At 35.8% G+C, this 72089-nt stretch overlaps 1 protein-coding gene across 1 annotated transcript; it reads left to right on the top strand.

Annotated features, from left to right (window-relative positions):
* The first annotated feature begins 5337 nt into the window (after positions 1-5337).
* AHR (aryl hydrocarbon receptor) lies at positions 5338-50625 on the top strand. The gene is made up of 11 exons (XM_047752434.1): positions 5338-6036; positions 17366-17553; positions 32567-32670; positions 36466-36555; positions 36766-36889; positions 37559-37686; positions 39333-39535; positions 40520-40629; positions 41243-41384; positions 44517-45795; positions 48102-50625. The coding sequence occupies exons 1-11, from the start codon at positions 5972-5974 to the stop codon at positions 48234-48236; spliced, it is 2568 nt and encodes an 855-aa protein (XP_047608390.1). The 5' UTR covers positions 5338-5971; the 3' UTR covers positions 48237-50625.
* Positions 50626-72089: the final 21464 nt, after the last annotated feature.

Genomic DNA, 72089 nt, shown 5'->3' on the forward strand with positions numbered 1-72089 from the left:
GGAAGATGACCTCCACTTGACTTCTGCCTTCTAATTCTCAACCAGTGCATCAAATTGGCTGAACCTAATTTGCATCTGCAACTTTAATTATACAGGAATCTGGGAAATGCAGTTTTTAGCCTTTGAGCTTCTACTGTACAGAAATGCACTCTCCAAAGTGGAGAATGGTTGCCATCTGGCCACATCCACCTTATGCGATTCAAAGACTTTAGAAATTTCTTATCCAAGGTCACAGAACTAGCGAATGCTAGAGCAACAAACTTGAATTCAAAGATTTTTGGCCACCTGCCCAGTGCTCTTTCCACTACATCAGTCTACAGCACTGATTACTCTCTGAAGACATTTGCCAAAGGAGACATATTTTCAAATCTTGTGCTAATTATATTTTTCAATGAAGCATTAATTCAGGCATCTGTGAATATTGTTACCTTTTAGTCTTATGTCAAATCTAGTTCTTCTTCCAAACTCAGACTTAATCTTATTTTACAGTACTTACAGTTAAACCAACACTGCAAGGGTTTAATACCTTTGAGTATTTTTCTCAGCAGGCTTGCTGCTTAATCCATTTAATGTCAGAACAACACAAACCTTCTTATTAAAATGGGGGAAAGGACATTATTAGAGTACATTAGTGGCTTGCTTTCTGCTGGGTAAGACAGCCAATATGTCAATATTTGTACCTTATCTTTATTTTAATTCATGTTTTCTGCAAGAAAGGGTACAAGAAAAACATTTTAAAACATTTAAAATGTGAGATTTGGGAAGCTAAATCCCTTTGAATTTTAATCATGCATAAATGAAAAATAGAAAAATGAAACGTCTCTTTGAGGAATCTTCCTAAGTATGTACCACAATACTGAAATTAAAAATACGGAATATGCAAATATAATAACTGGACAAATCAAAAAATTTTAATGCATCTGTAATATCTCACTAATGTAAATTAAATCACTGTGTTCATTCCAAGTACTTTTAAAGCAGCTTTGGGGCTTTTTTTTTTTTAGGGGGGTCTTTTTATGGCCGCACCTGCAGCATATGTAAGTGCCCAGGTTAGGGGTCGAATTGGAGCTGTAGCTGAAGGCCTATGCCACAGCCACAGCCATGTCAGATCCAAGCTACATCTGCGACCTACACCACAGCTCATGACAACGCTGGATCCTTAATCCACTGAGCCAGGCCAGGGATTGAAACCTCATCCTCATGTATATTAGACAGGTTCGTTACCACTGAGCCATGACAGGAACTCCTGGAAATACATTTTTATATTACATTTAAAGATCTAAGTGCAGAAATCTCTTATCTACACATTGAAAGAAAATATAAATTACTAGATAACATGTAAATTTAGGTTTTACAACAATACTATGTTAAAATTAAAAGAAGGTAAATTCATGTTACGCCACAAATGCATTTCTTGCCAAGGTTAACATTTAACTCTGTGCTATTCAAGAATAAAAAGAGTCAAAGTTTGAATTTTATATCTTTCACAGACTTTCCATCTGCTGTTCAAACACTCTAGCAGGATTCAGATTGGTATTTTTACTAATACAGGTGTACATTGTGGTGCTGGTGGTGGTGGTAATTTGTTCCAAAGAATTATGCACAAAGTTTGCATAAATCTGAACATTACAAAAGTTTAGTTTAAATAAGTAAATATGGAAAAATACAGTATCTAATAAATTAAAATTTGAAAATTCTGTTCTGTGAAGTTTAAAGATTGTTTACATTATAAACAATCAAGTTGGTATTCCATTACATACCAGCATACTCCAAAATACTTACTGACTTCCATGCTTTTTTCCAGAAACACATTTGCTCTATGTGATCCTTTATTTATAGACTCAGATAACCAGAATGAATTCAACACAAAGCAGGGAATAAAGGAATGTAATAGATTTGTCCAAAAGCTGGAAATAAATTGAATCCTTCTAGCCCAACCCACCAGGGCTCCTTACCACTGTAAAGACAGATGGGAAGTCAATCTATGTTCAATCAGGAAAGCAACTCAAAGTTTAAAGTTTTACAAGGAAAATTCTTCCACCCTGCCTTAGGAGGGAAGGGTGGAGAATCCCTGTTACACAGGACACTCCACCCTCAGCTACATCCCCTTGATTAATTATGTAACCAGATCTTCTTTATCATTATCAACTTACCAATCAGGTAGTGGCAGATTTTTCTGATGCTTGGTATAGAGTTTGATTTAGGAGGGTCCTACAGACCTTACTTATTCTACTTGTTTTACATAGCATTTCTGTGAGAAGATTTAACTTGGAGTCCAGGTTAACATTTTTTCCCAACAGAAAAACAAGCTATTAGTATAGCATGCAAGTCTTACAGATATAGATCTTGGCTACTGATGCATTATAACATCTTAGGTAAGTTAGAGAGTATAAGCAGAAAGTGGATAAAGAAGACATTTCAAATTTATAGTTGAAAACAAGTGAAAAATATTGTAAAGAATCAGAAACTATTAGCATTTTAGTACATATAACTGACTGGTGGATACAGCCAAATGAATATTGTGTTTAGCTTAAACCAGCTAAATTCTTGAAATGCGCAATTAACTATACATATATTCCTCAGTCCAAAGATCCTTTAAAATGGGAGTTTTACAGACATTTCATTTGAGTCTTCTTTCACTTATTTTTCATCTGTTACCTGGAATATCAAGGGTTAGAGCAAGTTCTAAGCTTTATCTCGTTTAAGAGCTAGATAATTAATATATCTGTCCCGGTCTCCCTTAAACACTGAAACAATTATCAGGCTTCAAATAATTATCCTGTCTCTGAATTCTAAACTTGAGGATAGATGACTATTTGTCTTGCTCTTTTTTTTTTTTTTCATTATAAAAAGTTTTAACATATGGAAAAGTTGAAAGGATAAAAAACAGATACCTGTATTCCCTTCACAATTGTGTGCATGTATAAATACACATATATGTGTATTTATACATTTTTTTTCTTAAATAAGTTGCAGACATCAGGACATTTCATACTTAGTTGCAGCAGGCACTTCCTGAGAATACAGATCTCCTTCTACATAGTCACAATATAACTATTACCGCTGAAAATCTTGAAGTCCAGGCCACAGCCTACATCAACTAAATCAAAATCACTGGAAGGGGCATCGATATTTTTTAAAGCTCCCTTGTGATGAAAATTGAGAATCACTCTCTACAGAACGATTAAATTCAAGTTAAACATTTCCACAAAGACTATAAGGCTTTGGGGTTTTTATTAAATACACGTAAGAATGTGCTAATCTTTTAACGTTTAGCAGATCTAAATTATAGATCTTTAGGATTTTTTTTTTTTTTTGGCTTTTTAGGGCCACACTCGTGGCATATGGAAGTTCCCAGGCTAGGTGTTGAATTAGAGACACCACAGCCACAGCAACGCTGGATCCTTAACCAACTGAGCAACTCCAGGGATAGAACGCACATTCTCACGGATCCTAGTTGGGTTCACTAAGCCAGGAAGGGAACTCCCTACTTATCTATTTTATATATAGCAGTGTATTTATATTAATCCCAACCTAATTTATCCATCCCCCTCCGCCCCGCACGTTTCCCCTTTCCTAGCCATTAATCTGGTTTTGAAAATTCAAGTCTGTCTCTGTTTTGTAAATAAATTATTTTGTATCTTTTTTTATTAGATTCCACATATTAGTGATCTCATATACTTGTCTATCTGACTTACTTTACTTAGTATGATAATATTTAAACCGATAACATTCTTTTCATGAGTTAAAAATCTTGACATTTCTTATAATAAAGCATTACCCCTAAGTAAACAGAAATACTTTTCACCAATAACAAATTGTTCCTACATTTTATAGTAGTTCCCTTATCAGTTCATATTAGCATTACCCTAAAAAGTCTTACCTTTTTTTGGCTTCAGACGATGACATTGTGTAGACTACCCAAGCAAGAATAGAGGCACTAAGCATTTAGAAATAGACCTTAGATATTTGTGCCTCTTCTTTTGTGTTAGAGTCAAGGTAACAATTTGTAAATGGTTTATTTTTAAGAAATAAATCAAACCAGTTCAAAGTGAAATACATCACATATTTTTGACTGGAATAGAAGTTAGGAGACCTGAAATTAGGTTCTGATGAGCAGACGATTTTATCTCCCTGGGCCTGAGGTTTCTCATCTGTAATGGAGGTTTTAGCTATGCTAAAGATTTCCACATTATCCCAGTTCGTGGTACTCATAGTGTCTCAGAAATGTTTTCATGGTGTTGAGGCTAAAAGAAACACCTAACAATTCCATTTATTAAGTGGTTAGGTCCAAACTTATTATATAGGTCTGTCCTTCTGAAACAATGGAATTAGATTGGAAACTGCTATCCTCATTTCCTGTTCCACAATCATTTTCCCATGGTCCTTGTTCTTACAAAAGCAAGTGACAAAAACCCTACCTTGCAAAGATATGATGTCCTCAAAAGGAGTGAGTACAATTTAATATTGAAGTTCTGAACTACTTAAAGCTAGTGATTTGCATGGTGTCCAACTGAAGTCACTATGTTGGCCTTGAAATTGTTAAACATCCCATGAGAATGCCCCTTGGAGTCTATTGTGGTAACCTCGGGCTGCTTCAGGACACGGTGTGTGGAAGGTGGTCTATGCTCTCTAAAATATTTGGTATAGCTATATTGGTATAACTACAGAATAAAACCTGGACTCTTGACCAAGACTTTATGATTTGATCCTAGAATTCTTGAATCTCATTTCCAGTTTTCTCTCCAACCATACCAGACTACTTATCCTTAAATGTCTCCTGCAGCTCTTCTTCCGTCCTTTCCCCCTTATTGAAATCTCAGTATAGAGTAACAAAGTTATTCTGGCTGGGCAAAAGATATTATACTGTTTATTGTGGAGACAAAAAACAAACCAAAACAAGAAGACAAGAAAACGCCTTGCCTTCAGGTTGAACTCAGATGTGGCCTCCTGAAGCTTTCTGTAGGAATATTTATAGTTCCACTGGTTATCTGCCAGCTCACAATAATTCTTAGCCAAAAATTGAGTTACTGTCTCTTTTATAGGTAAGGTTAAGTTCACTATTTAGCACATCTGTCCTTGAGATTGTCTAGTTACAAACAGTTTGGCTACAAGTAATTTGTTGTCAAGTATCTTTCTGAGTATCTTTCTGAGTTGGAAGTGTGTCCACATAGCCCTTACCTTGACCTCAATAAGATGGCTACTGGGGGGAGTCATTACGTCTTACGTCATCACGTGTCGGGAAGGTGGTTACTAAGAGAATGTAATGAGGGCGGGGCCAAGTAGGATGGGGCGGGGCTATGAGGAGCTGGGCGGGGCTGGAGAGGGGTCGGGGGCTCTTCTGCTATTCAGCCGGTGCGAGCAGCGGCGGGAGGCAGCGCAAGGCGAGGCCACTCGACGCTAGGTGCCGAGAGGGTGTCCGCGACCACCGGCTCGGACAAGAGACAGCCGCGTAGCCAAGCGGAAGCTGGTGGTACCGGGAGCGGAGGCCGGAGCCCAAGCTCCCAGGCGGGAAGCACCCAGGATCGGGGAAGCCCCGGGAGCAGCGCGGCGGCGCCTCCCTGACCCAAGGGGCCGCAGCGACGGTCACGGGGCGCGGCGCCACAGCGCGCGACCCAGGCCGGGATTCCAAAGAGGCAGCTGAGGCTCCTCCTCCATTCAGGCCGCCTCACCTGCGGGCAGCGCCGCTCCCCCTCCGCTGGTATAGACGGCACCTGCGCCGCCTGGGTCACCGGTCTCCGCCCCTCGCCCCCCGGCGCCAGGCCCCGGCGGCGCACCTGGACGCGCGGGGCTGCGAGACCCAAGGCTCGGGGCGGGTGCGGCGTCTTTGCCACCGCCCAGGGAGCGCGCAGGTGGAGCGGGCGCGGCTGCGTGCAACCGGGCCCCGGCCGCTGCCGCCCTCCGGGTCGCCGCCGGGTCTCGAAGACCGGGCTGTCCGCGCTCGGGGAGGAGCCGCCGCCAGCCAGGCACCATGAACAGCAGCAGCGCCAACATCACCTACGCCAGTCGCAAGCGGCGGAAGCCCGTGCAGAAAACGTGAGTGTCCGGAGCGCAATCTCGAGGCGGGGTGGGAGCTCTGGTGCGCGGGTGTGGGAGGCGGCCCCACCCCGCCCCCAAATCCCCGCGGTCAGGGGATTAGGTCCCTTCCAGGCGCAGTCGGTGGAATCGAGATTTGGAGGCGGGCCGAGAGACCTGGGCTTTGGATTTTTCCGTGTTTAATTATTGCATTCAAAAAATTGCACCGCTCTCCAGCTCACACCCACCCTCTCACACCCCACTCGTTTGCTGCACTGTTCACTGTGCTGTGGTTCTATTATGTTGACAGCTCTGGTCTGCCTTGTGGGGTTGGTTGATTAGTTAACCTAAGCCTGTCTTGAAATCCCCTTTCACATTTAATATCCTCCTCGCTTAGGTTAGAGGACGGTCACCATTCTCACTCCTGGTAGGGCGAGATGCTTTAAAGAGCTAAACACGTGCTTTCTGCAAGAAGGGGGCCGAGTGCCTCTGAAGGTATTTTTTGGTCCAGTGCAGCGGGCTTTCTATTGCACTCTTATTTACTTATTTGGCAGTAAATTTGTATTGCTCAGCGTGAACATATCGGTAAAATGTGTAGAGATGGTAGCAGGTTTGAGAGAGTAGTAGACAGGATACAGGAGCGGATTTGTATTTTCAGTCACCTTTTGGGGGAGCTTTCTTATAACTTTGGAGGTGGTTCTAGGGTCTGTAAAGTAAAAGATTTGAAGCTGGAATCCTTGAAACAGACGTTTTCATTCTTAGCATCTTTCTGTAATTCCCTTTCCCCTCCACTTCCAAGTTTTGTCAATTCTGATAGATTACAAACTTGGACTTTTTGTTTGTTTTGGTGGTATATTTGTGTGAGATGGCAAATTCTTTAAAGTAATTGCTGTCAGGAAAAAAAAAAATCTGTGCTCGAGACAGATTTACTTTTGTGAGTTGGCAGTATTCATGTGTTTATTTCTCATTATTATCCCTGAGTTATTTTACTTAACATTTTTCAAAATTTCAGAGACAATTTTAAGAACACACTCATTAAACGTTTACTCAAAACAAATCAGAAGTGTGCATTTGGCTTAAAACTTAATTTAGGTCACTAGTCCAAACCAGAAAAATAATAGATTATGTTTAGTATTCAAGACCAATTTAAAAGTTTCATTATTCTGTAGTTTTAATTTCCTTTTAGAATCTCAGTGATTATAGTCCTTCAAATATAGACTTGGCATTAACAAAGGATATTTATCTATAAATAGACTGATTAAAATTTGGAAGTCTTATCCTACATGTGGCTGACATTAGGATTACTGCTGAGTCAGCAGTTTTCTATCTTGGCAGTTCTGTTGACATTGGTTTACAATACTTGCCCTTTATAGAGTGGTTTCTTATGTAAAAATTTGTCTAATTTGACAGTTAGACAAATTGTCCTTGATGGTTATTTAAAATTGAGAGGCACCACAAACACTTCATCTATGTATTTATTAATACAGTAGTACACTTGGCATAATGTATAATAGAAATGTCATGGGTTTTACATACATGAACAGAAAACCTGAATATCTCCCTGATGGATTTTTAAGTTATTGCATTTCAGCCAGTGTTACAAAAGGATCCAGATGACTTTTTAAAAAAAAAAAACAACCAAGTGTTTTAATTTTGTTTTCATTGTCAATTTTAACATTTTTTGACTTTTCATTAACATCGTATTGAAGAATTTTCCTTTAAGCATATTACTGTACATTTTCTTTCATATATGTAAGATGCACCTTTTATTATTTTATCTTAACATTTTAATATATTTTCTAAGACTTCAGTACATTTGCATTTAATAATCTTATGTAATATAGTACAAGCGAAGCATTTCCACATTCACCCTTGTTTTATTTTAGTGTAAATGTTTATCAGATCTTTATTGAGCATCATGCATTGCCTCTAATCATATAAATGCCTTAAAATTTCACTACATTGCTCCATAAGAAAAGCCTAGTGCTAGCATTTACAGAATCACATGAAATTGTTTATATAGTTTCTACTTTAGTGAAAAATGGTTAACTTAAAATGCACTTAATCAAAGTTCAATTTAAGAAGGGAGCCATAAATCCAATATCGAGGTTTTTTAGATAAATTACTAGTTTGTAGCTAATAGGCTCTATAGTATGTTGCCACATTGTCAGAAAATTTCATCTTGTTTGAGCTGAAAATGTTATTGAGATTTAACTTTGACCCCTTAAATGAGCCATTATGTTTTACTTAAAGAGAAAATATGTTGCAGCATTATTATACGAGTGTTAATAAAGTGGTCATTTAAATATACAATTCTATTAAATTTAGAATCAAGTAGGTGACAGTTTTAACCTGAAGCTCTTCCCCTCTCAATTGAATTTACTACCCTGGATAAACTCCCCCTAGTGGCAGAATCCAACATTAACATTATCTCGATGTGAAGTACATCTTAAATGTGTTAAATATAATCCCACTAAAGTATCTTGTACATAGTATATGCTCAATAAATGTTTTCTTTCTTTTTGGAGTAATGAAAGTTAGAAAATGAGAGGATCTGAAGCAACCTTGCATCCAATACATGTTCCTAAAGCAAATTTCAAAGATACCTTTAGGAATAAATTCTACGTAAACTTTCCTTAAAATAACACTGCTCAAAAAATATTAAATTTACTTACAAATATTTTTTCTTAAATCTTGTTCTCATTTTATTTTCTTTGGAGATGAAAGCCTTTTGGCTCATTTTTAAAATAAATTTGTCTCATGGAGATAGGTTAAAAACCCACTATTTAATAGAATCTGGGTTTTTTCACCCTGATGTAAAAACTTTGGATGTATTTTTTATTTTTCAACTTTTATCAATACGTAAAAAGTTTTACTGGTACTTCAATTTACCATACATCTATAAAATTAGTACCGAATGTTGGTAAATATTAGGTGCTGAGTAAATTAAACCTACACTTAATAATTATATCAGCAGTAATTGGTGATGCAGCCATCCATCATGAATGTCAGAATTAGAAGTAACTTCTTAGCCTCAGTTGATCCTTTTTACTTTGTTCACACAAAGTAGCCTTAATATAAAAGCATTGTCTTCCTTGCTGTTGGCTGTATTACTGTTCATTCTGCTTAAACCTAATGAACCTCAGGTATATAATATCTACTTGGTTGAATAAAATTTTGTAATATCTTACTGAAAATGTTTGATATATAAATGTATTTTGATACCATTTCCTGAATAGCTTCTAAAATAAAAGGACAGGTCTTTTCAGTTACATAATTTTCTCCACTGTTGTTTACCTTTCAGATAGCTTTGTTCAGATAGTTTGTTTTTAGTGACTATAGAGGCTCTTCCATATTGGAACTATGAAAGTGTTCAGTTATTGGTAACATTTATCAAAAATAAATGTTGAAAAGAGGAAACAGTGAGATATAAATTGAAAAAGTACTAGATCTAAACTAAACATCAGGTCTAGTTTCCTTGCTTCTATAGATCTGGGCCAGTGATTGACCAATAAGGCAGGACAGTGAAAACTACCATTCTCACAACTAAAATTTGCAGAAGAAAAGTGCTAATGATATAGGTGAAACAGAAACATAAATTCTATTCTTTAAATAATTTTAGTTTACATGATCATAGAGTAATCAGTTCTCCTGTGAGACAGTAAGAGGCAGTATATGATTATGTTCTCAATTATGGATAATGAAATGTGCTACTCCACTGGTGAATAAACTTACACAGTACATGCCTATTGATGCATATAATTTAGACAGTTACTTAAAAATTAGTACCATGCAAATCTTTAGCAACAGTACCTTTCTACTTCCACACTTGTTTTATGATTGGTTTTTCTTTTTGCGTTCTGGTTTAGTGTATCCAAAAGCTGCTGTTTGCTGGCACTTGCGACACAGCATGCACAGTGCTTTACAGACATTTTATTTCATCTTATAATAGTAGTATGAAAAAGTATCATTATTTTAGTTTTACAGCTAGGAACCGGAGATTCACATCTCTAAGGTAGTAACTGAAAAGGCTAAGTTTGAATATTGGATTTCAGGTCATTTGGCTCCAAAGCTTATGTTCTTAGCAACTTCATGATACTGTCCTGGTGAATAAGTTCAGTGATGCATAGGTTATATCCATATACTAAGAATTTCCTTAGCGCCCACTGTTTCTTCTCAAATAGTGTTCCGAAATAAACTTATTTTCCCATATATGATTTGTGGTTGCTTATCTCCATACTTGCAATCATGCCCTTTCTTACTAGTCTTTCCTCCTATTTTCATTCATTCACTACTACCTCCCCTCCTTTAAAACTTTGTTTTCAATGGCTGCATAGTACTACTCCCTTCCATTAATGTCCCGCTATTTTGAGGAGGAAATTCTTTTATTTCCAACCTTTAAATATTTTAGCTAGTACTTCAGAGAATACCCATGAGATATGTGCATTTCTATGCAAATTTTTAGTTCATTCCTTGGGAAAAATTCCTGTAAGTGGAAGTCTGAGGTGCAAAGGTATGGCTAATCTTAAGGTTGAGCCAAATAATGTGCCTTGAAACATACTCTCAGATGACTCTATTAATAGTCTATGGGAGGAATTCCCATTGTGGCGCAGCAGAAACGAATCTACCTAGGAACTGTAAAGTTGTAGGTTCCATCCCTGGCCTCGCTTAGTAGGTTAAGGATCTGACATTGCCATGAGCTGTGGTTTAGGTCGCAGATGCGGCTCGGATCTGGTGTTGCTGTGGCTCTGACATAGGCTGGCAGCAACAGCTCTGATTAGACCCCTAGCCTGGGAACCTCCATATGCTGAGGGTGCGGCTCTGAAAGGACAAAAGACAAAAACAAACAAACAAAATAGTCTATGGGAATGCCTATGCCCTTGCATTTTTGCTTTAAAAATATTGTCAGCTTCATATGCAAAAAAAAAAAAAAGGTGGTGTAGGTAATTGAACTTCTCTTTTGGAATTATGCATGTGGAATAATGGTTGAGTATGTTTGCAGATTTTTCTACTTGAGGTTTCTTTTACATACAGACTTCCTTGGTCTTAAATGTTCAGTTTGCTCCTTTACCTTATTTTCAGTGAAATGCTGTTTTGGAAGATATTCATATTAAATAACATATGTACATTAAAAAGTCAGGAGTATGTGTATAATGTTAAATGTAGTCTACCAGGTACTATATGTTGATGTTTTATGATAATAGGTATGGTTATTAGTGCTGTTTTTTCACTCCTTCATCTTCCTAGTTTTAGAATTTATAATTTTATCACAGTTTTGGATTAAATTCACTTACAGTGTTTCATAATTTTTTAATGAAACATTGTTTCCTGTAAATATTGTTTCCTGATGAGTTAAGTAACATACTGTGATTATATTTTCCTTCCTGATCACCATTGTTGGTGATTTGGATTTTTACCTGTTTTTCATCTTCATGTTATTTATATGTGTGCTTAGCTATCTTTTAGGTTTATCCAAGACAGATTTTGTGTTTCTATCTTTGTTTTCTTGTTGGGTATGATTTTATGAAAGAGAAGGGTATTTGCAGAAAGTCACTTACTCTGCCATCATGAAACTGGAAGCTATTCACCTGTCTTTAAGACCTGATTTAGATGCCACATCTCCATGATATCTTCTCCCATTACTCTACCTGCACATATGCCCCTACTTTCCTGAACTCTACAGTATCACCCTTATGGCACCTGCATTATTGAACAACACATTATGTTTGATTTTTTGCCTTGTTACAGAATGAATCTCCTCCTAGTAAGAAAGATAAGCTCTTTAGAGATGATTCTGTCTTTCATTTTGTCTTTGTAGCAACCAGAGCTTCCTATTACCAAGCACATAGTAGGTACTTGAGAATATTTACCAATTTAAGGATTGGCTGCCTTTTAAAATTTTTAATGTTTTAGTGATTTTGGTATGGTAGATGTATTCTACGTGGGTTCTGATGGAAATACACACACACAAAAATGTGTGAATTCAAAAAAAGAAGAGAGAAAAGGAAACATCTGTAATAATTTGTTTTGAAGATTGTTGAAGTAACAGTGATTTTTAGGGCATATTTCATGTTCCACATTTTCATTGTTAAAATCTTGCGCTAAGGATTATATGCTATTTATACCTCATCACTGCTCCTTAAGTACAGCAAAAGAGGGAAAGGTAAACAGTGGTTAGAGTGGCAGTAGAAGAGTTACTGGAGAATTCTGACTCATTACAAGGGACTTCTAGCCAGAATTCTCTCAGGTTTTTGTAGACATTTTTTTTTTGCCTCATGTAGGGAAGTAAAATATCTGGCTGTATTCAGCTGAACAATGAAATTCAACTTTATTCGTATCACAGATCACCACTCCAATATCACTTTAAGCTTGTAGTTTATGATTATAAACATTCAACCTTTATATTCAGAGATAAATAGGTATGTGCTGAAGCTGTGGAGAGGAAATGAAGAATGAATGGGTGTAAGAATTGGGGTTAATTGGATGTAGGTGGTATGTTAGATTTATTGAAGAATATTTTAATTTCCTGGCTGTTGGAGTAAGAATCATACCACCACAGTAGATGCAGAGAAGGGGTGCCCAAGTTCCGAAAAATATGAACGTGAGGACAGCCAGAAACAGGGGCTAGAAATAAACAAGCTATTGGTAAGTAGTCTGAAGCAGTGAGAATAGATTAAATCACCCAAAGTAGAAAGCTGATAGAGCAAACTTAGTACTGTGATAGGTAATTTCTATTAGACAATGTCACCTTAACCTCATAGGATTATTGGAACTATTCCTTTGCAAGTCGTTTTGAGGTTTTATGGTAAATGTTGTATAAAAAATGTAAACTTTACAGTTATAGTAATTGATGATTAAACTAGGTTATTATATTGTTCACTTTTCTTTCAAACGTTGGGCACAAGTGACGAGCCAAACAGAAATTTTAGCCTGGGATGTTTAAAAGGCTTTAAAGATATCACACAAACTGGCCTTGGTCTTGCCATTGGGCCTGTTACCACCAGTATTTAAGACATGCAGGGCTTCTAAAACGGAAGCGTGGCATGCAGTCAGCTAAAGTTTTGATTTCACAACAATTTTGATTTACAGGTTGGGACAAGATATTTGAGGTTAAGGTTTAAGAAATAGTAAATTGCTCCTTGGGCTGATCAACATCTATAGTCTCTCTCTTTCTGATGTCTGAACTTGACAAATCCCAAATCCTATCTTATGGGGGGACATTTCATTATATTTCAGATGTAATCTTTTATTTAAATAGATGGCAGATCTGCTTCCTTAGCACAGTAGGCACCACATCAGTCTCATAATAGATGGCAGTACGGCTTGGCATAGGTTTAAAGACAGCACAAAAGGAAAAGCACTAGCATAAGTCAGGGCAGGTTGTAAGTGATGTAGAATTACTTTCTATTTTTGAGTATTTGGTGCATCTTTAATATGTGCGGATAAGTAAGAAGTATTTTCACAGAATAGTTCTGAGTAGTTCTCACAAAATCGGTGAAAAGGTATGTCACATCTATTTCCTCAGCTTTAACGACAGTGAATTTGAAATGCCAAGTCCAGTGGATCCTTCTCAGCCCTGACCTTATTTAATTCCTTTGTTCATTTGACTTTGTTCTGTGATCTCCGAAATAGTCTCTGCTTATCCTTTTCATGTCTTGCCTGTCATTCCTCCTCCATCCTCTTTGCCCTCGCCCTTTCCTCAACCTTAAGTATAAATATAACCTTAAACCTTAAATATAAATGAGGTCTGTCGTCAAGTCTCTTTTCTCTCTGTTTGGCATACCTCCCATTAGGAAAAATCCTTGTTACCCTACGTTACAGATCCCAGTCATTTGCAACCTCTCCCTTACTTCCTCTGCCTAGGAAGTGAGCAAGTAGTTCAGTTCAGTGACATTTGAGTCTGACTATGTCCCACGCTGTGTGGCAGGCACAAAGTGCTGTGTTTAAAAATTTCAAGTCAGGGCTTACTTCTTATCCCTACTATCACTCCTTTTGGTCAGGCTCCGAACATTTCTTTCCTGGATACTTCTAGTCAGCAAACATTCCTGGAGAGTCTACTCAGTATCAAGTACCATGCTGAGCACTGGGGGTACAAGATGACTAACTTTACATAGTAATAAGAGCAACAAACAAGTATATGCAGCATAGGTTACATAACACTTGACTTAGGAAATTGGATCTCACACTAAATATTCCGTAATGTGCATAATTATACATTAGAGCTGTGGCCAGTTTTGTATTGTGTAAAGACGTAGTCTCATCTAGGATAGGGTTGAATGCTGCAAAGAGCCAGCACAAGATGGGCAGCATATCACATGGAGAAATACCTCTAAACCTCTTTCTTCTGCTGTTATTGTCATTTCTTTCTGTGTCATAGTTGCTTGTCTTGCGTCAGCATTTGTGTTATTCTCTTCTCCCCAGTGTTGTATAGTCATTGCTGGAAAGCTACCAAGAGTGCAATAGTGGATTTAATTTTCAATTATGGGAAATGCTATCTCCACAGAATATTCCTTAATGGAACGGTTGTTTAAGACTTTTGCATAAAAAGTATGAAGTAGTAGTATGGCAGGAGTCCATTGGGAGTAGGTCGGGGAAGACTTTGCAGATGTGATCTAATTGAGCAGTACCTCGAAGCTGGTGAGACAGAGCAAGGGGATTCTGTGGAGTCACGAAAGGAATAGGGAGGGGCCATAGAAAGATCAGATGAGTCTGGTTCTCTAGGTTCGGGAACATGGTCTGCATGGAGCTACTGAAAAACTTGAATCAGAGGAGTGACAGATTTATATTTCAGAAAGAAGTGCTGGCTTCAGTGCCATGTGCCCTGCGTTACATCCTCTCCATCACCAGAGTCAGCTTGTTGAAACACAAGACTGGTCATATAGGAGTTCCTGTCATGGCTCAGAGGTTAACGAACCTGACTAGTATCCATGAGGATGCAGGTTCAATCTCTGGCCTTGTTCAGTGGGTTAAGGATCCAGCGTTGCTGTGAGCTGTGGTGTAGGTCACAGACATGGCTTGGAGCTGGCATTGCTGTGGCTGTGCCGGTGGCTTCAGCTCTGATTCAACCCCTAGCCTGGGGACCTCCATATGCTGCAGGTATGGCCCTAAAAAGACCAAAAAAAAAAAAAAGACTAGTTATCTAAAACCTGGCTGAAAACGTTAAGATGACTCCCAGATACCAAAGGTCAGTTCGATACCATTTCTGAGGGGGCACTTGCGATTTCCTCTTTCATGGACTTTTTTTCATCAGATACCCACAAGGCTCATTCCTCCCCTGTTCATGTCTGTTGATGTTGAGATGTTCATGAAACATCACATCAGAGACCTTCCCTGGCTGTCTGTCAAAACCAGCACCCATCACTCCGTACTTCCTTATCTTGGTTTATTTTTCTTCTTAACACTTACCAGCTTGGAAAGTTATGTGCTTGTTCATTTATGTATTTATGTATCCTCCCATCGGGATGTAAGCCTCAGAAGAACAGGAGCTTCAGTACGTTTTGTTCACTACTCAGTGTCTCAGTGTTCTGTGCTTGGCACATGGTGTGTGTGGGGAGGTCACTATCTGTTGAAGGAATGTGGCCCTGGCCAACTCCCTCCTTGTCTCTCTTGCAGCTGGTGCTTCACAATTCAAAGGCCCTGTGCCAGGTCACCATTCCTCACCATTCTGCCTCCTGCAGTCCTGTTCATCTTACAGAACCCAGCTCCATCTCTTCTAGCAGTTGTTCATTGTACTTAGCTCCTATAACACATTTTGAATATGTAGAAGAATGATTTCCTAAACTGCTAGGACATGATAATTGCAAATAAATATTTAACAGATGATGAGTCAGAGGAAAATTATTCAATGAGGTAGACATGTATTAGAGATAAAAGTTGAAATTCAGTTGATTAATTGGAGAAATGCAGTAATTAGGTGCGACTTGAATTTGATTATACATGTAATATGATTAGGGAAAAGAGCTAGATAAATAGTTACCAATTTCTATTAAGTATGCAATTATTTAAATAGTCTGGAGAAAGTATCTAGTGGAAAGTATGCCACTTTACCAATTTATTACTCTTATTTTTTTGCAGGAATAACATGAGGTATAATAGAAAAAATAGAAACAGACAAGTTCTGAAGAAATTACTGGTTAGGGACAGTAAAAAAATGTGTTAAATTTTCACATTACTTTCTATAATTTCTTTGTATAAAGCATTACTTCTTCATGTTGGTTCATAACATTAAAAGCATAAATTATCTAGAAATGTTTTGATTGAATCAACTTAATAGCATTATACTCAAGCCAGTTTCTACTTTTTAAGATACTGTAATTTAATTTGAATTGTCACAGATGTGTTTGTCTTCTCAATAAAACTGGAGGAAAAAAGTCTTTGTCAAAAGAATTCTCTGAATAATTATTTTTCTGGCAAATGGGAGGGTGTAGCAACATGATCTAAAAATTATGTTGTTTGGTTTTTAATATCCTCTCTATTTATATTCACTTTAATGAATTTCTGTTATGAAATCCTGGCTAAAGCCTTTGTAATGAAGTTCAATTTCTTATTTCTGAACTCAAGTTCTACTCCTAACCATAAGTATCTTTTCACTCAGATGAAAATTGTGCTGAATGTTGGGATTATATTGAATTTTTTAATTGAGTCACAAACTATGATAACTAATAATTAAGTCAGATTACCCACCAGTTACAAAAGCAAAATTTATCATTAATCACAGTTAGCCTCTAAGATTTGTCACCCAACAAATATCAGTAACTAAAGTCAAATATTTTCTTGCCTTAATGTTGGATTTGCCCATTAGATAGCTGGAGGACCTGGCAGAGGGGCTGGACCAGGTTTGAGATGTTTTCACTGACAGGATGAAAGTATTAAATATTGGAAGCTAAGCATCATGAAGATAAGTTTTTATTTAGGGTTGCTCCTATTTATAGCAAAAGTGACTTTGCCAAGATGATTCTTGTGGAAGATAGCAAAGGAAGCTTAATTTTCACATAACTTCTTGCAGTTTTCTTTTTTCCCCTGTAACAATGGCTGTGAGAGGTGGAAAATCCTAGTAGATTTTTTCATGGAAATCATATACCATAAATATGTAAGGTGTATAAGATGTACTCAGCATTTTCCTGTGATGGGTTCATAAGTTTTTAATAAAACATTTTGAAGGAGTTTACCCATTCCTTTGTTTTTCTTAATTAAGGTATACAAGGGGCATTTTGAAAGGATTTATATGAACTTGAAGTAGATTTTAGATGTTTGTTTTGTTAAAAAAATATTCGAGGAGATTTTATAATTCAATAGAAATTTTTGCTTTATAGATTTTAATGCATTTTATGGTGCTTTGTTTGTTTTTCAGTGTCAAGCCAATCCCAGCTGAAGGAATCAAGTCAAATCCTTCAAAGCGGCATAGAGACCGACTTAATACAGAATTGGACCGCTTGGCCAGCCTGTTGCCTTTTCCACAAGATGTTATTAATAAGCTGGACAAACTCTCAGTTCTTAGGCTCAGTGTCAGTTATCTAAGAGCCAAGAGCTTCTTTGATGGTAAGACAGAAGGGTTTAATTTTTCTGTAATCACTTACAAAATATTTAGGTTGAATATGGCTGTTTCTGTTTCTCTGTTGAAAACTGCAAAAAAAAAAAAAATCATAATGTGAAAAGTTTTGCCTGTTGCTGTATGGTAAAACTTAAATAGCAAAGCCAAAACTTTAATGTTTCTAAAAATCAGTTTTCCAGATTGATTTATCAGATGCTGCCACTTAAGTGATATGTAGTGTCATCTTTTGACAGTCATAACACTCAATTAAGTGTGACACTTTTCCAGTACTTCTCTTTCCAACTCATTTTTTTGAAGTCTTTTAACTACTAAGCTATATTTTACTGGGTTTCATTCAGTATGTTTCATATATACATCATTTTTATTTATCCTTTCAAAATGATCTATACTTATACTGTGTTATATTAACTGTGTTTTGCTCCAGGAAAATGTAGTTTAAATTTTTTTTTCCCCACTGGAGAAATTAGAGTCAGTAGAATTGGATTTCAGTCTCCATTGTGCTGCTGACAAGCTATCTGTCTTGAGCCTCTTAGCATCCCTGTACCTCAGTTTACTCAGCTGTAAAGTTAGGGATTTGAATTAAGTGATATTTACCTTCTAATCACCTGGTATTTCAGAATCATAAAATATTATAAATGGAAGTTTTTGTTTGACAGTGATGTTTCATTGTGTCTTCTCATATAAAAACAATTCTGTTTCTCCTTTTGTCTGTTTATATGTCAGAAATATAATTTTTAGGAACTGTTGAGTATTTTCAATATATCATGTTATTTTACAAACAGATAGTAAAGCATTGACAATAAAATCTCAGTGGCTTATGCCACTGCTGCTTCAAGTCTAACATGCTCACAAATCACGTAGGGCTCCTGATGAGATGAAATCTTACTTAGTCGGTTTCAGCGTAGCATAGATTTTGCACTTCTCACTCGCTGTCAGATGATGCTGATACTGCTGCCCTTGACACATTTACAGATACTTGAGTTTGCAGTTTGTGTTTAAAATATTGCAAAACACTTATTTCCCTTTGGGTTTATGTTTGGATGGTTTGCTATGTTTAGTCTGGGCATCTTTTTATTTGTTGGTTTGTTTGCTTGCTGTATGTTCTTCATTTTGGATAAAAGCTATAATTTAACCATTGTGATCTGGGCAGTATACACTGATTTGAGGATAGTAATTTTAGGGAAAATTATTATTATTCGGAGATTCATAGTAGACACTTAAATTTTCTCTATTCTGTCTATAAAAATTCTTCAAATTTTCAATTTTCATGTATACCAGACTCCTCATCTTTGAGGTGGGTTGTGTGATGCTCAGTGGTGTGTGTGTGTGTGTGTGTGTGTCTGTGTGTGTCTGTGTCTGTGTGTTTCAGTTATATAGTCATTTTTGTGATAAAGCTGGAACTAGAACCTGGTTTCCAGATTTCCTATATGACTTTTGCTGACCATATCTCAATTATTTCTCTTTTCTAGGAACCATTTATATAGAAGAATCGTAAGGACTTTTTCCTAGATTTGTGATTCTCAAAGTGTAGTCCCCAGACAAGCAGCATTCATGTCACATAGGCATTTGTTAGAAATGTCAGATCTTAGGCCAGCCTAGACCAACAAAATCAAACTCTGGTGCTTTGTCAAGTTTGGGAGCCCCCACCATAGACCGTAACCTCAAGGTCACTCCCAGCTTCTTAGGATGCAGTCCTGATGTTCAGTATTTATTTACATGCTGTGCTGACTGTTTGACCTTGGGGTGGGGGGAGGTGCTTCCATAACATGTAAGATGTGGCCTCTGCCCTTAAAGGGTTTCTAGTCTAGAAGTCAGGGAGGCATGGTAAAGATGTATTGACATAAGTCATTTTGCCTTTTCATTTCCTGCTCCTTAATAATGGGAAACCAAATTATTATATATTAAAAAGAAAAAAAAATGTACATGTTGTTCCCTGCTTATTTTTATTTTTATGTATTTATTTTTTTAATTTTTATTTTTTTATTTATTTATTTTTTATCTTTTTGCTATTTCTTTGGGCCGCTTCCGTGGCATATGGAGGTTCCCAGGCTAGGGGTCGAATAGGATCTGTAGCCACCGGCCTACGCCAGAGCCACCGCAACGCAGGATCCGAGCCGCATCTGCAACCTACACCACAGCTCACGGCAACGCCGGATCGTTAACCCACTGAGCAAGGGCAGGGACCGAACCCGCAACCTCATGGTTCCTAGTCGGACTCGTCAACCACTGCGCCACGGCGGGAACTCCCTGTTCCCTGTTTAGAGGCAGTGGAGCAGAACTGAGGCTGCTTGGAGAGTGCTGTTTAAATACTAACATACTTTCTGCTCTTTAGGTGTCTGTGTGTGTGTGTGTGTGTGTGTGTGTGTGTGTATACCATTATATTTAATATAAAAAGCTATATATGTATATTTCTATGATTAGTTTTGTATCCTGTTCAATACCTTGAGTAAAAGTGATTCCAAAGTCTAATTGATAAAGAATGCCGTAGTTTAGCAGGGCTCATTATGGAGTTCTTACATGTTAAGTATTTTCTTAGCTCTTTATCAGGGAGTTTATTTTTTATTCTGGTTTAGTGTATTTGACAGTAGAATCTTATTACTCTATTTGTGTCATTCCTTCATTGATTATATTATCTTAAATTTTAGATCATTTGAATTACTGGTCTTTAGTGTACATCACTGTGCATCAGAAAAACCTGAAAAACTTATTTTAAAATACGCATAAAAGGCATACGCTTTTTATGCTGATTCTGTGTAGGTTTAAGCAGAACCCAGGAATCTGTATTTTTATAAGCATCCTAGATCAGTCTAAGGCAGTGAATTAGCCTAGTTTTGATTATGCTCTGAATTACTTAAAATTCTTTTTCTTTGCCTTTAGGAAGACATTTCCAAATGTAAAAAATTTTAGAAAGACTATAAATGTGTTTGCTAGGGTTTCAGTGGAGTGTGTACTCAAAACAGTTTCATAGGGGTTGTTCGGTACAGCAACAGATTTTGATGGAAGGTGAGGGAAATAATCAGTGAATAAGATCCCCAGTGTTCTAGGAAGGCAGTGCAGTATTTTGAAAGAACACAGAGAATAAAATTTTCAAGTAATCCTTATGACCTGAACAAATACTAAATGCAAACAAGAAAACTTGAATCAATCAGACAGTGATCAGGATTTTTGAGTGCTGTTAAAACCACTCTCCCACTATTAGAGAAAGAGTATAGCGCAGGGAAGGGAAGCTCTAAGTGAATAACAGGATGCAAACAGGGGGTGTGTGAATTCCTGCGGAAAGAACAATATAAACGAGTAATCATACAATCTTGTTAGAAAGGAAACTCAAGTTTTACTGTAACAATAGATATTTTTCCAAGAAAATACATCTATTTATTGCGAGTTTAAATAATCCACCTTGGATGGGATCTTCTTAAATTTTGGAGACATGGCTATGCTTCTATGACTGTCTGAAAAGCAACACAAGTTTTAAGTACAACATTAATCTTTATACATTTCTAATTAATCAAAACATTCTAAAGTATAACTTTGAAACACTTGAATCAGACTCAGTCCTTATGGTAAAGTTGGAAGCCATTTCTTTGATACTATTAAATTGAAATGATTTTAAAATTTTTTATTATAGTTGATTTACAGTGCTCTGTCAATTTCTGCTATACAGAAAGGCAATCCAGTAAAAATTTCATAATTCAAGACTACGCTTTATTCTAAATACTGTGCACTGTGCTGAATTCATGAAGAAGAGAAAGGGGAAAAAAGGCTTCTGCCCTCTAATAGCTCAAGGTCAGGTGTCTCAGAAACTATGAATTATACAGTATGTGAGATCCTTTAAAAATGTGCACATTAAATATTTATAATGCAGCATTTAGGGGGCATTTTCAAGGGAGGGAAAAGGACTGGAAGTTTTGCTATTTATTAGTTTTAGTTTCAAATGAAGGAGTAACTGAGGGAATCTTTGAATGTTTCATCCACGAAAACTCTTGAACTGTATGGATACCAGACAGTAAAGCTCAGAGAATTGTTTTGCAGTTTGTACTCTCTCCTTATTTTACAGATGATGAAGTAATCATTATAAAATTTTCGTTTTCATAATGTAATGCTTTATTGTTTGATGCGAATGTGTCATATGTTGCCTCTTTTGCTCCTTGAGAATATTGTGTTTACTGCTGCACCTTAAACAGTGAACAATGCTTGTCCCAGAATAAGCGTGCAGAAAATGTTTACTAACGCAGTTGTACCAACAAATATGGTAAACAATGTAAAATTCTTATTGAAGTAGTATTTTTCTATTTCCAGATAATCTTTCTGTTTTTAGCCAATTATTGTTTCTATTATTTTATTTTCTGTTTCTAAATATACAGATGCAAGGAATGTTTGTTTTTAGGAATTATAGCAGTAAGAAATTTTTTTAGAGTCTTTACTAGATTGATTGGCTGGCTCATACAGTGAAACATGTAGAAGTATTTAAGGATTCAATCTTTCTTGAAGATCTTTTTTGTATAACTGTCCATTTCTGCGTGCTTTCAGTGCTGTCCCTTTGTTTTTTCTCCATCCTCTTTGCTCCTTTGCCTCCACTTGGTGTCTTTCATCTTGATCCTGGGCCACTGGTCATTTTCTTCTTTGCTGGATATTCCTGTTGTATTTCCCAGCAGTCTGGCAATCTGGATGTATCTTTAATCTCTTTGTCAGTGTAAATGGGATGTACAGATAGTACTCTGGACTTAAAGGGGAAAAAAATCACTCCCTTTATTAATTTGAAAGATTAAAAATTTCAGATGATGATACTTTTTGATTTCTGTGCAATGGACATGTTTAGACATGTTGAAGGATTAATAACAACAATATCTTAATAGATGAAATGATAGAAGCTATTTAGGTTCTCTTCAGTTTCATCAGTAACATGGCTCTCCTATGTTACCTTCTGTTCTTCCCTGCTTCACTTTTTAAAGACTTTTCTAAATTATGTTTCTTTGAAGTATTTCTTTTTTTTTTGTCTTTTGTCTTTTTGTTGTTGCTGTTGTTGTTGTTGTTGCTATTTCTTGGGCCGCTCCCGCGGCATATGGAGGTTCCCAGGCTAGGGGTCTAATCGGAGCTGTAGCCACCGGCCTACGCCAGAGCCACAGCAACACGGGATCCGAGCCGCGTCTGCAACCTACACCACAGCTCACGGCAATGCCGGATCATCAACCCACTGAGCAAGGGCAGGGACCGAACCCGCAACCTCATGGTTCCTAGTCAGATTCGTTAACCACTGCGCCACGACGGGAACTCCCTGAAGTATTTCTATAGTCTTTTCTATTTTTAGAAAACAAAATTTAAAAATTCAAAATTGCTATTTTCTGATGTTGGTAATTAAATATAATAAAGTGCAATTTTTGCCTCTCTATAGATTAAATCAAAGTAGAGGGGAGCCTGAAGACAGTTAAGTGACCTAGGCGAGCTATGAAGTGGCAAGTTGGTGTGGACTTAGTCTTGCAGATAAAGACTGAAAGCCTAAAGTGTTTAACATCATGTTCACACTTTTCCACCAAATTTCAGCATGTTAAAATTAAACCATCCTTTTATAATTAAAAAAAAAAGTAGAACATGAAAGGACCCAAGTCCAAGACAAGTTGTAAACACAAATATCATGTTACCTCTGAGATGGAAAATATTGAATAAATAATGACTATGACCAGTAATAGTTTGTTAAGGGAGACTTAGACATGGGTGGTTATATCCCGCCTTTGAAATTGGTTGATATGACAGGATTTTTGCTCCTCTATTGTGTCTCTTAATCCAGGATCAAACAGTAGACATTAAGCTTGTTAACCAACCTGAATCAGTATAGTAATGTTTTATCCTTAGGAAGAGTAATTTCAACAGGTAAAAATTTGAGTTAGATTTCATTATCATTTTTTAAAAAACATTCATCATCATGTGTTTAAATTACTGTATTTTTTGACAGCAGTCCCCAAAATTGGTGAAAATGACTGACTAATCCACATTCTCTGTTGAGACACAAGTATCTGAGGAAAAAAGACAAAGAATCTTTTTCTGTGAGATAATAGTAAGGGTAAAGGATATTAGTATTTTGTTAATTCAGTAAAATATTCGGAGTAGTTATTATACCTTAAAATGTAGTCATTAACTGTGAATCTTTTACTCATTATATATCATGAATTATTCTTTATGATATCCTTATAATTGAGATGTACAAATTTAATTTGTGGAAAGGAAAACTTAAAACACCAAAAAGGCGATTTTGTCTGGGTTCCATTAATCCTGACAGAAGTGAGCTTGGGGATCTGAGTTTCTAATGCCAGAGTCCTGCATTTGCAACTGTAATAGGAAATAGTTTTTGGTTATTTAAGAAACTAGATAATGTAGGAGCAATAAGTCGTGAATCACTATACATGCTTAAAATAATCACCGTTTTAATTAAAGAGTGTAAATATTTTACATACTGAAATATTTAAATTCACAAGCTCTAAAGGTGCAGTGAGAGTAGAGGAGGACAACAGTTAACTTACTTTATGTGTTCATGTAATATTCACCCTCATTTGTTTACCGTGGACCTTTGTTGATTTTATTTTAAATTAAAAATCATATGTTCTCTTTTCTTGCTTTTATAGATACTTTCATTTCTAGTTCACTAGGATTTCAGAAGAGAGATATTGTGTTTATTCATCTTCAGCTTGTGTTTCTCTAGATTTTAGTCCTGTTTTGGTATCTGTATAAGCAGAATATTATCTTGAAAAACAAATATATATTTATGCATGTATATATGCGAGGAATGAGTTTGAACAAGCAGTAAGAATGAATTAAATAAGAAGCCCTTTCAAGAGTTGATGCTTTATAAAGTTTATATACGTGCTTTTACTTTCCCAGGATTTGTATACTAATTTTATCTACTTTTTTTCAGAAATTACTGTATGCCAAATAATTTACAAAAGCTTCAGTATCACAAAAAATGTGATTTCTTAATTGTAGAAATGTCCACAGTAGATTTGTTTGCCTAAAAGATCAGCACATTTGAAATCATCAAATAGTGTTGTTTCATTAACCCAAGGTGTTAATCCATTTTAGATTGTAATTTAGAATTTAGAATTCATGTTTGAAAACATGAAACTAGTTCATGATGCTTTCTATAACTAAAACTAAACTTTAGAGATTCTTTTAAATTTTAATTTATGGTCTTAATATAACCAAATCTATGCAAAGTGAAACATGAATGAATAAAAAGAATGGAAGAACATTCTTTATTGAGTCAAAGTGCAGTGGTATTCAAATCCAGGCTCTTACATTTGATAACATGACCTCTTTGAATTAGGAATCCCTCTTTTCCTCCAATGTTCTCATGTACATTATAAGAGTCATTAAATTCCATGAATGAATGAATGAACACATAAGTAAATAAATGAAAAAATAATTTTATATTTTATGTGATACTTTCATGAGCGATTTTTACTTTGACAGTATTTTTAAAAAATACAGTGAAGGAGTTCCCATCGTGGCGCAGTGGTTAACGAATCCAACTAAGAACCATGAGGTTGCGGGTTCAGTCCCTGCCCTTGCTCAGTGGGTTAACGATCCGGCATTGCCGTGAGCTGTGGCGTAGGTTGCAGATGCAGCTCGGATCCCGAGTTGCTGTGGCTCTGGTGTAGGCCTGTGGCTAAGGCTCCGATTCGACCCCTAGCCTGGGAACCTCCATATGCCGCGGGAGCGGCCCAAAGAAATAGCAAAAAGACAAAAAAAAAAAAAACAGTGAAAAATACGTATCAGAGATTCAAACTAAACCTATACTCACTATATCCTTTATTATATGTTTTCCTTCTTTCTTGTCTCTTTTAAATTTACTGCCTTAATGGGTTTTCTCTTTGATCAGTACCTAGTGTTATATGACTATAGGATTCTTGATCCTTAATTGCTTGGCCATGAACAATTCTAGTTGGTCACAGATTTATGGCTTTGCTTTTTTTTTTTCCCCCCAAGGAAGATTATCATTGGGGGAATATTAAAGCCAGCCAGCTTTCAGCAATTTTCTCCCCCCCCCAAATACAGATTTTAAATGTCTATAGTTAAATTGTTTGTTTTTTTTGCTGAGGTTTTGTTGATCTGGGAAATAGAGATATATAACATCTGCCATGTCATTCTGTTGTAGAAGCTATGTTCACATATTATATAAATAACTTGAGAGTCTGCAATGAAACATAGTTACATTACCACTAATCATTTTTATTTAGTGTTTATATTTATGTGTTATTTTTAATGGTTTAAATTTTTTAATCCTATTCTTATGTATTCGTGACCTTGATCAACCATTTTTAATCAGTAGCTCAAATTAATTTATTCATAGCGGGAGATTTAGATTTTGAAGTCATCGTAATGTCCTTGGAATAGTATTTTAAATCAGGAAAGTAAATAAAATATTCCTGGGGAAAGCATATAGAATAAGAGGGAAAATACCAAAGATGAAATGTTTTAAGGATGGGTAGAGATAGAGGAGAGCAAATCTCTGAGTGTGTGTGTGTGTGTAATATGAAAATGTATTGAGGCAATAATGAGTTTGCTTAAAGATGACTTCATTTGGTGTTTCAAGTTATTGAATTAGAGGGTGAATGAGAAAATTTCACATGAAAGTGTAAACGTAAATGAAGTTAAAGTCCGTACAGAAAAATAATAATACTTCAGGAGGTAATTCCTGGTTCTTGGTTGTCCACTGATGACACAAAGCCATTCAGGTGTCAGCAGTGTAAATTGAGAAGAGAGACCAGCATTCAAATTGGATCAACTTAATGACCCTAAAATTGTCTGTATTGAATTCTTCTGGTTTCTTCTAGTCTTAAATTTGCCCACATAATGTGGGAGTGCCTTTCTGGTCAGTTTTACAGAGTATTCTGTTGTCCACTGGATTTTTGATGGTGTCTGGTTTCCAGTGTCTATAATCTCTAAGTGATGGAGGCAGCTTCCCTCTCTGTCCTGGCCCAGTAGGGGGAGATTGTGTTAGTGACGAGAGCACCAGCAAGCAGGAGACTTGGAGGCTAGTTCAGTTAACTAACCCATGGCCTTAGGTAAGACCTTTATTCCACAGTCTTCTCAGCACACAGGATAAGAATCCTTGCATGCCTGATGCATTAAGTTTGTAGTGGATTTATCCTGAAAAACATAAGAGATTTGTGAGCCAGATTTTAAAATTAGGCTTGTATTCAGTTGAACCTTGAACACCATGAGGGTTAGTCGAACGTTGGTATATAACATAGTCTGCTCTCCTTATCCATCGTTCCTCCATATACAAAACTCCACATCTGTGGATTCAACCAGCTATGGATCATGTAGTACTGTAGTATTTATTGACAAAAACCTTCATATATAAGTGGACCTGCCCAGTTCAAACCTTGTGTTGCTCACAGGTCAGCAGTACATAATAGAATTTTTTGTTATTGCCCTGTCTGTTTTCATTTTTATAGAATTGAGTTAGAGTTACCTCCTGAAGATATTCGTATTAATAATGAACTCTTTAAGCAGAGGAATGATAATTTTAGAAAATATGAGGGAATGAATGAGTTCCAGAATATTTGTAAGTTATTTCCTTAATCCAGATTTTCTAAGTCACTAGTTCTCAAAATATGGTACCTGGGGACTTGATAGTAATGGAGACAGTGGTGCTCCATCCTAGACCTACAGAATCAGAAATTCTACAGGGTGGGGGTTCAGCAATGTGTTTCAGTAACCCCCTAGATGATTCTCATGTCTGAAGGTTTGAGAATCATTGTTCTGATTGATTAAATTCTGCTACTTAGAATGGAATTTTAATTCCATTCTTGTTTACGAGGAGGAAACAAAATGCAACTCATTCCCCACCGAAAACGTGAATTCATTGCTCTAGTTGGTTTCATTAATCCAGGTGACCTCACATTACAGTTACAGTAGAATTGCATATAACTAAACATAAAACTGGATAAAAATGTGAGTAACATCTTTGGAAGTTTGTTTCCATTCAGTTGAGAGTAAGAATAGATCTAACTTTGAAGAACTTTTTTTAACTTTAGAATGATTTTTTTTTCTTTTTTAGATATGCTAAAAAGAAGTAATCACCAGTTTTGCAGTCTTCATTCTAAAGATCTAAACTAACATTTGCATTTTAAAAATTGAATTCACTTTTTTTCTGCCTTGGTGATTAAAAACATCTAGACAGAAAAAAAATCTATGAATAATATCAGAAAGCAATGAACTGTGTGTGTCTAATCTTTGTCTCCTAGAAACTTAGAATATAATACAGTTTTTTAAAACTTCCATTTCTTCCTTCTTTTCTTCGAGGGGACAATGTTTCATGTAACCAGCAGACAGACAAACTTCATGTTACTAAGAGGAAATATCTGTCTTTTTCCTCAAATTGTCTAGAAGAAAATCTCTTTAGGTAAACTTATATATAAGATATACTTATATAAAACTTGGGAATTATTTGTAAGTATTCATCCATACTAGACTTGGAATAGCCTCCTTATATTCAAGAAATACTACATTATGTAACCCTTTCTAAATGATAAAAGTTTATGAAGTCTCTTGAATTTTATACTTAAGTGATAGCTTAGTTCTCTCTTATGCTTATGTCATTATAGGGATGGGTCCTGCCAGATGTAATAAAGGGATTGGTAAATATTATTATAGAGTAAATTTAATTTAAACCAACAATTAGAGGTTAAAAAGACTTATTTTTTTTCCTGGCAAGATACTTACCATTTCCTCTTTCTGTTTAAATGCACACTGTAGTGACAAGATACAGAATATAGCTTACCACATGCCAATATTTGTTCTCCATGAATTTCTCTCTTGAACAATTCAGGTCATGTTTTTTCAAGGGGAAATATGTGGCTCGTAGGGGAAAATGGGAATATGAGCTTAGATATATAAGGAAGGAAAGTGCCGTATTAGGAACTATGGCTATGGTTAAATGCATGTGGGAATAAGACTTGATAAAGTCTTAAATCAAGCTGTAATATATTTATACTCTGAATTCCACAATCACTTACATTCTTGTATAATTGCTTTCTTAATCTCTCAAAGAGGAAACAGTTAAAATATTTTGATGTTTTATTATCTTAATATTCCACTGAATGCTCAAAGTCAGATGCTTCCACCTTGAAAGGTGTTTTGTCCTTGCAGATGGGGGAAAATTTTAACAAATGTCTGTTCAGTACAACAAATGCTTCCCAAGTAGTAGAACTGGCTCATGACTTTGCTTCAGATATTATGTTTTGTTTTTATGAATTTCCATGTATTTCATTCCAGTGGTACAATGATTAAAGTGTCTTTTGCATCTGATTATGCATATACTTTGTGTAACAATTTACAAGTTTGAAGTACCTTCAGACCTATGATGTATGGTCATCACAGCAGTACTCTTAGCCACTCATTAATGCTCCCTGTTTAGAGATGAGAAAATACTCCATTATCACTAGAGTGTAACTTTTAACCAACTTTTCTTCACGGTTTGAGGGTATGTAAACTCGGCATATAGCCCATTATCTCTGGCCTCGACTGCGGCTATAGAATCAGGCATTATCCAGGTACTCTACGTGTTATGTCAGCCCTCACAAGGACATATCTCTGGAGGTATCATTATCTGGATTTAAAGATGAGGAAACTAAAAGTCACAGGTAGTTATCATGGGGGAGACATCTGGGAGGTGGTTAATAATAGCTCAGACACTTAGGATCAGGCGACCTGGGTTCTTATTGAGGTTCTGCCACTTAAAGCTAGAACCTTGGGGAAGTTTCTTAACCTCCCTAAGTCTCAGTTTCCTAATACAGTGAAAGGACGATAATGCCAATCTCATAGAAACATTATGCAGATTAAATAAGATGTAATAACATGCAAACTGCTTGGTATACAGTGTGGACTCTAAGTATCACTGATTATTACTAAGGAAATTATTTAAGGCCACTCAGCTGGTAGGATGTCATTTCCCTCATTTTATTACTCTTCTGTTGCTTTCTAATCAGGGCAAGAAATGTTACACATGAAAGTGAATAGTATTAAAGTATCTTCTAGTAATTTTAATAAGGGAGAGGTGGTAGGTTTGAGATTAAGAAGTAGAGTAAAAACTTCATGGAAGGGCAAAATTACATTATTTGGGTCAAGTGGCTATGATATAAATTTTCTAAACAGTATTTTTCACATAAGACGGGTACCCTTCTTGGACCCATAATTGCACAATATTTACTTAAATTCTTAACTGATTATTAACCTTAAACATGGAGAGCAACAGAAATACTCATTTATTTTTAGAAGAACCCTCTACTGATCCTTCCCCAAAATGCACTTACCACTTTTCTTACTTTAAGCAGTAGTTATACACATTAAATATTGTCCCTCCAACATTTAGAATTGTAAGCATTGTTTGAAAAAATTTATTTTTTCTCTTTAAAGAATTAAATTTCCTCTAATACTTTATTTAAGCCCCATCTGATACTTAATATTTTTGACAGTCTTTTCTAGTTTTTAATTTCCATAGTTTATATAAGCTCTATTTAAAGGCAGAGTCTATGTCTAATTACATTGGCTAATATCCCTAGTACAGGGTAGAAACAAATAGTAAATTACGTACATGAATGCCCTCTTTCATTTCTTCTTAAGCTTCTCAGGATTCCAGTAACTCTTGTAGGAACTGACATCAATGCCATTGCTTAAAAGTTAATTTTATGAGTTCCCTGGTGGCTCAGTGGATTCAGGATCTCGCATCGTCATTGCTGTGGCTCAGATTTGAGCCCTGACATGGGAACTTATGCATGCCTCAGACACAGCCAAGAAAAAAAGTTAATTTTAAAAAATCTGTAAGAAAATTCATATATATATATATATGTATTTTGTCCTTTTGCCATTTTCTTGGGCCACTCCCACTGCATATGGAGGTTCCCAGGCTAGGGGTCAAATCGGAGCTGTAGCCTCCAGCCTACACCACAGCCACAGCAACACGGGATCTGAGCTGCATCTGCCACCTACACCATAGCTCACGGCAATGCTGGATCCTTAACCCGCTGAACAAGGCCAGGGATCAAACCCGTAACCTCATGGTTCCTAGTCGGATTCATTAACTACTGAGCCATGACGGGAACTCCAAAAATTTGTATATTTTTAATTTAACACTTAATATCTATCCATTTTAAGGATGAATTGCTTCTTTCATAATGTCAGCATCTGGGTTTTCTTGTTTTCTTTTTAATAGTAAATCTTACTGATATTTGGAGTGAATCTTAAATTGTGCCCCATGTTGGCACTTTTGGAAAAGTAGTAGAATGTAGTTAACCCTGACATTATGAAGTTTTAATGCATTCAAGTAAATTAATACACCAGAGAGTAAGCAATAGCAGAACTTACAGGGTAGAAAAGACCTCTCTGTCTTTTACCTTTCAACAAGAAAAGATTAAGCCTTTCCTCTGGTATTGGTTAACTGTTAGATAAGTTCATTTACCTCAGACTATTTTTTGGCCTAAGGAAATCTGTTCTGTGGCCTTTTAGAATTGTTATATTCAGAGGCCAGGCCTTTGGCCTTTTCCTTCAAAGAGATATGTTTCAAGTTATGCAAAGGCAAAAACTTGGCATAAGATTGCAGAGTGACACATGAACTGATGATTTACCAGAAAATACATTTAAAACATGAAAATGTTTTATTTGTGAAGCTTTGCTCAAAATGAGAGAAAATCTGGTTATTAATAAATCTCCAGTTTATAACTGAGCCAAATTATCCTTTGCCCAAAAATCTAGTAAGAAATCTTGAATGTCAAAGTTGTTTTTTCTTAATGGTTTCTCTTATTTAAATATCATAGGTTGACAAAAAAGATCAGAAAAATAGGTATTGCAACAGTGTCTAAAAGTTTATACTTTATAACAGAGCAACCCATAAGCTCTGGGAAATACTGCTAATAATTAAAACTACCTCACATGTATTGTAATTATCCTGCACAACAGCCCTGCAGGGTGGTCTCTTGTTTTTTTTTTTTTCAATTGTCATTTCACATTTCAGGGGATGGACTCAAAAAGCTTACACATTTAGTAAATGGCAGAGCTGAGATTGGTACTCAAGTACCAATGTCCACGTGTTTTATCTGAGAAAATACTGGAAAGTGCTGCTGAAAATGCTAAATAGGTAAATGATAACTATTATTATATCTCTTTAGCTGTGCTGCCCCCCAGACTGTAAGTACACACACAGTGAGGGAGAGAGTTGGGAAACTGGGGAGGTCTAGCCTTACAGCATGATGCCTCCAACAGTAAGCTTCCCACTGGGCCACCAGACTCCCCTTTAAGTAGGTAAGCCATAGGCAGTTAGAGAATGTTAGTGAAAGAGAAGCCGCTTGACAAGATGTAAGACCTGGGAATACACATAAAAATACATGTGCACATCTTTTTTGTGGATGACTTTAAAATAGTCTAGTGGGACAAAAAAATATAGACTTGAACAAGAGGGATCCACATCACAAAGATGTTAATTCTTCATGAACTGATATATAAATTTTATACAAACTTAATAACAATACTAACAGTTTTTTACCCTAGGACTAGACCAGAGGAATCTTAAACTTAATGGACATGTATTTCTTAATTAGGAATTTGGTTGATTCATTCTCCTCGCTACCACTAGTTCCCAGATGTTAAGATAAATGTATAGAAAAAATATTTTCATAGGTTAGGTTCTGAGGAACCTTATTTTCCTAGATAGACAAGAATCTGAGAAGTGTTTATAACGGTGTCATGCAATTCTTTGAAACCTCCTACAGACTCTTAAAAAATAATTTTGGATGAATTCACTGTATGATTTTCGCATAAGACTCTGACAGGTAACATTGGAAACCACCCTTTGGCAAAGGATTATGTACTTAGTCATTGTAGTACCAGTAGACTAGTATTGCAAATTGTTTGATGTATAGAGGGTTTTTTTTTAATTATTATCATAGCTCTTTGAAATTACTTATTTTAAAAACTATCTACTATAGCATTGTTTGTCCCCTTTTTCCATAGTTTCATTAAAGTCCTCACCAGCTGACAGAAATGGAGTCCAGGACAACTGTAGAACAAAATTCAGAGAAGGCCTGAATTTGCAGGAAGGCGAGTTCTTGCTACAGGTAAAATATAGTAAATATAGTTCCTCATCATTACAACAATTCTAAATGGAAAATAAATTGTCAGCCTTTTATGTATTTCCAGTTTATTTAGGATTCGCCCAGAATTTTGTACCACTTTGATCTGAACTGCAATAGTGGTGTAATGCTAATATATGAAAAAATGAAATTTTATGATGTTGATTTTTTAGAGGCCTAGTTATTTCTTTAAATAGCAAGAACTCCAAGAACTTCTCATTGAAGACATTCAACTTATGTATACATATTCAAGATTATAGTTCCATTAAAATAATTAATTTCATTTGTGTAATAGTTTAAAAGGATGCCATTTGTAGATTACTCTCCAGGAAGAAATAGCACATACTATATGATTTTCTCAGAACCATACCTGTCTCTTAACTCTTACGAAGCAGACCAAAAACATTGTAGGCATGTGTAAGTGGCATATTTCATTACATGCATTTGCTGTAATGGCATGTGAATATATTTCCAGATGCAGTTATTAAGTAGTTACCACTTAGACATAGAGGATGTTTCCAGAGGCACAGTATACCTTTTGGCTTGAAACTTGGAAGAATTTTTTTCCTTTGGTTTTAACAAAGGAAGCACGTAAAGAAAATGTTATACAATATTTAACAAAAACTTAAAAAATATTTATTTTCTCAATTAGCTTACATTTATTACTACTTAATAAGGAATTAAAAATAAAACTATAACTGGTATCTTTTCAATGTCTATTACTTACTTTAGCTGGTAATTTTAATATATTTAAGCATGTTCTATCCGTTGCTACTTAATACTGTACTTATTAAAATCTGAAGTTTCTTTTTTCTTTTTTTTTTTCTTTTTGCCTTTTCTAGGGCCACTCTTGCGGCATATGGACGTTCCCAGGCTAGGGGTCCAATTGGAGCTGAAGCCTCCAGCCTACACTAGAACCACAGCAATGCCAGATCCGAGCCTAGTCTGTGACCTACATCACAGCTCACGGCAACGCTGGATTATTAATCCACTGAGCGAGGCCTGGGATCAAACCTGCAACCTCATGGTTCCTATTCAGATTCGTTAACCACTGCGCCACGATGGGAACTCCTGAAGTTTCATTTTTGAACTAACAGCAGTAGAAATTATAAATAACAGTATTAATCACAGTTTATTTCCTTACTAAGTGGTAAGTGAACCTCAACATGATTTTCTGGTAGATAGGGCAAGCCTTTTGACTAAAACTGAACAATAATAATCTCTTTTATTAATATGTAATTGTCAAATCAATTCCTTTTTTTAATTTACTAATATAGTAATTCATTGTAAGAAACTTAAGATCATATTAAATAATCTTAATTTATTAAGATGGTAATCCATTAAGATGGTTCCACATGGTATTTAAGATTATTTAATATATATATTAAATTGTATATATATTAATTGGTATGTATATATTATTTTATTTTGTTTTATTTCTGACAATTAGCATTTGTCTAAAAGTGTTTACTGTCATACCCTAAATTATCTTTGTGTCACCTGGCATGCACCAGTGAGCTTATTGCAAAGTACTGAATTTGTTTCACTGTTCAAAAAACATGATGTTCTACAAAATAATATACATATGATCAGTGGATACTCTTCTCAAGAAGGAAGGTATTTTCAAGATGAAGGAAATACAGTAATGTATATATACTGTTACTGCCAACTAAAATTAATGAATGCTCAGTTTTGGAGGTGCTCAGTCATGTAACATTTAAGTTCCTGGTGGGTGCCATCATCATTCTTCATCCTGAGGAAATTGCCAGATATCATAAGGCATAATATCTGAAGTCAAGGACCTTAGATCCCAGTTGTGATTACATGAGTTATAGCCATGTAATAACTGGTCAGTGACACATAAAAGCAGCACATCATGGTAGTTAAGTGGGCAGACTTTAGAGCCAGACTAAATTTACCCCTGGCTTGGCTTTTTCCTGGTTGTTTGGTTTGGGCATGTTACTGTGCAGCTCTTTACTTCAGTTTCCCTCAATTTTAAAAGTGGACCATGGCGCCTATCTCGATGGCTGAGGGAATTCAAGTGCTTGAATACATAAAAAACATTTAGAAAAGTGGCTGTTAAATTGTAGTGCTTGTGTAGGTCGCACATGCGGCTTGGATCTGGTGTTGCTATGGCTCTGCGTAGGCCGGCAGCAACAGCTCTGTTTAGACCCCTAGCCTGGGAGCCTCCATATGCCGTGGGTACGGCCCTAAAAACACAAAAGACCAAAAAAAAAAAGTGCTGCTCTTTATAATTTTTGTAATCAAGTTCTCAGAAGTATAGTGTAGACTTAGGGGTCTTGAAGTGGAAAGGGAATTAGACTGAAAAGGAAGACGGTCACTGTGTTTCTTTTACCTCATCTGAAAGGGAGGGTAGGCTGAGCATCATAAGCACAGGGGCAGTATCTTATTCATTTTTGAATCTCGGTGCTTAGCATGTGACTTGTTTGGTATGCAATAGTCTATTAAGTGGTGAATATACTACTTGCTATCATTGATATAGCTCTTTATAGTTCACAAAGCATGATCATGGAAATCTTTACCTGCTCATTTCAACAACCTTATAGTAACGGTGCCTTACACTGATTGAGTGCCACCTCTGTGCCAGGGACTGAGTTGGATGGACAGTCATCATGTCCATCTGATAAACTGCCTATTTTTCACACGGTGACTCTAAAATATGAAGGGGTAAACAACAATGCCACGCAGCTGGTAAGAGACAGAGAAAAGAATCCAGTCCAAATTTTGTCTGACTCCAAACTGTATGTGGTCCTTTAACCAAACCCCTACCACATCTCCTTTTACATGAAGAAGAGTATTTCAGAAAGGTTTAACCATGATCACAAAGCAAAGAGTAGAAGGAGTACTGAATTTAACTCAAGCAGAAAATAGTGAAGGCTTTAGAATTAAAGCAGATGATAACAATGAATGTTTAAGGGGACTCAACAATTTTTATTGCCTTAGAGTATAGAGATATTAATTAACATTGGACTTGAACAACCACTAATAGAATAGAAAAAAAGAGTATAACTTCTAAACTAAAAGAAAGAAATAATAACAACAACAACAATAATAATTGACCCAAAGCAGGCAAAACGGAAAGAAAAAGCAGCATAGTACAGGGGGAACAAATAGAAACAACACATAAAATTAAAGTGTTGAAACTAAATATACTAATTAAATTTAAACGTACTACATTTGCTGTATGCTTATCTTGCATGTATATATTTGCATTACATGTGTATTTTATGTATAGTCCATTTGTATACTTTTTCCTAATAAAATGTTTTTGAATATTTTTTAATATTTTGAGAGTATCCAAATTTCAGACTGCATCAGTGCTTAAACTATCTTTGCACAAAGATTTTCTCCATCAAATTTCTCTTTAGGTTCTAATCAACATCTTTATACACTGTCTTCCTTTGAAAAGCAGTGTGACAGATTACAATAAATTATGTTTCTATAATTTGCTTAAAAAACATGTACAGTAATTTAAAACAAAACCTAAAGCGTGAGTGAGAAGAAGAAATCAATACTAAAGTTTTTGGGATTGAGTATTAAATTAGCTCTAAGCTTTTCTTTGGCTAAATCAAATGGAATGAATAGATTCTTTTCACTATTGTGGTGTGTGGTGTTTTTCTGTGTTGGCAGGATGTAATAATTTTAACCATTTTAAAAGTTTTTCATCAATAAAATAAGAGCCTTAACTGAAATCCATATTGATGGGTAACAGTATTGTTATTTAGTCATTTACTAATTTTATAACTTTTTCCTTTGTAGGCTCTAAATGGCTTTGTGTTAGTTGTCACTACAGATGCTTTGGTCTTTTATGCTTCTTCTACTATACAAGATTACCTGGGGTTTCAGCAGGTAAATATATTTTTCTTGGTCATTAAAATTTTCTTTTTTAGAAAGTTAACTCCTACTTTTTATTTATCTTGGATGCCTGGAGTGCTTTACATTTGATTTGCATTCATCATCACTAATAAGCATCCACTAATCTAGCTAAGTTTTGAAATTAGCCATATTTTTTAAAAAATCAGTACTACTTGTTAATTTTATTGTATCTTTTTCCTTTAGTCTGATGTCATCCATCAGAGTGTGTATGAATTGATCCATACTGAAGACCGAGCTGAATTTCAACGTCAGCTGCACTGGGCGTTAAACCCTTCACAGTGTCCAGACTCTGGACAGAGAATTGATGGTAAGAATGTTTACCAAAAGATAGCATTGTGATATTTTGATATAGTTCTTTATCCAGAAGCAGGGAACATTTAGGGGCATAGAACTCCATGGTAAAGGTTGGTAAGAAGTGGAAAGACGAATCTGTAGCTGAGGGCCAGAACCAGGTCACAGAGAGCCTGATGAGAGATAATATCCATTGATGATGTCAAGTGAGAAAGTCTTGCCATATACTCAGTAATATATTTTATAAAATAACTCTTATGCTATTGTGGAGAAAGGGAAGGAATGTACACAGTTGATTCTGGCGTGTGTATAAACTGTTCTGTGTTTAAAGTGCACCAAATATAAAAAAAGCAAACTAGCATATACAAGGATAAAAAAGCCTTTTTTCAATGCAAGCAGTTTTTTTCACTCATCTGTGAAAGAGTTATAAAGGAAAATGGGTATTAGAAAATATATAAGTTATTGACAGTGGTAGCTCAAGAGAAATAAAACTGAGTAAGTAAAGTTCTATATAGTAAAAATATTATTCTATAAAATGTAATTTATTTTAACTTTCTTTTCTGAAAATGGTTTTTGTATTCAGAATATAGACTCTGGTTTAGAAATTAACACAAATTTCAGTTATTCAAATATTTAATTTTATAGCAAAATGGACAGTCTGTGTGTATTACTATTATTTCTACAGAAGCAAGTGGCCTCTCACAGCCAGCAGCCTATTATAACCCAGATCAGCTTCCTCCAGAAAATTCTTTTATGGAGAGGTGCTTTGTTTGCCGACTAAGATGTCTTCTGGATAATTCATCTGGCTTTCTGGTAAGTTACAAAATCTTATGATATTGGCATTTACTAAGTTTTAGAAAATAAAAAAACAAAAGTGAAACATTTAATTTGGTTATATTTGAGTTTGGGGTATAAAAATATACTTCATTAAATAATTTTATGAAGGAAAGCAACTTTTAGAAATCTTTTTAGATTTTTTGACATATCTTCCACAACTCAAAATCTATTCTTTAAAAGTATGCAGTAACAAAGACTGAGTGCAGTAACATGGAACCTGCATTTTGCCCTTTTTTTGAACTTTTTAGGTATAAAATAGAGAATGATGTAGCCCTTCTTTAGCAGCAGACTGCTTTCAAGCTTTGGATTGAATGGCTGCTAGAAAGAAAAATTACCATGGCCTTTTCCAGAAGACTGGAATAACTGGCATGTAGAAAAATGGTTGTCTGTTCATGACTGCAGCCTCCTCATCTGGTATGAGACACAGATGTAAACTCCTGAGTAGGATAACCAGAGAGTTGCTCAGTCAGGACGCTAAGGGAGAAGATGGTCTTGCCTTTTGGTTGTCTGTATCCTTAAGATGGTGTACTCCCCCAGGCACAAAAGAAAACACAAAGCATGTTGCATATTGCTTTTGTGAATTATCAGGAATTTGAAATAGATGATCACATCTTAAACATTGGCAAACAATGATTTTTGATGGTCTGTTTATATTTGAAGATAATATTCTGACCCACATTAGAATTGTACTTTCCTAGTACTGATGATGAGTTAGTATGTATTTCTGAGGTGGGATTTCTTTGTGTAGTTGAGGTTTTTCTTGTGCTGCTGTGATTTTGATGACAGGGTCATCTCTTGGCCTGGTCAGTACTGTTTTAAGCAGCCAAGTTGATCATGGTCATGTTTAAATTGTCTGTTTCCTCTATCTTCTAAACTTAGTCTTTATCTTTAATAGAGTTCTGCATTCTTTATATGGTTTCATGATTCATTTCAGTGGTTTTTTGTTTGTTAGCCTTTTAGGGTCGAGCCTATAGCACATGGAAGTTCCCAGGCTACAGGCTGAATAGGAGCCACAGCTGCCGGCCTATGCTACAGCTTATAGCAGTGCTGGATCCTTAACCCACTGAGCAAGGCCAGGGATCAAACCCACATCCTTATGGATACTAGTTGGGTTTGTTATGGCTGAGCCACAACAGGACTCCAGTTTTTTTGTTTGTTTGTTTGTTTGTTTTTAATTGTGTTTTATGTCTATGTAAAAGATTACCATGAGTTTTGAAATATACTCTGAGCTGTGAAATATAGCTCATGTGTATTTAAAAATTAATGTGTACCATATGACTATTCAGTTGTTTAGGTGGTTTTGAGTGCCCATTGGGCATGGACTTGTGCTAGGCATGGATGATAGGGCAACTGCAAGCTCAGAAAACTACATACATCTTGCTCTTGTGACCTGTTAAAGCAAGGAGTGGATCACTTACCAAACCCTTGAGGATGGTCCCCATTACCTTTTAGGATATTTTTAACAGGCTTCCTGTGGAGAAAGGAATTAAAGAAGCATTTGTCAGCTTCCTGAACTTTTATGGAATTTTCAAGAACACTGGAAATGGCTGTGATTGAGCCTTTTAAGAAGGAACCATTTTAAAGTGTTAATTTTAATGAATCATTGTTTTTCATTTTTTAAGGCAATGAATTTTCAAGGTAGGTTGAAGTATCTTCATGGACAGAACAAGAAAGGGAAAGATGGATCAATACTTCCACCTCAGTTGGCTCTGTTTGCAATAGCTACTCCACTTCAGCCACCATCCATACTTGAAATCAGAACCAAAAATTTCATCTTTAGAACCAAACACAAACTAGACTTTACACCTACTGGTTGTGATGCCAAGTAAGTGAAACTTCTTCAGGTTTATTTTACAAAATGTGTATTTTATTGCAGTAAGTCTGTCTTAGCATATACATAATATATAATATAATATAATATAATATAATATATAATATTACAGTGTAGCTTATAATATTATAGTAGCTATTATTTCATACTTTGCAGCATAGCCTTTTAAAATAAAATGATTTTATCACATTCATAAATCATTTTATTTTATAATTCTTTTTTTTTGTTTGTTTTTTGTCTTTTTAGGGCCACACCCATGGCATATGAAGGTTCCCAGGCTAGGGGTCGAATCTGAGCTATAGCTGCTGGCCTACGCCAGAGTCACAGCAATGCCAGATCCGAGCTGCATCTGTGACCTACACCACAGCTCACAGCAACACTGGATCTTTAACCCACTGATCAAACCCGCAACCTCATGGTTCCTAGTCAGATTCATTTCCACTGCGCCACGACAGGAACTCCTAATTTTATAATTCTTACAATATTCATTGTGATTTCTGTATTATAATGTGTTTATATAAATAAATTCAGTATCCTTATGACGTTTATTATTGGCTTTTTTATATTTTTAATTTGGACAAACTGACTTTTAGCCCTAGAAGTTTAATAACTGAAATATGTTACTGCTTTTCTCCTTCCCAATATGGGAATGCAGGTAGGTTTGAGATACCCTCCCCTTCAAAATGAAGCATAGTATTCTAGAATTTAATTAAAGATTTTGTGTTTCACCTGTATAGTCCATTAGAGTCATCTTTAGCCATAATTTTCATGGTGTTCCGGAGAAAAAGAAGTCTCAACATGAAATGTTCAGCCATAAGCAAAAAAGAACAGTTAGAGAAATGTTTGTTTCTACTTGATAGTGTGAAATTCTGAATGTCAGCATTGTACAGAAAATAGCACATAACTGAAAAATTTATGTTGGCTACCTCCTTATGTTAAATTTTAAATTCATTCTTATTCTCCCTTTTTTTTAAACAGAGGAAAAATTGTTTTGGGCTATACTGAAGCAGAGCTGTGCATGAGAGGAACAGGGTATCAATTTATTCACGCTGCTGATATGCTTTATTGTGCTGAGTACCATGTACGGAGTAAGTTGTAGCTCCTTATGAACCTGGCTGCAAAAACAGTTTATACTCTAGTGCATGTTTCAGATTGTTACTAATGTAATGTGTTTAAGGGAAACTTTTTGGATCAACTTCTACTCAGGATCATACTACTGTGATTAACCTTGTTACACTCTTTATTCATTAACTGTTCTACAGCTGCCACATAGGAATATAGTAGTTTACTATGAAAAATGACTACTTGACCCCCATATGCTCAGGAGTTTTTTTCTTAATAACCTTTTAAATTTATAAATTTATGGTAATATAGATTATACTTTAAAATTGTATACTAAAATATTAAGCTGTAGGAAATGAACCCTTTTTCAGATGAAAACAATTTTCCCCCAAACTCTATATTCTCTCTATAGTTAGTTTCATGTGGTACTAGAATTGTCTCACTTAATCTTTCCTTGAACAACTTAAATAATAAATTTAGTGTGAAATAGGAAAAAACTAACGATTTTGAGGCATTTTAATATGCTGTGCTTAAAAGTTGTCTATTATCTTTGGTGATATGTGAATTACAATCAGAAGTATTACAGAGATTTTCTTTGTTGATTTTGGATTTGATAATTTTAATTTCTTTTTATTTTAGTGATTAAGACTGGAGAGAGTGGCATGACAGTGTTCAGGCTTCTTACGAAAGACAATCGATGGACATGGGTGCAGTCAAATGCACGCTTAGTTTATAAAAATGGAAGACCAGATTATATCATTGCAACTCAGAGACCTCTCACGTAAGCATAAAGATCCACAATGTTTCATGTTTATATTTTTTATTTTACTCATACTTTTGTTTGTAAGTCCTCTTATATGAAAGCCTAACAATAAATTATAAGAGAATTTACACTGGAAAAAATTGAAAAGCTAATATGTATAGAAAGAAGAAGACAGGTGAAGGGCATTGAGAAAACATAATTAACAAACTTTATTGAACAACTGAGTATGTAGAGCTACAGAAAAAGAATAATCAAAACTCTAAGGGTTTATCCAGGGTGTATAAAGCAAAGATGAAAAGCCAGTGCCATCTATAAATAAAATAAAAATATAACAGTGCTTTGTTTAGCATGTTTGCTAATAAGCAGGCAGTGGTTTTTAAGTTTTTCATATATTCTATAAAGGAGTGTTTTGTCCAATACTTGCATTGCAAATGTTTCTCTACTCTGGAGAACTGATTTTTGTATGTGGCTTTGAGGGTAAGGATCAAGATTAATTTTTTTCCCTTGTATGGATATCCATTTGACTGGTAACATCAACTGACAATATTGATGTCTTGAAAAGACCGTCTTTTCCCTGCTCTACTGCATTTCAATCGGGATTTTATCTGTGTTTCTGTTTCTGAGTTCCATTGGTCCAATTGTCTATTTTTGTACCAAAGTCCATTGTCCTAGTTATTCCATATCTTGATAGGGCTTGATTTCTGATTGTATGTTCTCCGTCTTGTTCAGAAATTTTGTTGTTCTCTTTCAGGAGGAGAGTCTTAGCCCTTCTTTACCCTTTGTTATTTCCATATATATCTTTTTAGAAATCACTTTTCAATTCCTATTGGAAAATCTGTTGCGATTTTTGAATGGGACTACATTGAAACTATAGTTTCTTTGAGGGAGAATTAACATCTTTATACTATTGAATCTTCTAAATCCATGAACATGGTGAATGGTTATATATGCATGGTATACATGTGTATGTATGTACCCATGTCTTTATCTAAATAATGGGTTGTGTTTTTCTTACCAGAGTCTTATATATTTTTTATTAATTTTATTCCTAGATATGGTTCCAGACAGTGTATGTGCAATTTTTAATATATAAAAAGTTGATTTTTTAATACCAGTTTATATCCATTGACCTTAAGGTAGATATAAATTTTTTTTAATACCGGTTTATATCCATTGACCTTAAGGTAGATATAAATTTTTTTAAGGTTTTCTACTCTATACCATGTTGTTTGCAAATAGTTTTTTCTTTTCAACCTTTAGACAAAAGTGTTGTTGTTATTTTTAATTCTCTTATTGTACTGGCTAGGCCCTTAGAAAAATGTAATGGAAATAATGACAATTCATTTTTTGTCTTATTCTCAACCATAAAGATGAAAGGCTTTAATGTTTTATCATTGTGTATGATGTTTTTAAGTAGTATTTTGTTATTTCTACAAATATTGGGGATTTTTTGTTTGTTTTAGATTTAAAAGCTTCCCTTCTCTTTATTCAAAGTACAATCATGAATGGGTTTCTGATTTTATCTGATACTTCCTCTACATTCATTAGCATGATGATTTTTCTCCTTTATGCTCTTATTTTCTTTTTACTCCATAAATTTTATAGTGATATTCTTTTAAGAAACACTTCCTGATATTAGGAATTCATGCCCTCTTTTAATCAATATTTTTAGGCATTAATATTACTGGTCTTCTCAAGGATCCAACTTTCAGTTTGTTGATTTTTTCCTGTTGTTCATTTATTATCCATTTCATTTATCTGCTCACTCTTATTTCCTTCCTTCTCTCTTTGGGTATATTTGAATTTTTTCTTTTTTTTTTTTTTAATGTATGCACTTAAAGGGAAACTGGTAGCTTAAGTATGGCTTTTAAAGTATGGTTTCATGGTTTATCATTCACCTAAAAGTATTTGCTAGTATTTATTTCAATTTTTTTATTCATAAGTTATTTTTTTTATTTTTAATTTTTTTGCCTTTTCTAGGGCTGCTCCTGTGGCATATGGAGGCTCCCAGGCTAGGGGTCTAATCGGAGCTGCAGCCACCGGCCAGTGCCAGAATCACAGCAACACAGGATCTGAGCTGCGTCTGCGACCTACACCGAAGCTCATGGCAATGCCGGTTCCTTAACCCACTGAGCAAGGCCAGGGATCAAACATGCAACCTCATGGTTCCTAGTCGAATTCGTTAACCACTGTGCCATGACGGGAACTCCTTATTTATAAATTATTTAGAAATACAATGTTACATACTTTTCGATGTTAGGGGATTTTCTAGTTGTCTTTTTGTTAATTGACTTTTAGCTTAATCCTCCTGGAGTTAAAGAACAGTCTCTGAATGGTTTCAACTCTTTGAAATTTGTGATGGCTTATTTTATGATCTAATATATGGTTAGTGTTGATGAAAAATCCCAGATGCTCTTGCTCTTATCAAGAATACATATTCTGTTGTATGAATAGTGTTCTTTATGTATCATTAGTCTGGTTTGTGTTTTTGGCCATTTGATATTTTGTTTGCTTGTTCTATTCGTTATTGAGGTTGTTTTGCTTTCTTATTACTAATGAGGTAGGACATCTTTTTATATCTTTCTAGGACATTTTTCTGTTGTAAATTAGTTCACATTGGCTTGCCTATTTTTCTGTGGAGTTGTTTGCCTTAGACTCATTGGAGTTCTTTACCTGAGATGGAATACTAAAGTTTACATATAGTGTGTGTGTGTATATATGTATGTATATATATATATATATACATATAGTATATGAATCTATAGACATTACATTTTTCCATGCCCTAACTTGATTAGGAATTCTTTTATGTCAGTCTTCCTTTAGAGCTTCTGGGTTTTCTATTTTATTTCAACATGCCTCATTTTTATATTTAGATCTTTATTTCACTTGGAATTTATTTTTTCAGGTAGGGATGGAAACTGAGTGTGAAATGAAGTTTTACTAAGTTTTTTGGAGAAATTCTAAATTATTTAATTTTGTCTAAAAAAAAAAACAATTTTATATACTTAATCAGAAAAATTCCTCTCAAAGTTCATGGTTCCCACTATCAAACACAACTATAGTGTATTTTGCTTGCTATTTTTCTTTTAAATTTACATTATACAACTCATCCTAATATATGCAAAACTTTCTTGTGCACAATTTTAGAGATGAAGAAGGAAAAGAACATCTACGAAAACGAACTCTGAAGTTGCCTTTTATGTTTGCCACTGGAGAAGCTGTTCTCTATGAGATAACCAGCCCTTTTCCTCCCACAGTGGATCCCTTACCAGTCAGGACTAAAAGTGGTGCTAATGGAAAAGATTCAGCTACCAAGTCATCTCTAAGTAAGGATTCCCTCAACCCTAGCTCCCTCCTGAGCGCCATGATGCAGCAAGATGAGTCTATTTATCTCTGCCCTGCTTCAAGCAGTACACCTTTCGAAAGAAATTTTCTCAGTGAGTCTCTGAATGAATACAGTAGTTGGCAAAAGAGTGTTGCACCAATGGGAAGTGATAATGTCCTGAAACATGAGCAAATTGGTCAGTCCCAGGAAATGAACCTGACACCCTCTGGAGATCATGCCGGGCTCTTTCCAGATAGTAGAAATAGTGACTTGTACAGCATTATGAAACACCTAGGCATTGATTTTGAGGATATTAAACACATGCAACAGAATGAGGAATTTTTCAGAACTGACTTTCCTGGTGAAGATGACTTCAGAGACATTGACTTAACGGATGAAATTCTGACCTATGTGGAAGATTCTTTAAATAAGTCTACCTTTGGAGGTTCAGGTTACCAACAATCCTTGGCTTTGAACTCAAGCTGTATGGTACAGGAGCAACTCCAGTTAGAGCAGCAGCAGCAGCAGCAGCAGCAGCAGCAGCAGCAGCTACAGCACCATCAAAAGCACATAGCAGTGGAGCAGCAGCAACAACTGTGTCAGAAAATGAAGCATATGCAAGTTAATGGCATGTTTGCAAACTGGAGCTCTAACCAACCCGTGCCTTTTGGTTGTCCTCAGCAAGACCTACAGCAAGACCTACAGCAGTATAATATCTTTCCAGACTTACCTGGAACCAATCAAGAGTTTCCCTACAAATCTGAGATTGATACTCTGCCTTACACACAGAACTTTATTCCCTGTAGTCAGTCTGTGTTGCCACAACATCCCAAGGGTCCACAGTTAGACTTTTCTATGGGGAATTTTGAACCAGCCCTGTACCCTACTACTTCTTCTAATTTAGAAGATTTTGTCACATGTTTACAAGGTGCTGAAAACCAAAAGCCTGGACTAAATCCACAGTCAGCCATGGTGACTCCTCAGGCATGCTATGGTGGAGCTGTGTCCATGTACTCGTGCCAGCCAGACTCTCAGCACAGCCATGTGGCCCAGATGCAGTACAGCCCAGCAATGCCAGGCCCACAGGCCTTTCTCAACAAGGTAAGGGTTTTATCAAACTGAATAAACACTTTCTGTGATTCTCCATCCATGATAAATAGAAATGAGTCACACATTTTTCATGTCACTGAGTTTAATCTATTTTCTGTAGCATTCATGTGACCAGGCGGTGTTAATTATAGATTTTATAAGCCATTACTTTATCAGTCTGTTACGAATACAAGTATGTCATAATTACCTGAATTGTAAAGGAGAAAGAATTAAGGACTAAAACAATATGAGTATGGCCTTAAGGTCCCAGGTGAAATTAGTTAAAAATATATATTTAGAATATTCTTAATTTTAAAAAATTATGTGGCCTTTTAAAAATTCAGACATCAAAAAGATACTGAATTTTTAAAAATAATATCTTCAAAGCAAGTATCTTCAAAGCTCAATTTTTTTATTGGCATTTAGTTGATTTACATTTAGTTTCAGGTGTACAACATTTCATATACATGGTTTGTCTGACTGTATGTGAGCTTTTTAACAGAAATGGCTGTTAAGTTTTTCTCTGCCTCATTCCTAACATCTTTCAATTACATTAAAATTTACAAGCAGTCTCTCTGACAGCATTGCTGTTATTAAGTACACATGGGTAGGTAAATTGAGTACAGTAAATTGTAGAAAAGTTATGAAAAATTGCATTTTAAACAGGGCATTAGGATGAGTTCTTTACAGTGTTTTCTTCCCCACTGCTTTGTATTATTTCTTGATGGATAATAAGAGTGCTAGACCAGAGTTCCCACTGTGGTGCAGTGGGTTAAGAATCCAACTGCAGCAGCTCTGGTCAGTGAGGAGACATAGGTTTGATCCCTGGCCTGGTATAGTGGTTTAAAGGATCCAGTGTTGCTATAGCTGCAGCTCCAATTTGACCCTGGCCCAGGAATTCCCATATGCCATGGGTGCAGCCATTAAAAACAAACAAACAAACAAACAAAAAAAACCCAAAAAAACCAAAAAAAACTAGACCTATATATTCTAAGGAATTATTAAAATTACAAAAGTTAAAATCCCATGTGTAGCTCACATTATATTTCTGTTAGCATTGCTCTAGACAATATATTTAAAGAGAACTGCTAGTGTACATTGTGTTACAATGGATGAGAGTAAATTATTCAAAACTTACCATCTTCTGGGCTACGATTACCTTACCTTTGAAAACCTGACACAGTTTAGAAGTAATCTATTCTGATTTCTGAACACTGATGTTACACAGATTTTAGAAAGGTAAATTTCATTCAAAGAATTTAAGGGTATGATTATAATCCATTATTTTCACTAACTAAAAATACAAAGGCTCTATAATCTATAAAAACCCTATAGAACTTTCTTCTTTTCAGTAGCAGTTATGGAAATCAGACTAATTTCATTGTAAGAAGACAAGAGCAAACATTTTATTTTGGTTAGTAGTACGTATTATTGAAAGCCTATTAGGAATTAAAAAAATTGGTTCTAGAAATCATACCTGCAGTGTATTATGTTAGGAATATTAAAAAAATTCTTGCAAATCAGAACTGACCTCTTTTGGAGAAGTTCTGGGTTATCTGTAGTCCATTGCAGTAATCCTCAATATAATTCATTGGTACCTAGAATTTAGATAAAATCTGGTCAAAGCAAACCAACTTATGACAGAAAATATAACTATGATTCAAGAGGTGCTCTCTGAACCATCGATTCCGATCCAAGCTAAAGGCAATTCATTAATCAAATACTATGAATGTATGGAGTGCAATATCTGAAGTGAGATAGTGATACCTCTCATCTGTACCATCTAATGGAGAAACCAAATGGTTATAAATGCAACTGATACAGAGTGTGTGCTCTGAATGTCTTCATTGACTGATTTAAAATGTAGCAGCAGTAAAAAAAATAATAATAATAATAAAAAAAAATCCAGGAGTTCCCGTCGTGGTGCAGTGGTTAGCGAATCGACTAGGAACCATGAGGTTGCGGGTTCGGTCCCTGCGCTTGCTCAGTGGGTTAATGATCTGGCGTTGCCATGAGCTGTGGTGTAGGTTGAAGACGCAGCTCGGATCCTGCATTGCTGTGGCTCTGGCGTAGGCCGGTGGCTACAGCTCTGATTGGACCCCTAGCCTGGGAACCTCCATATGCCGTGGGAGCGGCCCAAGAAATAGCAAAAAGACAAAAAAAAAAATATATATATATATATAGCAGCAGTGAAGGAATTTGAAGAAGTTTAACAACATGCAGGACACAGATTTTAAAGATTCATTTTAATATATGTAATGACTGAAGATATTTGAAAGATCTATTCTAATAAGTTGCATTGCTATTTTTGTTTCCAGTTTCAGAGCGGCGGAGTTTTAAATGAAACTTACCCAAATGAATTAAATAGCATAAATAACACTCAGACTACCACCCATCTTCACCCGTCAGAAGCCAGACCTTTCCTTGACTTGACATCTAGTGGATTCCTGTAATACCATGCCCACTTTTCACCTTGGTTTTTGGATGAGTTTGTGAACCGTTACTGAGTCATCAACCTGTCAGTGTTGGACATCAGCAAGTTCACAGGGAAGCATTGATCTGTGTTGTTCTGTTACTCCAAACCAAATTTTAAAGTTTTTATAAGAGGAGTAAATTACATATCTATAGTCATTAAAATTGAAAGTGTGGGCCCACAGAGGAGTGAGACCCCATCTACATTTTACAGTATTCTGAAATAATAATATCACAGAATCTATAAAACTTCAAGGGGACTTTGTGACAGTTTTAAATAAGAAGTCAGAATAAAATGAACTGCTTTGAGTTTTGAACTTCTAGATTCTTATTACTGTACCAAATATGAACTATTTCATTTTTAGCTTCTGCTTCTATCTCAGATGTTAAAATGAGTGGTTTGGTGCTTTTATAAAAAGATATTCTCAGTACTCTCCTCCTTCCTTGGTCATGTAAGTGCCTCACAATTTTTTCTATCTATAACACTGTAGGAGTATATTTTATATAAAATATACTGTCTCTTTTTAAAAGTAATAATATTCGGCACACAAATATTATTAGTATTTCTTAAATTCAGTCATTTTAATTAGTCCAGGCATGTTTTAACTGCACTACTCACCCACTTTCTTCAGGTAAAGGACAAATAATGATTGAAAAGATAATTATTTATTATATAATCTAGTTGCTTCTAGAGTTTAATGTTGCCATGTGCCTTACATTGAACAGTTTTGAAAGTAAAAATGTCCTTCCAAATTATTTTTAATGATCATATAAATATTAAGACAGCAGCACTAAAGTTTCAACTTTTCAGAAGTAAGAGATAGACCACCATTTGTCTTTATTGAAAACTCCACCCTGATAGTTGACTGTTGCAGTATAAAAAAAATCTGCTGTTAAATGTAGCCCTGTTTGTTTATTAACTGAAAATGAAAAGAAGCAGTTTTATTTTTAGCTCTATAAGGCACCTATTTCAATGTGTGTAAATTCTTTAAAAACTGTTTTAGCTCTATAATCTTTTAAGATGGTATAGTATATTAACTATAAATTTCACTTCTTAGTACAGTGGAAACTTTGTTTTTCTCATATTTGAGGAGTGTTAAGACTGGATGTAGTGATGTTTGGTGTAAAGTATTGAGTGAAAAGAATGGTGTGTTGTGTAGTTTATAAAGAACAAAATTACTGGTAAAATATTTCTGTCTTTCATTTAAAGATAGTGCATACCTTCTATATGCACATAAATAATTTGAGTCACCATATTTTATTAGTGTCATTTTCAGAGAGCAAATAATGAATCCAACTTCTTTTAAAAGTTGGTATTAAGGTAACCATGCAGTTCTCTTAAAATATGAGGTTGTTTCTATGATAAAATGACCTTTATTGTCAGTAAGGCAAATTAATCACTCTACTAATAACTTTATCATCCTCAGTTGACTTACAAGTGCAACCATGGCCTTTCTTTTATGTAAACATGACATCTGAAAGGCTCAGTCACATTTTGCATGTAAATAAAACATGGAATTCCAACCTGAGATATAGTATTAAAATACATTTTTTTTCGTAAATTAATGTATATAAAAGTGACTTTGGACAAAATATCTATGTCAGTTCTATGCATTTTCAGTCAAAACGCTGAAACTGTAGTCAATATATGTGTTGAAAAAATAGATTTGTCTAAAACATTTCATAATTTGTTTCCAGCGTAAGGTGTCACTAATGATTAGACCAGTGGTCCAGATTAATACTCCATTTTTACGTTTAAACCTTACATTAAAATTCTTCATATAAATAATTTTTGTTAGTTTCTTCCACACATTACTGGATGAATTGTTTAGTGAAAAACATAGGCTTTTTCAATTGTGAATATGATGACAATCAATTATACACTTATAAAATTTTAAAAATTCAAAGAAATATTGTATATTTTTATCTATATAAAGTAACTAAAGTTTATCTAATAATAATAATAAAATCACATTAAACCAAATACACCTTTGTCTGTATTGCTAAGTGCCAAACAAAGAATGCTTTATGTACTGCTATACCAAGGGATTTATTTTTAGATGATGTATACTTCTAAGGATGTGGATGTATTGATTTGATCTTTTCCTGTGGCAGGTGGTTCTTCCAGTACCTGAAGATTCCCCAGTGTTCCAATGTATTATAGAGCGTTCAATCATTACTGTGCACATAGTGTTTTTCAGTATTACTCAATTTTAGGTAAATGTTTTCATGGGTGTTCTCTCCCTCAAGATGTTACTGCTTACATATGCCATGCATACATTTTTGTTTAAAGTATGATTTATAATATCCTTATCAAACAAAATTGTATACAATAATATATATGGTAATAAAATAATCACCAAGTATGAATAATATGTTTTAATGAATATTTGTCTTTCTGGTCCATATAAAGGAATTGACTTATTTGCAGTTTAGTATTATAGGATTATTATATATGATATTATAATTATGTTAGATTAAGTCAGTCTATAGTATTTAAAGAAAGGGTAAGTCAATAATTCATAAGCTTCTTATCAAGTTCCGCCCCTGGATAATTTGATCTTTACCTGACGACAAAAAAAAAAACTTGTAACTTCATAGATGAAAATGCTTCTGAAATGAACTCTTAAACTGTGTATTATCAGTGATACAGTCATGTTAGTATCTCAGATTAAAATCCAGAATTCCATTTTAATAGACAATATTTTAAGAATATTTACAGAAAAACTTGAGAACAATCCATGTTATAGTTCAGGCTTAAATTAGAAAAATTACTGTCCAAACTTATGTCTGATAAGTATAAATGGCATCTTAAGCCTTTGGTGTTCAATTCATAACTATTAAACATTCACCAAGAATTCTGAATTTAGAATTATTTGAAGAAAAATTCCTGAGAAAAAGTTGTCACTCCAGTAACAATTTTTATACGAATTTTATGTTCATTCTAGATACTTTTGTCAACAACTCGATATAAACATAGCAGGTTAGCATCATTCTTATTTCTGAACATACGAGAAAGACTAACCTGTCTTTTGTCTAATAAGTGTATATATTCAACTATTTGAAAGATCGAAAATGAAGTTCAGATAATTCTATTTCTGATCTCTGCTCTCAGTCAAATGACATCCATCAACATGAATGACTTCACCCTGACCCCTTGTCACCAAGCCTATCAAACACTGACCCAGGGACAGGCATTAGCTACTCCTAAGACTAGGAAATCTCTCTTTAATCTTGTTCCCAGTGTCTGCAGATGACTGCTTCGAGTTCTACTACTAACTGAATTGAGACCATCAAAACCCCACAGCACATCCTAAATGTGCCTGTACCTTTCCTGAGTAATACCATTGTCCTCTGTCTGAGGCTGACCTCCAGTGTGTGAGTAGAAGCCGCCCTGCCTCCAAGATAACCCCCCTCTCTTTCACTCAGCTGCTCCAGTGCCCTTTTCCAGGTACATTGCTCTCTGCTACTGGCTTCCCTATGTACAGGTCATCCTCTATCCTAGGGAAAAAAAAAATGACTTGATTCTGCATCGCTTTTCTTATTAAATTACTTCTTGGCTTCCTTTCTCTAGGTTGATCTGAAATCTTTTGTTTTCTTCCCTTCTATTACCCTGCTCTGTTGAAGTTCACTCAACTTCCTTCTTACTGGAGGCTGATTCTATTTGATGCTGCAACCAAATTTTACCCTCACTGAAGCTTTTTCTTCCCTTAATTTCCATGCTGTCAGTTGTCCTGCAACCTATCATTTCTTCATTTTCTTTTGTTAGCTACTCTCTCCTCCTTCCTACATGGCCACAGGCTTCGTTCTGACCACCATGTGTGGTTCTCTCTACATATTGTCCCTTTGGAAACTCAGCCATTCTACACTTATTACCTTTATGGTAAATCCCCTCAAATATGTGTTCTCACCTCTGAAAAGGGGCAAGATAAAAATACACCTTATCTCTGACTGACGTTCATTCCTGGAGCATCTTTTTCCTCTTAACAATAGCATAGCAAAGCTAAGCACACGGACTTGCAAGTCAGACTGCTGCCTTCAACACACGCGATGTCAGTCAATCACTGGGAAGGTTTCTTATCCTCTCTGAGCCTGAGTTTTTGTTTCTACAAAATAAGGATAACAGATAATACTTGTCTCACTGGGTTGTTGGAGGGCTTAATAAATAAATTTATGTAAAAATAGTTTTCATTGGCCAAAACTGGAACAACTTCAGCAACAAAATAATAGCGTTGGATTATGACCCAAAGAATAAAATATCCATGAGTTCATCCTGATAGAAATAAGTGACTGAATAAATAAATGGGGAAGAAGGGGAAAATCTTCCTTACAAAAGAATCCCAAATGTAGATAGCTTTGCCTTCCAATAGATGGAGCTTCCTACCCCTCCCCTTGAGTGTGGGCTAAACTCAGCCACTTGCTTCCAAAGAAGAGGGTACAGAAAGGGAAAAAAATTAGAAGTTTCCACTGTAGAACTCTGGCAAGCTCTACGTAAACAAGTGATGGCTAAATAAGTGATGGCTTTTGACACCAATAATAGGTCGTGGTATTCTCCCTGATACAATGCTGTTCTCTGTTCTGTGGTATCAACACATAACCCTGCGTTATCATAAGAAAAATGTCAGGAACTCCCAACTGAGAGACATTCCACAAGATTCCTGGGATACAAGTGTTAAGGTCAAGAACAGCAGACTAAGACACTGTCACAGATCAGAGGAGACTAAGGCAGCATGACAACTAAATAGAAAATACAACATGGTATCTTGGATTACATTCTGCAATTAAGTGGGGGGGGCATTATTGAAGAACTGAAGAAATCCAAGTTTGGTTAGTATTGTACCAATTTCATTTTCTAGTTTTACCTATGTACTCTAGTTATATAAGATGTTAAGTTTAGATGAACATGAATGATGGGAATAAAGGAACTCTGTCTTTACAGACTTCATGTCAACTAAAATTATTCCTAAATAGCTTACTTTAAAATTATTTCTATATTTAAAAAACACAGTTTTAGATGGTCACTTAGCAAGTTTGTTGATTGTCACAGTTTGTTGATTGTCACATAGCAAGTACTCAATAAATGTCTGCCTTTCCTATTTCCCTGTGATACCCAAACCACAACTTCTCAGTTGGCAGTGAATCTATACTTTGACATTAGTCCTCATTCTCCCTACTGTTGATTTCATGAATGTCTTGTTTTTAGTCTCAGGTTCAGTGTTTCTTTCTACTTTAATCTCTTGATATATCATCCTTATCCTCTAGCCTTGTTTCCATAACTCCTACACATCAATTAAATAACCTCTTTTTCCAGTCCAGCTAAGAATAGTCCCATCTCAAACTTAGAAAATTCGTAAGTGCCTTATTTTTGTCGACTTTGAATTTCCTCTTCTAATCACACCATCTTTTTTTTAACTTTCCCAATCCTTTTTTCCTTGTTCAGCTAGCTCTTTGCCCGCATTTTGGCCTCTAGTCCATGAGTACCTATTGTTCTTTTTCAGTCCTTTCAGTCCTTCAGTATCAGGATTTCAGCAGTATGTTTGCTTATAACCTGGAATTGCTCACTTCCTTATTGGTAACTACCACTCCAATCCATAGGCCTGGCCAAAAAACACTTTTCCTGATAAGCAGTTTTGTTAGAAAAAATGAAAAAGCTGAAATAATGGCCTCACCACAAACTTGCACCACATCTACAACAGAGACTGACAATTAACCTAACACCGTAGAATCTCCCCTTCTTTGTAAGACAACCCTGACTTTTCTGTGGTCACACTGAAGAAGAAAGACTCTATTTTCCAGCCTCCTTTATGGATAGGTGTAGGTAATGTAAGTTCTGGTCAAATATATGAAAGCTAAACTTTTTTAATACTTCCAAGAAAGCTGCTTAAAGAGACCCACAACTACAAGGAGCCTTTTTTGTCTTTCTGCTTTTTTCTCTTTCTGGCCCGCACATGTGGGTATGATGAATGGAGACCCAGCCACTCTCTTGAATGGTGAAGACAAGAAGCCATCAACTAGAACGGTGAAAAACAGAATGAGCCAGGGTCCCTCATGACTTGTAGCCACATCTTTAGAACCACCAAATGAACCCTGTCTGCCCACCTCCTGACTTCCTTTGTGGAAGAGATACACTTCTGCCTTGGTTAACCCATCTTTCTATTATCTACCTCTTCCCCTGTGTAGTATCCTCTTTTCTCACCGTCTACGACGACATTATCTCCACAATGACACTATCTCCAACTTGACTCAAGACATTCTGATAGAATCTTCGGTTTCCTCCTTCTTGACTTTTGCATTTCTATCTATCAACTGTCCTCCCATATTTTCCTAACGCCCATCTTTTTCCTGCATTTTCAGTCACCGAATGTGTTGATTTCTTTAGCATGGAAGCATCATCGATTTTCTTCTAAGGACAATAAATCAAACTACCACTTCATTCTTTTTTCTTTTTCCATCCTCCTATTCATTCGTTCATTCTTATTTTACATCTGAAGAGAGCAGCTGGCTAAGACTTGCTTTCTTCATTACCGACCTTTTATTTCTTAAATTCTCAGAGTCTGGATTTAGCTATTACCAATTTTTATATGCAAATGTTCTATTACCTCAAGAAATCTTTCTTACTTGATACACTCTTATATTTGGTCTCTCCTTCCTTCTATAACCACAGGCTTTTTTTTTTTTTTTTAAGTTTCAGTCTGTGTCCTATTGCCTTACCTCTCCATACTTTTCTCTTTATAATCTGACCTAATCATGTCACTGTATATAACTCAATGTGTAGCCTAGACCTCCCTCTGGAGTTCCTGGTGTAGTTTGTACAATATGTAATAAAATAAGGTTTTTAAAAATATCCCACAAGCACCTTTAAATTGTCTTTGAACACAACATGTTACTGGTGTTAGGTAATCGTCTTTGAATTGTCCCTTTCCCTCCTAAGTCTAAGTGATTCTCCTATCACTTTAGTTAACACTTTAGTTAGCATCTCCATCTTCTAGGAGACCAACTCCAAATCCTCACATCTGCTCCTCTCTGTTACCCCAGCAGTCAGTTCCATGAGACAATGGAATTATTTGCCTCTGTACTTACACTCTGTATCATTTTAGACTGAAACCATTATTAGGAAGTCAGATGGGATGATCTTCCAACTCACAATAAGGGAAGAGAGACCATGGGAGAAAAAACTTCAGCCAGAGATGGAAGAGGAATGTGTGTGAGGGACTGGCGGTAGAGACTGAGAGATGTTTCGAAATTAAAAACAAAAACAGTTTCAACAAGCAAGGGTTGGGAAGGTTATGGGGGGAGCAGAGGATCATTCATTCATTCATTCAACAAACATTTGGCCAAACTCTCCTACAGGGAGCCATTCCAGGTTGATATTAAAGCATCCAGCTAAATAATCTCTATCTTAGTCCCTATGATCCAGGTCCTCAGGACTTGGAGTCTCTAATCTCAAAAGAACCATAAACAGTATATCTTACTGAGTATTCATAGTTCAGCTGCATCTAAATCTATGAGGAAAATTAAATTTTCGGACACCCCATGCTCACTGAACCAAATCTGTGGGTCTGGGAATCTTATTTTTAACAAGCTCCTCTGATGATGTGTATGTACACTAAAATATGGAAACCACCAGGATGGTCTTACCACGTAAATGATAGACTAAGGATGCCTGCCCCAGTCTATACTGTACCTTGAGTGACCCCAGCTGACCCTCTGAGAAGCAAAATCATCTTCATAGGTGAACTGCCCTACTCTCCTGGTATGTGACTTAAGGCTATCAGCATGTGTGCTTGGATAGAATTTAAGCCCACCAATAGCTTTTCCATCCTGTTGAGTTTAGGCTTTTAAAACTCTCTAGCAGAACCAGTACTGGCTTCCATCCCCTACCTCCAGCCTTACCACCACCATCTTGGACAGGGTCCTCAGCCTCTGGAGACCAGCTTCTGACACAAGTGCCTCTACTTCTAGCACAATTTTTCAAGAGGGACAGACAGAGCCCTGTTTGTAGTGTCTCAAGTATACAAGCCTCCCCTCCATGAAACAGCTCACAGTTTAAGACCAACAAGATTTGTGACAGAACGCAAACTCACATGTAGAAGAATTTATAAGCATCAGGGATTAATAGATTAGAAAAGACAAGACTGGTCTGCGATGTGATTACCTACTTCGAATAACGAATGTGCTGGCATGGCAGAGGAAAAGATGACTGTCATTTATGGTTTAGAAGTTAATCAAGGTCAGTGCTAACAGTTACAAGTTAACAGATTTTACCTCAATATGAAGAGGCCTCTTTATTATTGAAAATGCCTGGGGATGAAAGAGTCTGGTTTGAAGTGTAATGATCTTCCTGTCTCTAGAAACACTGCTTATAGTTTATGCTGAGAAAATAATTCAAAATTCTGTAGGTATTACACTTTATCACTACTGTTTCTCTCTACTTCTGAGAATCTAGAATTCCATGTAAGATGTGAACTTTAAGATGATGTATTTCATGTACCCATTTTATGCTTGAAAAAAAAAAAAAAACCCAAGGCCCAGATAGTATCCTGTGTGAGTCTCAGTTAGATGATGAAATGATCTACATTATCTGAGTTCTGTTCCAATGTTTTTTTTTCCCAACAGAAAAAGATGGCTTTATTCTCCACTGAGGGAAAGCAAAATATTTGAATAACTATTTTTTAACTTTGATGTATGAAATTTTTGGTTTCCTTTTAATCAGAATTATAGTTCCATCCTCCTTTTTGATAAAGCTAGACATCCTCTTGCTTATGGAATGTCTGAAAATGTATCCTCAACTCCATTTCCCCATCAGATTGTGTCTTCAAAAATACTTAAACTACATATTTGTTGACATTTTAGAGTACTGAAATCTAATTTGGGGACTCTGGCCTAAGAGTCCTGAGAACTGAGACTGAAATCTGTTTCAGAAGTAGGTTAGCATGAATTCAGACTAAATCCATATCTATTTCAAGGGTATTAATTTCCATTGTCTGTGAACAGGTTTCCTTTCTTCCTTATTAAAACAACTGACACGAAGAAAGTCCAGACCAGCTGCCTTTTAATATTGAATGATTCATTACACTTAAATGGCAATAGAACATTTTACCTTAATGTCAAGAACTATGAAGGGTCTGAGATGCTACCAAATATTCAAGCTAATAGGTTAACCGGCCTCAGAAGGACATACGATTCCTAGGTCAGAGGCAAAGGGCAATTTATTACTTAGGACAGTAACAGCAGCCAGAGTGTCAGCATTTGTGTTGGTTCCTCACAAGACAAGACAGATAATCCTTACATGCAGTTACAGGAAAGGAACCCTGAACTTAGGGAATTCATATCTTTCATGATGGGGGTACATGCCCTGACCCTTTGCTCTGAAGGGACACTGTCACTACCCTCTAAGGTTGTTCACCACACAAACATCCTTGAAAAGACTGTTCAGAGCAAAAGCAGTCAATACCCTTGCATGCAACATGTGCAGAAACACAGGAGACCCCAGGAGAATGAGCTCTAGCACTTCATCCTGATGGGTTCTGCTTGCTTTTGGAAGTGAAACGTTCTTTCTTCATCTCTTGATGGCCTCCCTGTTCTGACTGCAGAGACAACTGTTATTTCAGAGGGGGAAAAGGGCAAACTTGAAACACTTTCTATCCTCAAGTTACATGATTCTGAGTCTCTAATGCAATAGCTCTCAAACCCTGACTTTAAATCTCTGCTCCAAGTCTTTGTAAAGAGCAATACTCTGTGATGCTTAAGATTCAGGGGAGGGGACAATGGGTTCAAATTCAGGCTCTGCTGCCTTGCTAGAGGTGGAGTATGAAGAGCTTTTTTAACCATTCTGTGCCTTTGTTCCTTTCTCTGTAAAAGGAAGATAATACAGTACTTTTGTCTCATAGAATCTTGATGAGAACCAAATGACATCGTACATGCACGGTGCTCAGTCACTGGCACATGATAATAAGGGTTAAAGAAATTTTAGTGCTTATTGATTTTGTAGTCTGTATTTGTTAGGGGAAAGACTGACTTGGTATAATGAAGACACCAAAGAATGAGTTGTTTCAAAAATAGACTTCTGCCACATGTAAGCAGACTCTTTTCCATAAAGCCATCCAAGGTGCTTGAGACAACTCTTCCAAAGTCACTATGCTACAAAAAATACTTTTCCAACCCGGAGAAAGGAAAGGAAAGGACTCATCCAGGAACTCATCAAAAGTTGCACATATCACTTACTTCTGGCCATATTCAGTCATATGGTCACACCTGGCTGCAACTATCTCCCCAGCAACAATTCTAATTTTCATGGGAAAGGAAGAAACAGAATTTGGTGGCAACCGAAAGGACCCAAAAGGGAAAAAAATAGCACATCTCTATTCCATTTGAATTTTGAAGCTATTCAAAAATAAGAAAAAAGTGTCAACAGAGAAAAATGTCATTATTAGAAACTATAGAAGAGTCAAGGAGGAATTGAGAATGCCATTTCCCAGTCTTTAATCTAGACTTTAGAGTAGACTCTTATGGGAGATTTTCAGTTTGTTTTTCCATATCACTCCCTTTTTCAGTTCCAGAGAGAGATGAGGGGGGAAAGAGGCAAAATTCCTCATGCCCAGAACCACTGATAGATTTGTTTCACATACTTGAGGAAAATGGACAGTGGTGTCACATACTCAGCTTTTCTACCATGGGAAGAAATAAGGCATGAGGCAAGAGACTAGGAGCACTCATCCGTTCACATGGAAACTCAGGCAACATGAAAAAGATTTCTCTGTCCAAAATATGACCACCACCACCACCATCATTGTTATCAAGGTAATATAATTCGGCAAAAAACTTCTGTTAAGGTTTCCCACTGCCCATTATTTTGTTCACTGAGATGCAGAACAAAGTCAGAGTTTAGACTTAGAAAGGGATTCATCTCTTCTGGCAAAACACTGTACAGTTGGTTTCATTTACCTCTTTGTACTGCCAGGAAGCACAGAAATCAGTTTTGTACTTCTAGCAGCTTCCTTTTGCCTTTATTTTAGGCAAAGTTATTTGTGCTTCAGCCCAACTGCGATCCCTGCTTCATGACTTCTCTCTTGGTACCATTACTTGTTTTAAGTTTTCATGGAAGCTGCTACAAATACTTTTATAGCAGGATATAAATCATCCTTATATAGATGCAGCCAGTAAATGCAGTGATGTAGAAAAAAGGTTGAAGAGGAATGCGCTATACATGAGTGCTTTTGGATAAAATGTTGGCCAAATAAAGTTGTAAGCATTTACAGGAGATCGATTGGTCAGGACAGAAGTAGCCTTAAGATGAAGGGATGGACAATGGTTTCATTCTCGTCTGCCTTTCCAGCGGCTGTGACATTTTTTCATGATCATTCTCTCTGCCACTGCTAATTTACAATTATTTTCATGGGAGTTCCCATCATGGCGCAGCAGAAATGAATCTGACTAGGAACCATGAGGTTGCAGGTTTGACCCCTGGCCCCACTCAGTGGATTAAGGATCTGGCGTTGCCGTGAGCTGCAGTGTAGATCACAGACACGGCTCGGATCTAGCATTGCTGTGGCTCTGGTGTAGCCAGCAGCTGAGACCCCTAGCCTAGGAACCGCCATATGCTGTGGGTATGGCCCTAAAAAGACAATAATAATAATAATAATAAAATTATTTGCATTGTCTGTGAAATTCTCTGCTTTGTGACCCCTCTAATATTCTCAGTCATGGTTGTCTTATAGCCTCTATTGTTTCCTAACCAGTGGATAATCTGCTTTCTTTTCTGGACCTGAGTAAACCAAAAGGGCCTAGACTTAGGAAAGATTTGGGAGAATTGATGTGTGGGTATATGAAAAACACTCCTATAAATAGTGGGTGAGACTGTGCGAAGTTGGAAGTGCTTTCTTTTGTAGGTGGGGTCATTTTGAAACTTGAGTCGTTACCCACAGGCTGATGAGAAAACTTAAGTTACACACTTAAAGATGAGAAAACTGAGGCCAAAGAGGCAACACTGCCTGTCCAGGTAACACAGGCAGTAATGGGTACAGAACCTAAACTTTGTATCTCCTAATTAAGAGCACGTATGAAAAGCAAATCTTGTAAGTCACCAGGCCAGCACCTTGCCGTGGTGCTTAAACCAGCCTATCTCACTGACTCTACATTGAGAAGGTGAATATAACCATCTCAATTTTACACACAATGAAACTTTTTAAAAAAGCAATCAAGCACAGCATTGTAAATCAACTAAACTTCAATTGTATAAAAAGCAATCAAAACAACCAAGATGGTTGTAATAGATAAAAATACCCCCCCAAAGATGTGCATATTCTAATCCCCCAAATGGATGGCAAGAGGGTCTGCATAGATGCTACTGAGGTAAGAACCTTGAGAGTGAGGTTATCCTCGATTACCCTAGTGGACCCAATGCAATCATAAGAGTCCTTATAAGAAAGCAGGAGGGTCAGAGGCAGAAGAGGAGATGCGACAAAAAAAAAGGAGAGAGGAGAACAAGAAAGAGAAAAAAGAGACAGAGAGTTAAAGATACTCTGCTGCTGGCCTTGAAGATGGTTGCCATGGGCCAAGAGATGCAGGCCCCCTCTCAAAGCTGGAAAAGGAAGGAGACCAGTTCTGCCCTAGTGCCTGCAGCAGGAAGGCAGCCCTGCCAAAACCTTGATTTGGGGGCTTTTCATCTCCGGTACTGTAAGATAAGTAATTTGTGTTGTTTTATGCCACTAGGTTTGTGGTAGTTTGTAACAACATCAATAGGAAACTCATACAGTGGTTATAGATTTTAAGAAGGCAAGGGAGGTATTTGCGAAGAAGATATGTATTCTTAATCCTATATTATAATCATAATTCAAGAAGAGGGGAAGAGCTGTTCTCTGTACCTTTCTCTCTGGCCATTCTTTAGGAGAGGACCAGGAAGGACTGGCAGCATTTCCCATCCCTCCTCTCCACCCGCAGACCCATCTTCCTCTGCAAAAGCAGATGGTAATGGTGCCTGATGAGCTCCAGCCTCGCCTTGGCATTGCAAAGAAATGTGGAGAACATGGCCAACAAACATGCAGTTGCATTACAGCTTTGCCTTTTCCAGATGGTTAGCTCATGTCAGAAGCCAGGAAATATATTGCTTACAGCCCTGCATGTGTTTCTGAAGAAGAGTCCTGATAAATGTGTCTGATCTTTGCAAATAACAAAATTGGCATGATTCATAGGAGGAAAATGACTCTACTCTAGTGTAGTAAATTAGATATTACTCAAGCCATGTTAGTTAAACATTTTTAAGTGTTTGTTCTTACTTTAAAATTAATGAAGCTAATTTAAGGATGCTGTTACAGCTATGCATCTAAGGTGCTTGCATACTGGAAAAAATATGTTTTTACTGACCATGACATTATCACACAGTAGGGGCTAAACAAACATCAATAAAAGAGAATAAGTGACCCAGAACTGTCAGAAAGCTTTTTTTTTTTTTTTCTGAACACGTTGTAGCATATAGCTGTTCAGTGCTTTAGTTGCATACCAATTTCACATCCGCAATCAGAATTGATTCCAACTACTACACAATAAGGTGAGTTTTTGAGGAAAACAAACATCAGAAAAGATTATACAATACCACACAGCCAGTAACTCATAGCATCAAAACTGTGATAAGTCATCTGACCTCCAAGTTCAAAAATTTTTAAAAAATATCTCAGGTTGGTCTTTAATAGCATACAACAATCACTGAATCACTGTTTTAACTACATATATCAAGCAATTCAAAGTTCCCTTGCAGTTCATATGCTACTCTGTGGATTAATCTTCAGATAGCAAAGCAGGAATACTTGTGTGGAATTTGTTGAGGACAGACTATTGAGGATTTCTTACAGTTGAAGAAACTAAAGCTGGAATGTGAGTTAATGCTTATTTTATCTAAAGTGTACCTCATTTGTCCAATAAATTAATATAAATAGTTTTGAGAATGATTTGGCCAATGGACTGACCTGTCTTTGAAAAGGTTTCTCTCCTTCTTTCAAAGGAGATATGAAACTAAATGTCTCTCACTGAACATTCATTTCAGGTAGGATATTCAAGATGGTTCTTTGCCCTTGACAGGATTTCACCTTTCCTAGAAAATTAATGTGTTCACAAGGGTCATTTACTAAATTTAGTCTTACATTTGTGCAGCTATCAAAGAAAAGTTCTAAACTGCAAATTGGACTTTTAAAAAATTACAAGAATACCTCACTTTAAAGGCAAAAGAGATGAGAACACCAAGATAAGAGACTTTACTATTTTCCTTATATTCACAAACCACGGCATATGAAAATTCATTTAAAAAAACCTTATCAAACAGATTATATAGTACAGAAAAGAATTTTGATTTCTGATTCCCTTGCATGTTATAAACATCCACTATATACATTTTCATTCGTCTTTTGGGGTTTTGAGGAAGCCATACTTCCATTTTATACTGGTTTGAATATCAGAATCTTATTCTGGCTGTGGGTGTGCAAGAGCTATGAGTTAATGCCTATTGTTTTGTTTTCTAGAACATTCTTCACAATGACATTTTTTAAATTGATTTTAATCTTAATAGCACATTGAGTCAGTGTTGTCAGAAACTACAAGATTTTTTCAGGGATGTTTTATAGAATGTTAGTCACATCAAATGCAAACATGTGGATGTGATGATCAAATAAGTTTAGGAAACACTAGGCAAAGAAAAGCTAATCAGATTCCTTTATTACAGATCTGTAATATGTTACTGTGTGTTGGGGGGTGGTGTCATAATTTTTCAAGAGAGGGAACTGGTATGCAATATTTTCCAAACTTATTTGACACTGGAACCATTTTCAGACCTCATCACATGACATTAGTATGCCAAGGAAAATTCTCTGAGAAAATGTGATCAATGGGAAAAGATCCCAGATTCTTCTCTTCGATTGTTCCTATGCCCTAGCATCCTTATTTTATAGATATGATTTGGAATACCTATGATGTATCCACTCACATTGAAGTTACCTGTCGTTTCTCTGCCTAAGCACACAGATTCCTCTAATTTGGCCTTTCACTATGTGGAAGAGTTTAATGTTATTTCTACACTTGAGGTACTCACTATAGTATCTCATCTTTTTATCACTAAAATATATTACACATTTTGCTTTTGATCCAGCTTGACCATCAAAAAACTCTTTGTAGTTTAACCATAACTATTTTGACCACATGTAGAAAGCATTTCACTGAGTTTAATTTGGGAGGTTTTGATCTTAGTTTTTGTTGAGGGGTAGCAGGAGAAGCAGTCTTATGAGATATATTATGGTAATTACTGTAGGGATTGTATTTAAGTCCCTTAGAAAAGATCCATATGCTTTTTTTAGTACTTGAACTAGGAAAACAGCATGTTTTCTCCTCATCGAACTATAATTGACTGTCTTTATTTTGAACACCAGGAAGCTTAAAGCCAAGTCAGGGCACAACTGGATCAATGATTTATGATCTGAGAGACTGCACATTTGTGTTATATTTTCATCTCTCCCTAACTTGTGTTAACCACTCACTCTCTATTTCCTCTACTGTTATTTTGCATTTATTCATGATATACTATTTTATTTTATGTGTGTTTGTTTTAGTTGAATTTATCTTTTTTTTCTTTATGGAATGATGTGATAAAAAACAAAACAAACATTTAAAAAAAAGGAAGAAAAATAATTCTGGTTCCAATCTTAATTACTAGAAGCTGTGGTACAAGACATAACTGATACTGGGCGAGTATTTAACATTCATAGTTCAATTTGGAATACATGTCAACGAAGTTCATGGTAACTGTATTTTTTTTTTTATAATGGTGCCAGCATACACATTAGAGGATCAAAGTTCGTCAATCCTCCTTAAATGCTTCAGTTAAAAATCCATGAATATCTAAAGTTTTGACATAACCAAGATAGTTATCAACTGGGATGTCAACCAAGACAGCAATATAGGAGGGACCCGAATTCCCCTCCTCCTGTAGACATACTGAATCTATGACCACACCAAGAATAATTACCTCTCAAAATATGTGAAACTAGGGAACAACTACTACACATCAGGCAAATGAGAAAATACCCCACATCAAAATAGATCAGAAAGGCTAAGATATATGTTTGCCATAAACACTACCCCTGGTCCAGCACCATTTAAATGGAAGGGAACTCCTAACTCCCAGCTTTCCCTTGAACCAACGGTTTGCTCCAAAATTTAATACCTAATTTTTAAGAATCTCAACTGAAGGGCAGCCCTACCCCAACATATAGCTCTTAAAGTCAATTAAGCTTGTGTTCAATAAGCCTATACAAACAAAGGAGTAGTTTTTAATGGATGTATAAGCATTTGATATAGAGCTACTCTCTCAGACCTCAGTACAGAGGAAGCAGGCAAAATTACCCATCTTCTTGTCTTTTCCAAAAGGAGTCCATCTGCACATTTTGAAAGCTTCTGCCTGAAGTTTAGGCTTTTAATTTAACACACATTTAGGGGCTAGCTTCAGTAGTCCCTGGAAACCAGGGAAACTAACCAACACCTCTCTTACTGATTCCTGGTAGCCTGCTCCAAGTCACCAGTATCTCCCTAGAAGGAGCTTGTACATATGTGTTCCACTTCGTGCAGCTGCTGCCCAAGGTTGCAAGTCCTTGGTTATATCTGGCTCTGGTAGCCAACAGGGCTTCTCTTCGCAAATCCAACAAGACTGTGACAATCACAGGTATCTCCCTATACCATCGACCCAGTACAGAGGAATCAGGGGGAAAAAATGCTTATCTCTAGTTTTTCCCTAAAAAGACTTAACTATGCACATTCACTTCTGCCTGAAGGTCCACATTCTAGGCACTGAATGTGACCTTCCCTCTTGGATACTGACAGGTCTTGGCACACCGTCAACTACTAGGAGTCACTAAGAATAAAGAGGGAAGCTTGGACAATTAAAAAGTCTGAGGAATTTAAAAAAAAAAACAGTATCTCATGCTGGACTGAGGGAAGAGGTATCTCCTATATAAGACCACTCTGTCAAAACTGGAAAAGGTGGTCCGATCTTAATGATTTCTTTCTTTCTACTAATTTTGGGTTTTCTTTTTCTTCTTTCTCTAGTTGTTTTAGGTGTAAGGTAAAGTTGTTTATTTGATTTTTTTTTTTGTTTCCTAAGGTAAGTTTGTATTGCTATAAACTTCCCTCTTGGGACTGCTTTTGCTGTACACATATAGATTTTGAATCACAGAAGATCTAAATACATTTCTCCAAAGAAGACATAAAGGTGGCCAAAAGTTACATGAAAAGATGCTCAACATTACTTATTATTATAGAAATGCAAATAATCAAAATTATAATGAGGTATGAACTCACACTGGTCAGCATGGCCATCATCAAAAAGTCTACAAATAATAAAAGCTGGAGAGGGGAAGAAATGGTGGTAATGTAAATTGGTATAGCCACTATGGAGAACAATATGGAGGCTCCTTAAAAACTAAAAATAGAGCTATCATATGCTCCTCTAATCCCGCTATTAGGCATATATATGGACAAAACTATAATTTGAAAAGATCCATGTACCCCAATATTCACTGCAGCACTATTTACAATAGTAAAGACATGGAAGCAACCTAATGTCCATCGACAGGTGAATGTATAAAGAAGATGTGGTATACACACCCAATGGATATTACTCAGCCATAAAAAAAGAATGGAATAATGCCTTTTGCAGCAACATGGATGGACCTAGAGATTATCATACTAAGTGAAGTAAGCCAGACAAAGACAGATATCATATAATATCACTTATATGTGGAATATTTAAAAATGATACAAATCAAATTATATGCAAAACAGAAATATAAACAGAAACACAGAAAACAAACTTATGATTAACGAAGGTAAGAGATAAATAAGGGATTTGGGATTAACATATACCCATTACTATAAATAAACAGATAATCAACAAGGACCTATTGTATTAAACGAAGAACAATATTCAATATTTTGTAATAAAATATAAGGGAAAATAATTTGGAAAAGCCAACTGAATTACTTTGCTGTACATCTGAAGCTAACATCATAAATCAGCTATACTTCTATAAAAATAAAATAATTAAATGAAATTAACAATTTTTGTAGGATTTTTATTTTTTCTATTATAGTTGATTTACAATGTTTTGTCGATTTCTGCTGTACAGCCAAGTGACCCAGCCATATATATATATATATATATATATATATGTATATATGTATATATATATATATGTACATATATATATTCTTTTTCTCTTATCCTCCATCATGTTCTATCATAAGTGACTAGATATAGTTCCCTGTACTATACAGCAAGTTCTCATTGCTTATCCACTCCAAATGCAATAGTTGAAAGAAAAAGAAACTGGGAAAGGTGGGTGTTTTATCTCATGCATAAAAACCAACACTGACAGTCAACTAAAATGAAGAAACAGGAATATATTTCAAATAAGAGAATATGATGACTTTCCAGTAACAGATCTTAGTGACACAGATATAAGTAATTAATCTGATAGAGAGTTCAAAGTAATGATCATAAAGATGCTCATCAAGTTAAGGAGAGCAATGCATGAACAAAATAAGAATTTCAACAAAGAGAGAAAATGTTAAAAAGTACAAAAGAAAAATCATATAGTTGAAGAATATAATAAGTGAACTGATAAATTCAATAGGGAGGTTTAATAGCAGACTAAAACAACCAAAAGAAGGGAATAGCACACTTAAAGACAGGACAGTAGAATTCATCTAATCAAGGAAAAAAAGGAAAAATGAATGAAAAGAATAGAGATAGCTTAATAAAATTATGGGATGCCAGAAAGCAGACCAATATTCAAACTACAAGGGATCCTAGAAGGGGAGAGAAAGGGCCAGAAAGCTTATTCAAATTAATAATGACTGAAAACTTCCCTAACCTGGAAGAAATAGACTTTAAGATTCAAGAAGCCTACAGAATTCCAAATAAAAGGGATAAAAAGAGACTGATGCTGAGACATATTACAACTAAATTGTCAAAAGTTTAAAACAAGGAAAAAAAAGCTTAAAATCACTGAGACAAAAATCAACTTTTTACATATCAGTGAACCCTATCATCAGAATTTTTGTAGAAACTCTTCCAGCCCATAAGGAGTGGCATGATACAGTCAAAATGCTACAATCAAAAACTGCCAACAGGAATTCTCTACTGCGAAGTTATATGTCTGAATTAAAGGAAAAATAAGCTGTTTTCCAAACAACCACAAGGTAAAGGAGTTCATCACCACTAGACCAGCTTTATAAGAAAAGTTAAGTGGGATTCTTCAAGCTTAAACAGAAGGATGCTAATTAGAATCAAAACAGATGATAGTATAAAACTCATTGGTAAAAGTAAACATATAATTAAATTCAGAATAATTTAATTTTGTAAAGGAGATGGATAAATCACTTACAACTCTACTACAAAGATTAAAAGACAAACATATTAAAATAACTATAATTACCATGTTTTAATGTATACACATAGTAAAAATATATAAATTATGACATCAAAACAAAAAATATGGGGGGAGTTAAAATTTAGAACTTTTGTATGCATTTGGAGATGTTAGCTTAAAACAGACTGTTACAAATATGTTTTACGTAAAGCAAAACTTAGATACACAGAAGATAAAGTAAAAGGAATCTAAGCATATCACTATAGAGAAACATGAAATCACAAAGGAAGAAAGAAACAAAGGATTATATAACAACCAGAAAATAACTGACCAAATAGTAAGTCCATACCTACCAATAATTACTTTAAACAGAAATGAACTAAACTCTTCAATCAAAAGACACAGAGTGACATGACCCAACTCTCTGCTGTCTATAAGAGACTCACTTTAGCCTTAATGACAGTACAGGTTGAAATGGTAAAGATGGAAAAATATATCCCATGCAGATAGAAACCAAAAGAAAGCAGGAGTAGCTATACTTATATCATAAAAAAATAAACTTTAAACCACCAACTATAAATAAGAGACAAAGAAGGTCATTATATGATGGTAAAGGGATACATTCCCTTACAGATGCCATGAATGCAGCCCCCCACCCTGAAAAGCAAGACAAAAAAGAGAGAGAGAAAACAATCTCATTTATAAATAGCATCAAAAAATAAATAAATGAACTACTTAGGAATAAATGTAACCAAGGTGAGAAAAGATACAAATACTGAAAACTGTCAGATACTGATGAAAATAAACTGAGGATGACACAAAAAATAGAAAGATATTCTGTTCTCAGGGATTGCAAGAATATTGTTAAAATGTCCCTACTACCCCAAACAATCTACAAACTCAGTGGAATACCTTTCAACATTTAAACGGCATTTTTTCCACAGAAATAGAAAAAACAACTCTACAACATGTATGGAACAACAAAAAAAAATCCCAGATAGCCAAAACAATCTGGAGAAAGAAATACAAACCTGGAGGCATCACACACCCTGATTTCAAATTATATTACTAAGCTATTGTTATTAAAATAATATGGAACTGGTATAAAAACAGACATTTAGATGAATGGAATGAGATAGAGAACCAAGAAAATAATCTTTCATATAATGTCAACTTACATTTTAAAATGGATCCAAAAATACTCAGTGGGGAAATAATAGCCTCTTCAATAAATGGTGTTGGGAAAACTGGACAGTCACATGCAAAACAATGAAAGCAGACTCCTATCTTACAACATAAACATAAATTCAAAATGGATTAAAGACTTCAAAGTAAGACATGAAACTTTAAAGCTTCTGAAAGAAAACACAGGTGGTAAGCTCCTTCAGTTCAAACTTGGCAATGATTTTTGGGATTTCACACTGAAAGTAAGAGCAACAAAACCAATAACAAAGAGATGGGACTGCAGCAAACTGAAAAGCTTCTGCCTAGCAAAGGGGACAGTCGACAAAATGACAAATCCCATATCCAGCAAAAAGTTAATATCCCATCTATACAAGGAAGTCATATAACCCAATAACAAAAAAATCAAATAACTCAATTAAAAATGGAGAAAGTACCTGAATAGGTATTTTTTCTAAAGACTACACATGAATGGCCAACATGTACATGAAAAGCTGCTCAGCAGCACTAATCATCAGGGAAATGCAAATTGAAACTGCAATGAGATATCACCTCACACCTGTTAGGATAGTTATTATCAAAAAGATGTTTAAAAAAAACTGGCAAGAATGTGGAGAAAAGGGAACGCTTGTACACTGTTACTGGAATGTAAACTGGTACAACAACTATGGAGAATAGTATGAGGCTCCTCAAGAAGTTAAAAACAGAATGGCCATAAGATCCAGCAATCTCACTTCTGGGTATGTACCTAAAGGATATGACACCATTATCTTGAAGATAGATATATATTCCCTCGTTCATTGTAGCCTTGATCTCAGTGCCCAGAAAGGAAAACAGCCTGTATTCTTCAACAAATGAAGAAAATACTGTATATACATACAATGGAATATTCTTCAGCCCTAAAAAAGGAAATCCTGTCATTTGCAATAACATGGATGAACCTGGAGGGCATTATGCTAATTTAAAGCCAGACAGAAAGACAAATACTGCATGATATCACCTATACAATGAATCTTAAAAACAAACATACAAATAAGAGAGTAGAAAAGTGGTTTCCAGGGTATGGGGGATATAAGGAGAGATTGGTCAAAGGCCACAAACATTCAACTATAAGATGAATAAGATCTCAGCATCTTACGTATAACATGATTACAATAGCTGATAATTCTGTATGATATAACTGAAAGTTACTAAGAGAGGAGAACTTAAATATCTCAGCAAAAAAAAAATTAAAAATACAATAAAAATGGGACAGGTTAAAAAAAGATATTTATGAATGTATAAACTGACCTCTAGAACCATCCATAGATTTTCCCCACTAGCTGTTAAAAAAAAAAAAAATGCCCTTTTTGTCTTGGTGTGGAACAGGGTTTCTCACTCATGGCACCACTGACATTTGGGGACAATTTTTCCTTGTGGGAAGGCTGTCCTGTGTATTGTAAGATACTTAACAGCTTCTCTGGACTCTAGCCAAGAGATGATCATAAAAGCCACATCTCCAGGTGTGAAAATGAAAAATTTCTCCAGATACTTCCAAATGTCTCTAGGGATTGGGGGGGCATAGGTGGGGGTAATCACTCTTGGTTCAAAACCACTAAAAGAAGGAGAATTTCCAAAAAGACAAGTTTCCAGTGTTGGAGATGGTCCTGAAAATGAAATGGTGGTTTCTGAGAAATCCTACCTAACTCCTATTTCTTTCTTTTTTTCCAAAAGCCCCCAAGCAATTAAGTAAGTAGTGGTGTTTGTGGTTGATCTGGTATTTGTGATCTTATACTCTCTTGAATTGTACAAAACAAGAAAGTCAAAGTACCATTTCCCCAAATCACTCTCAAGAGGTAGCTCTTAAAAGAAGCTGAATTGCAGACACTTTTTGTCTTTGTCAGTTATGCTCAAAGATATTTCTATACTCAGACTTTCTATTTTCTGGTGCAGGCTGGAAAAAGGCAGCTGGGTGACCAGTGCTTTGGAACTCAAGTGGGGTGACCAGGATCAAGTAGGCATTGCACAGTATCCTACCTGGTACACCCAGGCAAAGCCTGCTTGTGTACCAGGGAAGCAAAGAATGCTTCTACAAAGAGCAAGTCCAAGTATCAACCAAGAGGCACACCCTGACTTCACTAGGCTGTTTCCTGGTTGGAAGTAGACTGTTTCACAGAAAAATTCAGTGACTATTGATTGATGTGGGTCTATGCTCATGTGCATCTATGGTATGGACTGGCCAGAGACCCTCTTTTTCTTTTTTAAGTTTATATAATTTTTTCCCTTATAGTTATTTTACAGTATTCTGTCAATTTCTACTGTACATCAAAGTTACCCAGTTTTACATATATATATATATATATATATTCTTTTTCTCACATTATCCTCCATCACGTTCCATCACGAGTGACTAGATAAAGTCCCCTGGACTATACAGTGGATCTCATTATTTATCCACTCCATATGAAATAGTTTGCATCTATTAACCCATTAGTACCAAAACAGACCTATAGACCAACAGAACAGAATAGAGAACCCAGAAATAAACCCAGACACCTATGGTCAATTAATCTTCAACAAAGGAGGCAAGAATATAAAATGGGAAAAAAACAGTCTTCTCAGCAAGTGGTACTGGGAAAACTGGACAGCTGCATGTAAATCAATGAAACTAGAACATACCCCCACATTATGCACAAAAATAACTTGAAATGGCTTTAAGACTTAAATGTAAGACAATATACCATACAACTCCTAGAAGAGAACATAGGAATAGATTCTCTGACATCAACCATATAAATTTTTTCTTAGATTAGTCTCCCTCTTTTTCTTGAGTTTACATTCACTAGGACAGCTCAGGCAATTATATTTTCTCCAGTATAAACATCATTTATATTTCCTACAGTATTACAGGTGGAAAAGAATTTCAAAGATTCTCTTATTATCACTCCCTCTTTTCAAAAATGAGGCCACTAAAGCCCAGGTTAACCGCCTTGCCTGATATAACATAGCTGGCCATAAAAAAATGCCTACATGTTGTGAAAAGAATAAAGTGCAGTTTATTTACATGCTCAAAAATTTGGGAGTTCTTGTCATGGCACAGCAGAAATGAATCCAACTAGGAACCATGAGGTTGCGGGTTTGATCCCTGGCCTTGCTCAGTGGGTTAAGGATCCGGTGTTGCAGTGAGCTGTGGTATAGACTGCAGACGCAGTTCAGACCTGGCGTTGTTGTGGCTGTGGCGTATGCCAGCAGCTGTAGCTCTGATTA

This window comes from Phacochoerus africanus, chromosome 11 (assembly GCF_016906955.1).
Source record: "Phacochoerus africanus isolate WHEZ1 chromosome 11, ROS_Pafr_v1, whole genome shotgun sequence".
In the NCBI taxonomy this organism is placed as follows: Eukaryota; Metazoa; Chordata; class Mammalia; order Artiodactyla; family Suidae; genus Phacochoerus; species Phacochoerus africanus.

Bases quoted from the DNA above. Each gene is read 5' to 3' on its own strand.
- AHR (XM_047752434.1), top strand. From the start codon at position 5,972: ATGAACAGCAGCAGCGCCAACATCACCTACGCCAGTCGCAAGCGGCGG. The intron at 36,556-36,765 runs GTAAATATATTT...TTTTTCCTTTAG, and splicing joins ATTACCTGGGGTTTCAGCAG to TCTGATGTCATCCATCAGAG. The intron at 37,687-39,332 runs GTAAGTTACAAA...TCATTTTTTAAG, and splicing joins ATAATTCATCTGGCTTTCTG to GCAATGAATTTTCAAGGTAG.